Source organism: Schistocerca nitens, chromosome 8, assembly GCF_023898315.1.
Source record: "Schistocerca nitens isolate TAMUIC-IGC-003100 chromosome 8, iqSchNite1.1, whole genome shotgun sequence".
Classification (NCBI taxonomy): Eukaryota; Metazoa; Arthropoda; class Insecta; order Orthoptera; family Acrididae; genus Schistocerca; species Schistocerca nitens.
In genome coordinates, this window is record NC_064621.1 from 541,013,399 (window position 1) to 541,077,858 (window position 64,460).

Consider the following 64,460-nt stretch of genomic DNA (forward strand, 5'->3'; position numbering starts at 1 on the left):
AACCCCATTCTTGATAGTTCCCCAGTTTGAGGAATGGGCTGATCTTTGCATGTTACGAGAACTACTTATTTCAACTTTCTGCATTCTTCCAGTTAGGTACGAATTAAACCATTTGTGCACTATCCCACTCATGCCACAATACTTGAGCTTGTCTAGCAGAATTTCATGATTTACACAATCAAAAGCCTTTGAGAGATCACAAAAAATCCCAAAGGGTGGTGTTCGGTTATTCAGATCATTCAAAATTTGACTGGTGAAAGCATATATGGCATTTTCTGTTGAAAAACCTTTCTGGAAACCAAACTGACATTTTGTTAGTACTTCATTTTTACAGATATGTGAAGCTACTCTTGAATACATTACTTTCTCAAAAATTTTGGATAAAGCTGTTAGAAGGGAGATTGGATGGTAATTGTTGACATCAGATCTATCCCCCTTTTTATGCAAAGGTATAACAATAGCATATTTCAGTCTATCAGGGAAAATGCCCTGTTCCAGAGAGCTATTACACAGGTGGCTGAGAATCTTACTTATCTGTTGAGAACAAGCTTTTAGTATTTTGCTGGAAATGCCACCAATTCCATGTGAGTTTTTGCTTTTAAGCAAGTTTATTATTTTCCTAATTTCAGAGGGAGAAGTGGGTGAGATTTCAATTGTATCAAATTGCATAGGTATGGCCTCTTCCATTAACAGCCTAGCATCTTCTAATGAACACCTGGATCCTACTATATCCACAACATTTAGAAAATGATTATTAAAAATATTTTCAACTTCTGACTTTTTGTTCGTAAAGTTTTCATTCAATTTTATGGTAATACTGTCTTCCTCTGCTCTTGGTTGACCTGTTTCTCTTTTAATAATATTCCAAATTGTTTTAATTTTATTATCAGAGTTGCTGATTTCAGACATGATACACATACTCCTGGATTTTTTAATAACTTTTCTTAATATAACACAGTAGTTTTTATAATGTTTGATAGTTTCTGGGTCACTACTCTTTCTTGCTGTCAGATACATTTCCCTTTTCCGGTTACAAGATATTTTTATACCCTTAGTAAGCCATGGTTTGTTACAAGGTTTCTTACGAGTATATTTAACTATTTTCTTGGGGAAGCAGTTTTCAAATGCATTTACAAAAATGTCATGAAATAAATTATATTTTAAATTGGCATCAGGTTCACGGTACACCTCATCCCAGTCTAACTGCTGTAGGCTTTCCCTGAAATTTGCAATTGTTAAATCGTTGACTGGACGTACTACTTTGGAGGACTGTTTAGTATTGCTGAATGGAGCTATGTCATATATTGTAACTAGCTGTGCACCATGATCAGAAAGACCATTCTCAACAGGCTGAGCATTTATCTGGTTAAACTTATCTTGGTCTATAAAGAAGTTATCTATCAGTGAGCTGCTATCCTTTACCACCCGAGTAGGAAAATCAATAACAGGTGTCAAATTGAAAGAACCGAATAATACTTCAAGGTCATTTTTCCTATTACCCTCTTTCAGAGAATCTACATTGAAGTCCCCACAAATAATAATTTGCTTCCCCCTGTCTGACAGATAGCATAACAAGGAGTCCAAATTTTTCAGAAATAGATGAAAATTTCCTGATGGGGACCTATATACAGTTACAATTATAAATGTGCCTTTATTTAATTTAAGCTCACAGGCACATGCTTCTATATGTTTCTCTACACAAAACTTTTTTGTTTCTATACTTTTTGCACAATGATAACTTTTGACATATATGGCAACTCCTCCTTTCTCCATATTTTCTCTCATTGCATGTGCAGAGAGCTTATATCCACTTACATTTACCTTATCCATATCAGTAACAATGTGATGCTCAGACAGGCATAGTATATCTATTTCATTCTCAGCTTCTAAATCTTCTAAACAAACCAGAAGCTCATCTACTTTATTCTTTAAACTCCAAATATTTTGATGCAATATACTTACATTATTTTTAATTATACTTTTATGAGAACCTTTCCTTATTCTAACATTTGCAGTACTCTCCTGTCTGAGTTTCTCATTGTGCTTAGGCCTAGTTCCTATACCAGTGGTCACACGGTGTTCAGAGAGGCAGATTATGTCAACTGGGTTGGGTGACTTTAATTCATCAATGCAATTACCTAGGACCGAGATACAACTTGGTGGAGATAAAATTTCTGGTGATTGGTGAAAATTTATAATTGATAGCTGTGATTGGTGATCCAATGTGCTAGAATTGTGCTGTTTAATTTCTTTCCTAAACTGAAGATTTGTTTCAATCCTGACCTCTCGTAATGAAGTTCTCCTTTCTCGTCGCTTGGAACGCTAGTGTCGCTCCAGCTCTCAAACTGTAACAACTTTTACAGCAGTGATTGTCGCGACTGTTATGTTAGTCTGTGTACGAAGTGTCATTACAGTGTCGGGCAGACACGCTATTCATAGAGTTGCCCTATCTAACTGCGACCTCGCTGGGACACTCTATCTAACTGCGACCTCGCTGGGACATTCTGAGATAGGTTTGTCAAAATCAAGTAAAAAATTTATATAATATAACTGCTTTTTATTTAGAACACTACCGGTATTACATGGATATGCTCCGGTAGAAGTAGTTGGTACGCCACGTTTTTCGGAAGATTTCATCTTCTTCAGCAAGTAATTTTTCCCATTTACGTATTTGCATACTCCATGTAAGTCATCTTGTAGTTAAACTGGCGTTAGAAGATTGATTCCACAGTCCCTGGCAGCAGTCAATTTCTTTTATCACCCCACTGGGCCGACGTCAGCGAAAATACTTTTTCCACAATGGCATCATATGCGGGAATAGAAAGCAAATACTCGCATAATTTTAGCAGCTGGTGTTTGTATTGAGGATTTTCGTTTTTCTTAAGAAATTAAATCCACCTTTCTTCTAGGAGTGTTTAGACTTCCATTCTTACAAGTCACACTTAGTTTTTAAAAAGTTCTTCAGACACATATACTGCTGAAAACAACTGTCGCCTGAAATCCTTACACCATTTATATTCAGGTATATAATAGTGTTTACAATCATCCCCCAGTTTGGGGTTTCAGATAGAATCATCCAATCGAATACTTGATATTTATTAAAAGAAATAGCCCATTTCTCTAAGTAACCAAATGCTATGGCACAGAAAGCCATTCTCTCTCTCTCTCTCTCTCAAATTTCGAAATCAAGTTAATTATTTCTTGGTTAGGGTTCTTATTCTTTAATTTGTTCGAATTCATTTGGTTTGCATGGCAATAAAAGTGGCAGTCTCCTAATCATTCAAACGTCTTTGAGTGTCGATTGATATTTTCTTATTTCAACTATCGAGACTTTATTCTTCTCCATGCTTTTTACATTTTTTTTCCAAACAGAACCAAGTTTGACTGCAGAAACATGAAGTAAATTTCACTGATCGGACTACTGAAAAAATCTAAAACTAGTTTAGGTAGCCTGTCTTCGGCATAAAAAATATGGAATCCAAAGTTTAATAATTCTCTCAACTGTGGACATTAATGACAGCTGCATCTTGTTTTTGAGTGAGATGGAAGACTCTGATGATTGACAGCAATGGATAAGCAGAACTCTTTCAGCTTCTCTGTCCTTACCATGTGTATTGAAAAATAATTAAATATTTTCATAATGGTTATTTCATTGTTGGCAATTAAGACTCCAGCACTGCTTGAAATAGTATTGTGGAGACTATGGGCAGTGCTTGATGGGCAGGGCATCCAATTTCTTCTACTTTTTTTTCCTAGTTCTTCTTTGATTTGGTCATGTCGATGAAGCCCTCCACAGTTGGCATTGGTATGTCTCCACAAAATGTTATTAATTTATCTAATGGAATTTGCAATTATCTTCAAGTATCTTAACAAAACTATGTAATTGTCTCCAGTGTTTCGTTATTCAGCGAATCAAACTTCAACAGCTTCTGCTGGGTTTTGTCAGTTCCAGTAAAGTACTAAACAATTAAAGGAAAAAACCTTTTGAGCCTTGTGGTTCGATACGTCGGCGCCTATGCTATAAAATATAACTTCTTGCAATTGTTTTATGCATTCTAACATGGAGTGTGATGCAAGAATATTTTTAACAATCGCTGTGGCTTTGGTCCTGGGTGTAGACTGCTTTGCGGCGACGTTGGAGTCAGGCTGCATTGGAGCATTCAGTTTAATGGAACAGTCAAGAGAACTGAAGGACTGGTGATGCTTGACAACCTTATAAACTGTTGTTAGTTCTTCAGCAGCAACGAACAGTTCTTCATGAGTATCTTCTTTAATCATGAATGTAGAAATAGGCTTTGATATCAATGCTTTTGTGAATCTATTTGTACAATTCTTCATAGAAATGTGATGCCTCACATCTGCCTTACCTTCGTGAGTTACTGAGATGAAACAGGAACATATCTCACACAACACTTCCTGATCTGTACGTCGTTTCTTGACAAAAGACCACTCTTTTGTGTAATCATCCGAAAAGTGACACTTTCTCTTCCCAGCCTTGGGCATTTTCGGATGCTATGATAAGTTTATTGACGGTAAACAGTCGACAGTAACACTTTATTCATCGAAGTACGTCACTATACACTTCACGCCCTATATACCCACAGTAAACACTTCAGACATCACTAACTTGCGCTCGGTCGTATTACATTTACAAAGAATCGTCTTATCAGATCGCTATTCGAAAGGGAACTGCCCGATTCTTCCACATGGGGCTGTTTAAATAGTTGCATCCCCGTACTACTGGAGAAGTCAGGTACTTTCTCGAATGATGACTGTAGATCTAGAATGTGCTTTGATCATCGATAAACGATATGCAGCATGCAATGTCATCTGTGAGACGACCTAGTCAACATATACTTGCTGACATAAATAAAACTAACTGAGGCTCTATTTACATGTTGCGCTAACGGACAATGTTACTTCAGTACCTGAACCAAGCTCGCGACAGTATTTTGCAAAATCGTGAGAAAATGAGGTCTTATTGGGATGTTGGGACAGAAAGATCCACGATGGTGATGGTCCCAAAATATTGGGACGGATCGCAACCCTACCTATCCAACTAGTTAGACATGTTCTTATCGATGCTACTGTTTCGACTGCGCCGCGTGTGGACAGTAAACATTTTCACAATTGCGGCTATCAGCCAGTTGAACAGTGCTCAGACATTATTTTCCCCCTACTATTTTGTTCAATTGACAATGTGTAGCCGATGCCAACAATAACTGCAGCCATCTTGCCTCGCCGCAGCCTCTACTCGCCTCCCGATGGCAGGAACTCGAACTCGCATGAATTCACCCGATTAACACCAAGCACACTTTCCTCATCTTGCCATCAAGGGGGGGGGGGGGGACCACACCAACCGCACACCCGCTCATTTCCGTGACTATCATCTCTATCTACACTCTGCACCAGACCGCAGACCGCCCTCGCCCGTGTTTCTGCCCCTCCAATCATCGCCTCCACAGCGTGCTCCGCACTACCCGGTACGTGGAAGGGGTGGGGAGGGGGGGAAGCGGAGGAAGGGGGCTGTGTGATAACGTTAACAACGCTGGCCAGAGAAAACTACTTGCAGTCTCACCTGTGACCATTGTTGTGAGAAGTTTAGTTCGCTCTGTGACTCGATTGCGCTAGGTCGTACATCCTTGTATGCATCAATTTTCTGTAAAATAAAGTGTGTTCTGTACTCTGTACCACTGTGTATCAATCATTCGCTGTCAGTGCGTACCGTAGTCCTACGTTATTAGTTTGTGAGAAAAATAAACAATGTAAATGGGCTAGCCGACCGTAGTGGCCGAGCGGTTCTAATCGATACAGTCTGGAACCGCACGACCGCTACGGTCGCAGGTTCGAATCCTGCCTCGGGCATGGATGTGTGTGATGTTCTTAGGTTAGTTAGATTTAAGTAGTTCTAAGTTCTAGAGGACTAATGACCTCAGAAGTTAAGTCCCATAGTGCTCAGAGCCATTTGAACCATTTGTAAATGGGCTGTATTTATCCCCTCATAAATATGGTTTGAAATGTTGTTTCAGTTCGCAGCACTTCACCACAGAAAACTGATCAATAACTTACGTTATTAAGTTTGCTTTGGCCATTAATAAACTTATTCGTTGCTTGTTCTTCTGTTATGAAATTATACTATTTCGCCGTTCGTAACTGGGCTAAGCGAAATGATGTGATGTGACGGACAGCGTGAACTGGGAATACATCCCGACGTGACGGTGACGTAACGTGACGATTCGAGTAGTTGTCACAATGCTCGTTTGATGATGATAATCGATTTTTATATCGATAAAACGTTGTCTTCGATGCACCCAAACTGGTAAACAAACGACGCACGGGTGAATATGCGGTGGGTGCTTGTCAGAATTCGATAATAGTGTTTGAAGGTTTACTGCATTTTTGGAGGTGTTTGTGCATCACTTATAAATACATTAAATAGATAATGTGACACGGAGCTCAATGCAGGACGTGATTGGTGATACGAGAACAATGGCTCTTGAGAAAAGGAAATATGAGTGCAGTGCTTTACCTAAGGGATGGCAGCGAGAAGAAGTAATCAGAAAGTCCGGCCTATCTGCCGGAAAAGTCGACGTTTATTATTATAGGTGAGAAAGAAGTTGTGTATCATAAGCAGTTGATTTTATCCATTAAGCTATTCTTTGCTACTCAGTAGACGTTTATATGCATACTTCACAGCCCCAATTTTTTTGTAGGGTTATTCAATAAATTATTGTTTGTGTTAATCTTTTTCACTACTCTCAATGTAAATCTTCCTTTTACCGGCAATACCTTTTTCGAAGTATAATTGCCTCTCATGGTACGTGACATTTCCTTCCATTATGAAATTTCAGTTTAATTTTCTGACAGTTTCTTAAGCAAAAATCTTAAACCTTACCAAAGAGGGGGTCGTATCCTGGACATGTTGAAACTAAGTTTTGGCATTCATTGCAATTGCGCGAGAATTATTGCAGTATCAATTATTTGCTGTTAGTAAGGCTTCTGTTGTTTTGAAGTAAATAATTAACAACTTTTATAAATTGTAGGGTTGTATAGATAGAGCAGTTTATTATATATCTTTGTTAAGTCCACGTGAATCAACTTGCTTTTCGAAGATTTAAAATTTTAAGCAAATGCTAGTCTTGTGACTTTTGCTTTCCATTACATAACCGTTTTCATTAGTTTTCTTTGTGGTCACAATATATATCACGGTGTTTCCTGAACCTCACTGTGTGAGATGAATTAAAATTTATTGTAAATAAATACGTCACCTTCACATTTTTTAAAAAAGAGTAAAATGTTTAATTCACTCGTTTCTCTTCCTCACTCGATAGATTAATATTATGCTTTTTCTGACTCAGGCAGCATGTATCAAGGACAGTGCTGCTGCAAATGCCTGTCGATAAATTAATTTACTTTTATTAGATAAGGGTATTAAAATTCGTACATAATTTGGAGTATCTGTTCTTTTTTGCCACCAGCATTTGGAGATTTTTTTTTAATTGCTCATAACCTAGTGTTCAGTATAATTAATACAAATCATAATTTTAGTATGTGGTGGCACTGTTTGACAATGTTGCAGTATGGAGCAGTATACTACCCTGCTGAAATCATGCAGTGTGGTGTGCAATTGCATGGCATTTCTCTGTGTAAATGCCCTCTCAATTTAACTAAATTTTAAATTAAATATGAGTGAGGTGAGAACAAGATAGGCCGCGACTGAGCAGCTGTTTTCCAATTCCAGCCCAAATGGGAAGAAGTTTCGCAGCAAACCACAACTGGCTCGATACCTGGGCGACGCTCTAGACCTCGCCACGTTCGATTTCCGGTCTGGCAAAATCAATTCCCTGCTTCTCCGAAAAAACAAGAAGCAGAGGGGAACTCAGTTTGATTACAGGTAGGCTTAAGCCTACAGACTTGCACTTTATACCTCACTGAGAGGGCTGCGGGTGGCAATTGACTGTCTGTAGTCACTGAATTGGCTCCATACTAATTTATGTTTATTAACAATATCCAGGATAGTTTGTGTGGTGTATGAGATAAGATCATGTGTTCATGTTTTCTACTTGCTTTTCGTGTACACTGTTGTGGAATCTGTTGTAAAACTGTGACCCAATTACTTTCAAAGAAATTGTGTTGATAATAAAATAATTTGTTTTGCATGAGTACTGTGATTATTTTCATTGTTTTGCTACACTTTGTTGGAGTTGTTCATGTGTTGTGATTTAAAACTGGCTTTACTCTGTTTTACTAACTTTAAAACAGTAAATTATGTTGAATAAATTTCTCTCCTCTTTCCAACCCACCCAAGAGAATCTATAAAACCACTGCCTTGTATACGTTTAACATACAAACTTAAATATGGATCTGATTTTTGTTTTGTGTCTGATTAAGTTGGTTGGGAACTCAGCAGCTTTTGCACCTCCTCCTTCCACTTTTACTCATATCAAAAAATGATGCCGCAACTCTTGTCTACACTGATCAGCAAAACTGAAGATTGCAGTACCTCCTGTCTGTCTGGACCCATGATGTCGCCAAGATGGTAGCCACCCCTATTTCAACTGTATACAGTATGGTAATCATAGCATCACTGATTACACGTGTGAACAGACATAAATAATTGAATAAATATGTAACTGTAAATATACAATGAAACTAATGGCATAACCACAAGAATGGGGTTTTTTGGGCAGGGACAAATTAAATGTACAACAAACCTAATTATGAAGTGATAAATTTTTAGTTTCTCATCCTCAAATAACATCTACAAAATGTTAAAGACTATTATTAGTTGGTTTTATTAAATTGAAAAATAACTGAAGACAACACCCCTCGTCAATACAATGATTTTTACATTTAACAGTATCAAAAATGAAAGTAAATCCAATAAACTTCTGAAAGTGATGAATCTAGGAACTGGTAAGCCTTTGGTAAAGATATGTGCAATCTGGTCCTCCAAACGTACATGCTCAGCAGTGATGATGATGTGGAGGTGGAACTAATCCACAGGGTCATATTTAACATTGATGTGCCTCAACCGATGATGTTCCCATTTTTCAGGAACTATATACAGGACTGATTATCATTGAATGTACGAATTGGTAGCTGAAGTGGAATTTGAATATCGTCTTTGAGCCAGAGTAATTCAGTAGCAGATGTTGCCGAAACTACATATTCTGCCTCTGTAGAAGACAAACCAGCACTAGTCTGTCTCTTTGTTGCCCAACAGACAGTATTTCCAAATAGTTGTAACAGATAACTAGAGGTAGATCTTGTGTCTTCCTTTTTGTTTCAGTTTGCATCAACATAGGCCAGTAGAGGCATCTTGATTTTCCTTTCGATAATATAGTTTCATATTGATGGCTCCTTTGATATAGCTCAAAACTCTTCTCAAGCATCCCCAGAGTTCTTTCAATGGATTGTTTTGGTACCTGCGTAAGAAACTAACCACAGCATGCAAATCGGGCCTTGTTTGTTGTCATTACACACATCAAGCATCCAATCAACTCTCTGCGTGGCTTATCGATCCGTTTTCATTCCTTGATTTCCAGTTTAACTTCCATGGGTGTCTTGACAAGGTTACTGTCTTGCATGTTGAATCATTGTAGCAAACTCTTCAAATATGACATTTGGCTCATATACGTTTCTTCTTTGTTCCATGAAATCTCAATTCCCAAATATGATTGTGACTCTCCTAGTTCATCCATTTTAAACTACTACTTTTAAGTTAAATTTTTTTCTTGGATGGTTGGTTGATTGATTGATTGATTTGGGAGAGGGGACCAAACAGTGTGGTCTGTCCATTAGTTCCATCAGATTAGGGAAGGATGGAGACGGAATTCAGCCATGTCCTGTCAAAGGAAAGCGATTTTGGGAAATCATAGGAAACCTAAATCACAGGATAGCCGGATGTGAGTTTGAACTGTCATCCTTCCAAATGTGAGTCCAGTGTGCTAACCACTACGCCACCTCATTTGTAAATTTCACTCTGCCCATTACCTTTTTGTGATTTCATGCCATCAGGCTGTCATCAGCACATAGAGCACAATGTAAATGACAACTTCCTTTAAAATAAAGTAGTAAAGACATTTATCTGCTTCTGACTGAGTGACTCTTATAGAAATAAGAAACATATGAATAGAATGATTCCATGCTAATGGTTCTGGCTTTAAGCTATATAAATACTTATGTAACATGCAAACCAAACCAGTTGCATCTTTCAGTTCTTCAGGAATAACCATGTATATTTTCTCCATGGCTAATCCACGAAGAAAAGCATTGGAAACATCAAATTGTTCCAGAACCAGTCATTGTTGAATTGTAATAACTAGCATTATTCTGACAATTGCAAGTCAGATCACTGATGCGTGTGTTTCCTCATTGTCAAATCCTTTTGTCTGTGAACATCCTTTAGCGACAAGACTAGCCTTGTGTCTTAAGATATTTCCTTCTTCAATTTGAATTCCCACTTACTGCTGATGACCTTCTGTCCAGGGGATAATTTAACAAATATCCAAGTCTTGTTTTCCTTTATAGAGTCAGTTTCATCCAGTATAGCTTTATTACAGTATTCCTTATCTTCACGACTTACAGTTTCCTTCTAGCTTTTCGGTACACCATCAACAAATGATTCAGCATTCAGTGCAAGAACATTATAGCCATCTAGGTGTTTAGGAGGGTTCCCCTTCCTGGTAGAACGTCAAACAGCTTCATTTTCAGTTTCCTCTTCATCACTGGTCAGTTCTGGTATGGGAATTCTTTTGTAACCTCCATCATTTGATTTAACATTGTCTTCGGTGAGTTCTCCTCCATTATTGTCCTTTTGCTGCTTCTATGGTGATTTCTGTACAGATTCTGGTCTCCAGTCCTCAATTGGTATATGTTCAAAGTCCAATCTGCAATTGTAGAAAACAATGTTGCTTCCTGTGACTTTTTTTTCCTCCCTATGGATACCAAAGTCTCTAGCTATTAGGAAAGCAGCCAGTGAAGTAGCACTTCAAAGATTTGCTATTGAATTTCTCTGTTCTAAATTCCTTTGGTATATGTAGATAAGCAATATGTCCAAATGCTCTCAGCTTATTCAAGTTAGGTTTCTCATTGTACCACAAAGCTGCAGGAACCTTTCCTTTCAAAGCTGCAGTAGGACTTAGTAGGTACAGACAGCTTCTAACCAGAACATCTCACTTTACATTGTAGTATCAAACAGCGAGTTCCCTCAATAAGAGTTTTGTTCATTCGCTCTAAGAGCTCATTTTGCCGAGGAGTGTATCTGATTGTGAACCGAAACTGTATTCCTTGTTCTTCAGAAAATTGCTGCAAGTCATTCAAGATGCATTCAAGACTCTTTTCACACCACAGTCTGCTGATCTTCAAGTTGAAATTAGTTGCAGCCATGGCGTGAAACATGTTCAGATATAGCAAGTTACCTCTAACGTCAATTCCAGTGTGTAATCCACTGCCAAATGTGTAAATTCATCGATGAACATGAGTACATACTTCTGATCGTCGAACGATTCTGGTGAGATTGGCCACTGTCGATCAGCTCAAGAGATCTGGTGGCACATTTCCTAGTGTGATTGTATAATAGCTGTGATTGTTTTCCTTCGACACAATCTGAGCATCGTTCTGTGGGGATCGTTGAAGGGTCCAGTTCCATTCTGTCAACATGTGACTAGGTGTTTAATGCTATCATACCTCAAATGGCCTAATGTGCGGTGCCACAGTTTCACCTTAGTTTCAGTTGAAGCAGCTGACAAGGCTTTACGTTGCAAAAAATTTAAAACATGTAGCTGAGATTCATTCCTATTTGCAGTAGCAATGATTTATTTTCCCTTTTTAATTTAACCTTCAGCTTTTTCAAATGTGATACAAAAACCATTCATTTTCAATTTTCTAACTGACAGGAAACTGTAATTAAGACTAGGCACAGATAAAACATCTTTGATCGTTATATGAATTTCCTCTCCTTTTACAACACTGGTGACTTTAATGTCTCCTTTTGCTTTAGCCTCATGACAAGTGCCTGACTTAGCTACTTTAACTTCAATTGGTTGTTCCAGTTTCTTTAAATTAGTGAGAGGTATCTTACTGCTAATCAAGTATTCCAGAGTCCAAGAACCAACTTATGTTGTTCACTGATTTATCTTCACTTGATGCTGCAAAACAAAAACCATCTTCCTCTTTGACAGTAGCCACGACCACTGAATTACTGGTTTCTGAATTCTTGTTTGGTAACTTAACTCTGCAGTTGGCCCTTTTGTGATCAGGCTTTCCACAGTTATGACAAACAAAGTTGAATGAGTTCCCTGAAGTTCATTGCTGACTTCTTGTTTTACTGGTGTCTGATGAATCTTTTTTCTGATACCATTGAGTCTAAAAAGCTGTAGGAGGTGCTGTATCTTCACTGTTGTTTTTACTGATGACTCCCGTTTGACTCTTCATCCAGTAGCCCATTTTTCACAAAGCTCAGCATCAAGTCTTTCATTTAGAATGTTTTGATTCGTGATCACTATGTTGTATTTTGCAAGCATTGTTAAAAGTAGACAGCATACAATGACGATTTCTTCAAAAGTAGCCCCAGTTGAATGTAAATCTCGAATCAGTATATGAAACTTAAGAAATGATTAACTAGCATATCATTTGCCACATTAAATTTCATAGTTAACAACTGTTTTCTCAATGGAAGTTGACTAGCAATTCCTTTTCTCTCAAGCTTATTGCACAGAGATGTCCATAAATCGAAAGTGTTAACCTTATCTTTCGCATATTCCAAGTGAATGTCGGCGATGCATTGAATAAGATGAGACTTACATTTCTGATCTTGTTTAGCCAGTTCAGCCAATCATGTTTCCTTTGTGACATACTGTGTGTCCACCTCTCCATCCACAAATTCCGCCTTTTTGAGATAATTCACTTGCACAGGTGGTGAAAGTTCCAGTTCCTCAAGCAGAGTTTCCAGCCTGAATTTCCAATTGTTGAAATTTGTTCCATTGAATAAAGGAATACAATATTTTTCAACTTTGGTTACTACCTCAAAAAAACTTTGTGAGGATCCACTTGTGGCCAGGTATTTTGTTGCAAATTCCATTTTGAAACAAACCTGGGCCCATGACCTATTAGATTTTTAGTTTCTCACCCCCCAATAACATTCACAACATGTCAAACACTGTTATTAATTGATTTTATTAAACTTAAAAAAACCAAAGACAACTGAACACAAAATAAGAGTGGCAGGAAACATGCTTTTTATCTTTGAAATTATTTTACATAAATCACAAATATAATCATTGAAATCACATTCAGTGTGAAGACTGCCAAAACAAATACTAACACAAAAATCAAACATACAAAGCCCTCAGCAATTAACGCAACCTATATACCCCAATACCACACACAACTTGATGACGTGGTATCTAACCCTTTACTTAATCTATATAGCTAGAGTGAAGTTAGCAGCACCATAAAACCAAAACTCATTGATACAACTAATATCTAAAACCTAACTTTACCCACAGTATTTACCAATCAGAAGCCAACAAAATTAACAACAAACAAAGCAACCCAAAAATTCATTAAAAAGACTGCATGAATACCAATTTCAGCATACGAGAAACACACATACCATATGTAATACAATAAAACCATAAAAATGTACTTACCAAATCACAGCCAGCCAACACACAAATTTAGCAATCTAGTGATAAGAAAAATAATGTCATCAACACAGTCTCTCGAGAGGCCAGCCAACATATGAACCAGAAATTGTGGATAAAGTGCCATATGTTGTCCCACTGACAAGACCACAAGTATCGGTCCCTGATCTGAGCAACTTTGCTCAATCTGATGCCTTCTCCACAAATGTAACACTTCACATAGTTGCCAATTAAACCAAATAACTGTGGGAATTTAAGTGCAGTCAGTATGTTGCCCCCCTATTTAGGTACTAAAAAACTTCTTAGTCATATCCAAAATAAACAAAAAAATGAAACGTAAAATTAAATCTCAAACCATAAACAACACTGCACTAATAATTACAAACCTGAAAAGTACCCACAACTGCCAACATTCAAATAACTCACTCAAAGAATGCCACAAACTCTTCCAATATTATTCTCTCAGGCAGCACTTTGACCCAGTGAATCACTAACATCTCTTATAAACAATTTAGAAAGCTAAGCATCCCACATGAGAGTGCCACCACTTAATTCAACATGCCCTCTACAGTCACAATCCATTTCGAATAGACTGCGCCCCTTTGATGTCATACGATGCAGTTACGTCATGGGTCAAAGCAGATGGGTGGTTCCACAAACTTTGGTTGATGCTGGAGCCTGATGTGAACCTGTCATCTCTGTGATTAACAAGCACCATTATTCCTTGACACTACCATAAAAAGAATTGTCATATGTTACAGTATATTATTTTCAAATATTTATGCAACATTTTGAATTGATTTTAAAATGTACATACTAGATTTGATGCATTAAAACTATACTATCATTCAGTTGGACACTATATAAGAAGCTGTTTTCAGGAGTATCTGCTACTTATATAGAATTTTATTGCAGCAGGGGTGTCCGCAATGATGCCTCTCTAGTACCTCCAATCAGGCAGACAGCATCAATTTTCAAACAGCCTGTGACTGTGCACAAGATGCAAGAAGGCAAAGTGAAAACAGATTTCAAGCATGGTCCACAGGAGAAGCCAAAGCAGGTTGATACATTAACATTATGGAAGCATATTTTGTAATTGGACTTTGTTGCATCAGAAAAAGTTATATTTCAATAGTGGCTAGACTTATAGTGTATGAGACTTCATTTATTTTTTTATGTGTAAAATACCAGTCCCCAACAGTTATTAATAAATCTAAGATGGCATAACATATATGTAATGTAGGGTAGTTATGATTATTATATTCGATAACTGCTTTCGTATGGCATCATATTCTGGGGTAATTCATCGTTGAGTAGAAAAGTATTCATTGCTCAAAAACGTGTAATCAGAATAATTGCTGGAGCCCACCCACGGTCATCCTGCAGACATCTATTTAAGGATCTAGAGATCCTCACAGTATATATATATATATATATTCACTTATGAAATTTGTCGTTAATAATCCAGCCCAGTTCAAAAGTAATAGCAGTGTGCATAGCTATAACACCAGGAGAAAGGATGATCTTCACTATGCAGGGTTAAATCTGACTTTGGCACAGAAAGGGGTAAATTATGCTGCCACAAAAGTCTTTGGTCACCTACCAAACAGCATCAAAAGCCTGACAGATAACCAACTAACATTTAAAAATAAGTTAAAAGAATTTCTAGATGACAACTCCTACTCATTGGCTGAATTTTTAGATATAAATTACGGGGGGCAAAAGAAAAAAAACACAACTTAAACATTAGTGTCATGCAATATTTTGTGTAATGTAATATCTTGTACAGACATCTTTTATTAACCGGCACGTTCCACATCATTACGAAGTGTCGTATTCATGATGTATGGAACAAGTATTAATCTAATCTAATCTAAACAAGCAGAAAGATAAAAAATCTACTCATCAACCGGTGGCAGAACACACACATAAAAGAAAGTCATAATTAGGCAAGATTTCTGAGCCTGTGGCTCCTTCTTCATGCAGAAGGGTTGACGGGGAAGGAAGAGATGTGTAGGAGAAGGACTGGAAAAGGAAAAGGGGTGGATCTCAGGAAAGTCACCCAGAACTGCGGGTCAGGGGAGACTTGTCGGATGGGATGAGAAAGAGAGACACTGTTGGAGACTGCATTGGACGAGATTTGAAAACCTGATAGCTTAAAGGTGGGAGACAGGGTAATATGCAAGACAGAGATTACTGCTTACATATGGTGCATGAGTTAATAGCAGTGAAAAGCTAAGTGTATTGTACATAACAGGTGGAAGGGAGATGGGCAAGACAATGAAAATTGTAGAATACTAAAACTGAGTGAAGAAAAGAGTAGTTACTGTGAAGAAATGTAAATTAAGGCCAAGATGGTGGCGAGAGCCAATACATGTTTTAGCGTTGGTTCCCACATGCCACGATCTGAAAAACTGGTGTCAGATGGAAGAATCCAGATGGCACATGTGGTGAAACAGGTACCGAGATAACGATTGTCATATGGTAGAACATGCTCCGAGTCCGTATGGTAAAGCTGTCATCAATAAATCTTTACCATATAGACTATGATGAGGCCGGCCTGTTAAAATTCCTGGAATCTCTGAATACCTTCTCCCAATTAAATTTCACATGGCCCTATTCCAAATCCTGTGCCACTTTCCTTGATGTTGATCTTGTCCTCACCAAAGGCGAGCTACACTAGTCTGTCCACATTAAACCTACTAACAAACAACACTACTTATATTTTGACAGTTGTCATCCTTTCCATGCCAAACATTCCCTCCCATACAGTCTTGGCATTCAAGACAAACATATTTGTTTGGATGCAGACTCTTTACAGCAATAAACCACCATTCTCACCTCAACCTTCACTGGATGTAATTACCCCACCAGTCTAGTTCAAAAGCAGATTTCCCAGGCATCACATCTTATTACTGCTGAACTCTTCAAAAAATGACTTCGGGGCACACCATTGGTCACTCAGTATTATCCTAGTCTGGAATGTATTAATTAGTTACTTTGACAAAGCCATGACTACCTAGAACCATTCCCTGAAATGAGATCCATTCTGTCTGAGATTTTACCCACCCCACCTACAACAGCTTTTCATCGCCCTCCCAATATCCACAATATTCTTGTCAGCCCCTACGCACCTTCTACACTATGGCTCCTACCCCTGTGACTGTCACTGCTGCAAGACTTGCTGTGTGCACCATCTTACCACCACCTATACCAACCCTGTAACTGGCAAAACACATACTATCAAAGGGAGGGCTACCTGTGAAATGACACGTCATATACCAGCTGTTACGTAAATACTGTTTGGCCTTTTATATTGGCATGACTACCACCATATTATCAATTAGGATGAATGGACATAAGCAGATGGTGTATACTGGCAACACATAATATCCTGTTGCAGAGCATGCTGTACAACATGACAATCGTGATCTCTGTGCCTGTTTCACCACGTGTGCCATGTGGATTCTTCCCCCAGACACCAGTTTCTCAGAACTCCACAGGTGGGAACTAGCGCTATAACATGTTATTGGCGCTCACCACCCACCTGGCCTTAATTTACATTAATTTCTTCCGTCTCAGCATTTCTTCACACTAACTACTCTTTTCTTCACTCTGTTTTAGTCTTCTACACCTTTCATTTTTTTACGCGTCTATTTTTGACCACACCCTCCCCCTCTCCCACCTCTGTTATATACAATGCACTTAGCTTTTCACTGTTATTAACTCATGCATGATTTTTAAGCAGCAATCTCTGTCTTACATATTATCCTTTCTTCCACCTTTAAGCTCTCAGGTTTTCAAATCTCATACAATGCAGTCTCCAACAATCAGTCTTTCCTTCTTATCCTGTCTGGTAAGTCTCCTCTGACACATGGTTCTGGGTAACTTTCCCGAAATCTACCCCTTTTCCTAGACCTCTCCAGTCCTTTTCTTTCATGCATCTTCCTTCCCCTTCAACCCTTCTGCCTGTATAAGAAGCTACAGGCTCCGAAAGCTTGCCTAATTATAAATTTATTTTATGTGTGTGTTCTGCCACTGATTGGTGAATAAATTTTTGATCCATCCGATTAAATTATTTTGTCAAAAATTGATTGTTTTTGTTATTATAAAATGAGCAGAAAGATGTATATGTTCAGAAAACTGGGTAAAAAATCAGTATGTTTCAGCACAGGGCTCAAGTTTAAAAGAATAGTTGACCATGCACTATACTCCATGGTATGCAGTCACTGTAAAGAAACTTCTGAAAAAACAGAGTACTGCATAATAGCTGTAAAACATTGCATAGGACTATTGGCAAATAGACGCTGCATGAAATACACATGGCTGTCAGGAGAGCAAGTGTGAAGCCTTCAGTGATTACCGTAGCAGAATATTGTTAAATGATCTTTCACAAAATCCAGAGAAATTTTTTTTCGTATGTAATGGCTGTTAGTGGCACCGCAGTGAGTGTCCAGTCCCAAGCGAATGGACAGGAACTGAAACTGAGGGAGGCAAAGCAAAAGCTGAAATGCTTAACACCATTTTCAAATGTTCCTTCACAAAATGAAAGCCCAGGAGAATCTCCCCAATTTAATTCTTGTATCACTGAAAGGTGAGTGAGATAAGTATTAGTATCAGTGTTGTTGAGAAACAGCTGAAATTGTTAAAATTGAACAAAGCTCCAGGGCCTGATGGAATCCCTATCAGAGTCAATACTGGATTTGCAGTTGAGTTGGCCCCTCTTCTAACTAGTTGAAGTGATCCACAAAACTGCTGTCCAATATTCTTGATAGTGATTTGTTGTAGAATCTTAGAACATATTCTGAGCTCAAACGTAATGAGGTATCTCAGACAGAGGAACCTCTTTCATGCCAACCAGCATGGATATGCCAACCAGCATGGATTCAAAAACATGAATCATGTTAATGACATACTGAGATCTTTGGATCAAGGCAGTCCGGTAGATGCAGTATTTCTTGATTTCCAAAAAGCATTTGACTCAGTACCACATCTGTGCTTTTGTCAAAAGTGCGAACATATGGCGTATCAAGCGAAATTTGTAATTGGATTGAGGATTTTTTGGTAGGGAAGTTACACTTGTGTGTTGGGACCTTCGCTGTACATGTTATATATTAATGACGTTGCAGACAGTATTAATAGCAACATCAGACGTTTCGTAGATGATGCACCTATCTAGAATGAAGTACAGCAGAGTCCCACTAATCCGAACCCCGGTAATAATGTTCAGTAGATCTGAACATGAAAAATGTTAGTTTAAGTATGGGAAACTGTGCAGTGAGCTGCTTGTACATACACACTATTTTAATTTACACAATACATTAAACATGTATTAGAAAAATTGACAAGAAAACCTTAGGTTTAAACAATGCATAACAATGAAAGAAAAGCTGTCAAACTTACTAAAATACAGCAGATATTTTATCCCTATGTTTTTAGATGACAAAAACTCAGTCATTGTATTTTGGTGTAATGAAGACAGTCTGTTATATGATGCATAATTGTTCCATCGTCTCATAAACATCAAATCAACAGGTGTAGCAGTGGGCTGTTGCTCCAAATAACGTATCGTGTGGTCAAGGGCTTCTGCTGCATCACTGTATGGCAACAGCTCTCCTTTGTCACTTTCAGGCTCACTGTCACTTCCGTCACAGCAGTCCCCTTCTTCCTCGTCTGGAGTCACAGCAGCAACTAAATCAGCATGAGTAAGGTTCTCCACACATGCCCCATCCGCTGCCATCCACTCATCTAAGTCTCCTTCACTAGCTTCTTCACATTTAGGGATTGTCTCTATAATTTGTAGTAGATTTTCCTCTTCATTTTCAACTAGGTTGTCCTGAAATTCAAGGCATGCCCACAGTTATCTCCACGATTTTCTCAGAGTATTTTATGACGTATCCTGCCATGCCTCAGCGGCCCAATCACATTGGTCTTTTTTATTTTGTCTACTAAAGGAATGCTATCATCTTGGATCAGCATTCTTAAAAATTGTTTTCTATAAATCAGTTTTAATGTTTGCAGTACGCCCTGGTCCATTGGCTGTAGAAATTGTGTAGCTTTCAGTGGAAAAAATTTCGCCACAATTTCTCCTTCACATAATTCCTCAGTGTTGGGGTGATATAGCACATTATCAATCAAAAGGATTGCATGGGGAGACAAATGATTTCCCTTAGAAAACTGTCGAACAGAGGGGACAAACTGGCTTTAAAACCATTCTTTGAACAGGTTACCACCCATCTCTGCTTTTTTCTGGTTACAATAATATGTGGTTGGGGACTTCATGTTGCAGTTTTTAAAAGCTCTTGTCCTAAGAGATTTGCCGATCAGCATTAAAGGCAGCTTGTGATTACCAGCAGCATTGCTGCACGCTAATAAAGTCACACGATCTTTGCACATTTTAAAACCAGGAGCATGGTCTTCTGCTTTTGATGCCAGGCTTTTTGTTGGCAATGCCCTAAAATTAAGGCCAGTCTCGTCAGCGTTATTTAATTTGTTGGGGAGAATACTTTCCTGTTCTTATCATTTTTCAAACTCACCCAAATATTTCTTCGCTGCATCATGGTCAGAAGAAAGCTTCTCTCCAGTAATTGTTAGTTGACAGATTCCATGACGTTTTTTTGAATCTGTCCAACCAACCCATACTCGCACTAAGAGACTCATCACCGTTCATTAGCTTGTTCAGGTAAACAGCCTTCTCCTAAACCAGTGCTCCACTCAGAGGAGTTCCCCTTTCTCTTTCTTGCATAAACCAAAGGAAAAGAGCATCATCCACTTTATCATACTGTTACTGTTTCAAAGTCTGCCGAATTTCGAGTGTTTTTCCTGAAGATGTTGCACAGGACTGTTCAAGCTTCTCTTGGTTCTTCTTTGAATCACAAATGATTACTTTGCCAACACCCAGTTCCGTTGCCAGTTTAGATACATTCTCACAACTGTCTATCTGCTTCAAAGCATTCAGTTTTCCTTTGAGAGTTAACATTGTATGTTTGTTTACTCATGACGAAAATATGTACACCACTACACCCGAATGAATACAATACAACTGTTACGCATGCCAGCGATCGATAACTAACATAACCAAGCACTTTGCGAGCCAGCTGGCAGTGCACTGACCTCAGACACTACAAAGGTCTCAACAATGCACAACAACACGGGCAGGGAATGAGAGTGAGCCATTGTTCCCACACTTGTTCCCATTTGTTACTATGGTGTACCTACTTATCTGATTTGTATACTTAATTGTAGAAACTTGTCACTGTAATTTTGGCTAGTCCAAACAAATCAGTAATCCGAACAAGGCCCAGTCCTAATTAGTTCGGATTAACGGGACTCCACTGTACTGCCAAAAAGGAGCTGCATAAATATTTAGTCAGATCTTGATAAGATTTCAAAGTGGTGCAAAGATTGGCAACTCACTTTAACTGTTCATGAACTTACAATTGTGCATTTCACAAAACATGTAGTATCCTATAATATCAATGAGTCATAGATGGAGTCGCCAACTCTTACAATTAGCTGGGTGAAACACATTATAGGGATATGAAATGGAATGTTCACATAGGCTCAGTCATGGGTTAAGTATGTGGTAGACTTCGGGTTATCAGTAGGATACTTGGGAGATTCAGTCAGTCTACAAAGGAGACTGCTTATAAATCACTCGTGTGACCCACTCTGGAATACTGCTCAAGTGTGTGGGATCCTTACCTAATAGGGCTAACAGGGGTATTGAACTATACAGAGAGGGGAAGCACAAATGGCCACAGGATTATTTGTCTGAGAGAGATATTGAATGAACTGAAGTGGCAGACTGTTCAAGATAGACGTAAACTGTTCTGAGAAAGTTTACTAGCAAAGTTTCAAAGACTGGCTATAAATTAGAACTCAAGGAATATACAACAACCCCCTATTTAACGCTCACAAAGGGATTGTTAGACCGAGATAAGAATAATTGCGGCAAGAACAGAAGCATTCAGACACCCAGTCTTCCTGCACTCCATATGTGAATTGATTGGGAAGAAACTGTAATAACTGGTACAATGGGAATGAACCTCTGCCATGAACGTCACAGTGGTTTGCCAAATATAGATGTAGATGCAGATGGATGCACATGGCCATAACTTCATCACCAAAGTTTTGGACAGAAAAAAAAAAGAGTACAATTTTATATAAGGGGCATTCAAAAAGAAATGAGCCGGAGGCATAGAAGTATTGACTCTGGCTGTTGAGACACTTGTCCCACTGTGACACAAGACGGTGAATGGCTGTATCATAAAATTCCCGGGACTGCGATGTTAATCGGTTCCGCACATACAGCTGGACATCCTCGTCCAAGGTGAATAGTTTGCCCCATCAGAACCTTTTTAAGAGGACCAAAAATGGCGTAATCACAGGGAGAGAGGTCTGGACTGTATGGAGGGTGGCTAAGAACCTCCCACTTGAATTTCTGCAGGAGTGCCGCGGCTGTGTTGGCTGTATGAGGCTTTGCATTGTCATGAAGCAGAATAACCCCATGGGTAAGATTGCTTGGTTGTTATGATTTGATCACTTGGTGAAGGGTGGTCAAGGTTTGCGAGTAACGCTGGGCATTCATTGTTGTCCCGTGCTGCAGGAAGTGAATCAGAAGGGGGCCATCTTGGTCAGAGAAGAATGTCAGCATAACTTTGTTGTTTTGGTTCTGATTCAAAGTAACGATACCATGACTCATTTCCAGCCACCAATCGTGCCAGGAACGCATTCCCTTTCCGAGTATAACGCTGCAGATGAGCTAGACAGTGGGCCATTCGACATACTTCCGGGTGTGGTTGAAGATTGTGGGTCACACACTTTGGACTTGTGCAGTCGTTCCTTCACGATGGTGTGAACACTTCCGGCACCCAATCTGACCACGGTGGCTATGGCTTTCACTGTCACTCAGCGGTCCTAGGCAATGAGTGCATCCACTAGCTGGACGATGTCATCGGTAATGCAGTGTGGTGCTCCAGACTGTGCATCATCGGCTAATGATACACGTCCTTCCCTGAAGTGCTTGTGCCACACCTTCATTCTTGCAAGGGACATGTAGTGTTCGCTGATAAATGTCCGTTCCTCCTCCTCCTTCTGCTATCAGAAAATGAACAACACTTCTTTGCTCTTCTGTTAATGCTTCCATGTCACTGTTTGCAATGCGACCGGCAGTGTTGGGGGACGATTGATGCATACTGCTGCTAGCTCTGTATAGTCGCATAACGTGCATGTGTGCCCCCTGGCGATGGGCTGTGAACTTCCACGTTCTGGTCGGAACCACACCTCGTTACACTCGCCACGATATTACCCTCCTGTCACTGGTTTGCACATTCCAGACTCCGGACACCCCTTATAGTTGCTGATGACTGGGAAAAGTAAAGGAGGTCTGTGGTGAAATTCAGGTTTTGAGAAGTTAATTCTCAATCTTTTTGCCAATTAGTGCTCATAACTGTAAGAAACATTTTGCAATTCTAATACAGAATCTGTGAAATACTGTAGTTTTATAATTAATTACCCTATCCAAAGTTTTCATCGAATCTATAAAGTAATTTTGCATGAGTGTTGTATTAGCATACTGAGCAAGGTGGCACTGCGGTTAGTGCACTGGACTTGCTTTCGGAAGGTCAACAATTCAGTTCCACCTCTGACCATCCAAATTTAGGTTTTCCATGATTTCCCCAAATCACTCCAGGCAAATGCCAGGTTGGTTCCTATGAAAGGGTGCAGCTGATTTCCTTCTCCATCTTTGGCACAATCTGAGCTTGTGCTCCTTCTCTAGTGACCTTGTTGTCGACAAGATGTTAAGCTATGATTGTCCTTCAACACATTAATGTCAGTAACATTTTCAAGACAGTGGTTGTAGTAATTTCTGACTTCTAAGAAACAAGCTGGCTACATCTTCACAGCGCTCTTTGTGCTACCGAGTTGACTTTATATGAACTTGGATAACCATGTGAACCAAGAATTTCTTGGACATCAGATTCTCTGTGTGATTGGCTGTTGTGTTTTAGGTAGCTTATGCTGTTAAACTGAACTGTACACAAACATCAACTCTCATAGTTTAGAGCTGTTTATTCAGATATGATAGTTTTTACCTCCAAGCAACTATGCCAACTGTTAGTGAAAAATAAAGTGATTTGGTTTGCTTTAGATTTCGTATTTACAAACATTAAATGCAGATATCTGTAAAGGAAACTCAGAAACTATAAATTCTCATACTTTGTCTTTTGAGTCAGTTCACGAGGTGTACTCAGGGTAGTAAATTTGGTACCCACACCTGAAATGTCGTAAATTCATATAGAAATGATTTACTACAATAACTGAGATCTTTGTGGAGTATCTCCACAGGTTTCAGTTTCTAGAATGCCAAAATTTTGAAAAATAGTGCCTGTAGATAGATTAGTTTTCAGATGTTTGTGGAATTCCGACTATAACATTCCCTATTGAAAATGTCTGCAGCTTGTATCTCCTTAGCAGATTGTTACAACTACTCTATAAATTGAATTATGACTTGCCTGAAGAGGAAACAAAAATTACATAGATTAATCCTCCTGGGCTGCTGACACATGAAACAGTTCTGAAATAAGCTTTCACATCCATCAATTTTGAAAGCAACAATGTAGGAAAAGGCAGATTGCTACTTACCATACAGAAGACATGTCAAGTTGCAGGTAGGTACAATTAAAAGACACTCAAACATTGTTTTTGTGACGCTGGCCATGGCCGAAAGCTATATGTAAGTGTCTTTTAATTGTACCTCTCAGCAACTTAATGCGTCTTCTTTACAGTAAATAGCAATTTGTCTTTTCCCACATTGTTGATATTGCTACCTGAAGTTTCCATTGTTTGATTTAATTTTGAAACCATTGAGACATTTAGGGGCCCTGTCAGCAGCTGCTTAGGGAAAAATAATGCATCCATAAATGCACAATATGATGCCCAAACTAGTTCACTAGCTTCTAATGCTAAGTGTAGAAGTCATAAGGTTTTCAAGTTCAAAACATGCTCAAGAATCAATTTTCCAGTTACAAAAGCATTGTAAAAAATATTCTGCATGCCAGGGAACAGGTGGCACATGATGCATGTTAAAGAACATCTGAATGGTGCTAGCCAACTTTTTCTCATTTGTGGCTGTATTCTCACCATCCAGACAAATGCAGCTACAAGGTCACTCCGTTCTGTTGAAAACTATTCTATCCTTTATAAACACGAAAGAAAGAAAAAATGCTGTTTTGCTTCATGTTTGTAGTGTGTTGTATTTTTAAGAGCCCATAACAGGAAGAGGTGAGCTTCAATCACCTTATTGTTTTTGAGGGTGCAAGTAGTGCACTAACTGATCCATTTTGTGTTCATAATTTGCTATCAGTTCATATTTAAGAATATTTTATGTTTTTCATCCAATGCATTTTTTGTATAAATTTAATCTTTACACTTCAGAAGAACCAGTACAGTTTAATTCATTTCTTTTGAGTCCGAGTAATTTTATTGTCCTCATATGGTCATGGGCATACAGTAGTGTAGCTGCTGCTTCATGTCTGCTGGTTATTAGATTTCTGCAAGTGTTGACAGATGTGAAAATTATCGAACTATCAGTTTAATAAGTCATGGTTGCAAAATACTAACATGAATTCTTTACAAACGAATGGAAAAAATGGTAGAAGCCGACCTTGGGGAAGATCCGTTAGGATTGCGTAGAAAACAATGAACATGTGAGGCAATGCTGACCCTACGACTTACCTTAGAAGATAGGTTAAGGGAAGGCAGACGTACGTTTCTAGCATTTGTAGATGTAGAAAAAACTTTTGACAATGTTGACTTGGAATACTCTCTTTCAAATCCTGAAGGTGGCAGGGGTAAAATACAGAGAGTGAAAGGCTATTTACAATGTGTACGGAAACAAGATGGCAATTATAAGAGCCAGAGAGCATGAAAGGGAAGCAGTGGTTGAGATCCCCGATGTTATTCAATCTGTATATTGAGCAAGCAGTAAAGAAAACAAAAGAAAAATTTGGAGTAGGAATAAAAATCCATGGAGAGGAAACAAAAACTTTGAGGTTTGCCGACAAAATTGTAATTCTGTCAGAGACAGCAAAGGATGTGGAAGAGCAGCTGAATGGAATGGACAGTGTCTTGAAAGGAGTATGTAAGATGAACATCAACAAAAGCAAAATGAGGATAATGGAATTTAGTAGAATTAAATCAGGTGATGCCAAGGGAATTAGATTAGGAAATGAGATACTTAGAGCAGTAAATGAGTTTTACTATTTGGGGAGTAAAATAACTGATGATGGTCGAAATAGAGAGGATATGAAATGTAGGCTGGCGATGGCAAAAAGGAAAGTATTTCTGAAGGAGAGAAATTTGTTAACATCAAGTATAGAGTTACGTCGGGAAGTCTTTTCAGAAAGTATTTGTATGGAGTGTAGCTATCTGTGGAAGTGAAACTTGGACGATAAATAGTGTAGACAAGAAGAGAATAGAAGCTTTCGAAATGTGGTGCTACAGAAGACTGCTGAAGATTAGATGTGTAGGTCACGTAACTAATGTGGAGGTACTGAATAGATGTGGCACAACTAGGGTAGAAGAAGCGATCAATTGGCAGGGCATGTTCTGAGGCATCAAGGGATCACCAATTCAGTATTGGTGGGAACTGTGGAGGGTAAAATCGTAGAGGGATACCAAGGGATGAATACACTAAGCAGATTCAGAAGGATGTAGGCTGCAGTAGTTATTTGGAGATGAAGAGACTTTCACAGGATAGAGTAGGATGGAGAGCCGCATCACACCAGTCTCTGAACTGAAAATAACAACAACAACAACAACAACAACATATTGGTAAGATTGCACGTGACTTCACAGCCATTCTTGTGTTCTAGTCATTTTCGTATTGCAAGTTGGATGGGATGCCTACAAACTTCAACATTCTGACTAGTCGTTTCCCTAAATGTATACATAGAACACAATTTTAAAACACAGAAAAAGTTGATTTAAGTCTCTATTTATTTATTGTTTTATGTTTCCAGGAAAGATTAGGTCCATCTGGTCCTCCTTACAGCTAATCACACATTATGCAAATATTGCACTACTTTCAGATGGACACAAATGATATAATAGTTCATACATCTAACATGGAATCCAACACAGAGAGAGAACTATAATATAGATATTAGAAATGAAAAGTAGAACAACAAAGGCAAATTACAAGGAGGTAGATTTAACTGTGAACACTGACAGCAGAGATGTGGAAAAAGGGGAGGGAGGAAAAGATGAGTGTGATCAGGGTTGATAAAAATCCATGTATTTACTGTAAATGCTATATCTAATAAATTACCTGAAATAAACTCTGAAAAATATATGGTGAACACTTGAAACTATAGTGATTTAAACCAATACAATGTTTTTTTGAGAGTGATAAAGCTCAAATCATGGCACAGTACACAATGTTGGGTTTACAGTAAAAATGTTGCATCTGTATGATGTGTCTCTTCTTTGCTGTTTTGTTACACACAGCACACATCTCCTTAGGGCTATCTTCTGGTTTTTGTTGCTGGATTTGCTTATGGGAAGTGTCTACCAGTAAGTCGGTGACAGTCATTGCTTGTGTTCAAATGGCATTTGGTGGTAATTAGTTAGGAGTTCATCTATCAGTTTCACTCTAAACTCTAAATGGTCCTTCTTGTCTCCATTCTGGCAGTACAGTATGTAAGCATTTAGAACAGCCACATTTAACAAATGCTTAAAAAATTTTTGTATCAAACCATACTCTGCTTTGTTTCCACAAGGAACGATTCCAGTAACTGGTCTTTCAGGTCCACTCCTGCCCATGTTTTGGTTGTAGTCAAAAATACAGAGTGATATCTGGGTCACTTGCACTTCTCCCCCTTTTCCTCTTCTTTGCACATCTTATTGTTGATTCACCATGCTTTGTTGTTAGCATTGTAACTTCCCTTTTATCCTTACATTTCAGAGCCACCAATTTCCCCTTTTGTGCACTGATCTTCTTTCATTTCTGTAATTTCGTATTTACTATATGTGACATTCCTTTACTACAATTTCTAATTATTCCTACTGCATCAGTATTCATGTACACAAGTCTTTTGGATAGGTCAGGACTTGAGTAGTAATTGTCCATATACACACACCTACCTGCATCTAACAAGTTTCCACACAAATTTAACACCACCTTTGCCGACAGAAGATCATTATCTTTTATTATTTGACAGTTAAGATCAATATCTCTTCCAGTGTACAAAATAAAGTTCCATAATTACCTGTTCTTGTCTCACAGTTCGGAAATTTCATCCTAAAGTGTTTTGCTTTCAAAGGTTTATAGTGCTTCCACAAGAGTCTCCCTTTCCACAGTAACAAGGACTTGTCAACACTTATGTTATTTTGTGGCTCATAAGCTCTCTGAAATCTTGCTTTCAAATGATTTATCAGAGGCATAATTTTACAAATGTTTTTACAGCCATGTACATTGTAGATATTCTCTGTTGTCAGCAAAATGTAGGAAGCTTGTCAAGAGATGAAATCTTTCTTCACTCATAACATTAGGGAGGAAGGGCATTTCTAGCATGTTCTGTAAAATACATTTTAGCTGATCTTTTAGACACTATCCCCCATCCATAAAAATGGAGCTAAAAGAACTCTGACTTCATCATCTTTGGTTGGAAACTACTTTACAAATTGCAATTTCATCAGAGAAAATATGTTTTCATGTTCCTTGTGTAAAAAACCATGTGTATATTTATTTGTTCCTTTGTCAATCATTTCTGTTATTTCATTGTCAAAGAACAATTCAAAGGAAGCTAATGGCCCTGCATTACCAGGAGTTCAAAGTTTCAGCCTACCTTCAGCAGTGCTCAATATAAATGCAGTTGGTGCTGAAATATTGTCATGTCCTTCCAGTTAGATGAGACTGCATTCTGCTCTGTCAATTAGTCATCTAAAGAATTATCAGACTCATTGTCCTCATTATCACTCTTCATCAAAAGTCATAGAACTTCAGCTTCATTCAGTCCTGCCATTGTGCACAGTCTACGAAAAATTAGTACGCACACAAAGACAAAAAACATTCGTAACCCACACGAATAACAAATGCGAACTCTGTCAACATGAAGCTAAGGAATGTACGACACTACTATTTAGTAGTCGTCTCTCAAACTGCATCGGCAGAGAGGGAAAACATTCAAAAATCACAGACGGCATATGACATAGCACATGCTGATCGAGGGGTAGGCGGCGGTCGAAATACACCGTTGCACATGCCTGAGGGGTTAAAGGAAAAGAATGATCTTACGCCGAATCTCCCAATTTCTATTGGATGGAGTTTCCAGCCTGATTGTCTACACATCTTTATTGACAATTATTCTAAATATGTATAAATTGTAAATGAGCAGTATGAAGAAGTCCATGCTAAAAATAGTAAAATCTTAGATAAGTTATAATTTATAAAGAATCCACTCATCTATGATAACTGTCAGAGGTTTGTAGAATCCTGGACCTCCTTTCAAGCAGACACAAATATTGCACAAGCCGTTGAGCCATGGGTCGAGTTTTTAGAAAGTCTTGACGTGGAACCATATATGAACATAATAAAGAAAATGAAAGGGACAAGAACTAGAATCCTTTTTCACTATCTTGCTAATATGTTGCATCCAAGATTCAGCGGGAGAAGATTAACTACTGAACAAGGAGAAACTGCAGGAAACTGGTTCATAGAGAGGCATCCAAAGTGGATTGCAAGTCTTATATCTTTTTAGGATTGCTGATGCTGATTCTGATTGTTTTCCACCCACTATGTTTTCTTATACAATTGTAACAGTTCCATCCAAACAAATGGCAAATGGAGGAAAAAAAGTACCAACATGATTTATTACTTTTGTAAAAAGCCTCATTTCTGATCCTGCCAGTATTGCATCCATTGAGAGAATCTTCCCTAGCTAAGGGAATGTTTGTTTAAAATGAAGAAATAAGTTCGGAAAGAAAAGTGCAAGTAATTAGTGAACATCTATAAATTTCTGCATGCTTCCAAAAAGGACTTAATTATACTTTAGTCATTCTAGTTCTTGAAGTCTAAATGTTATTTAATTGGCTTTCTTATATTGCAAGAAAAGTTAAAACACAATATTGATAAATTTCTTGTGACTGTAAATAGTTGCCTTCAATAAATATTATGGCACTTTTAAATTTCTGTCAGGCTAACTAGTAAGATTTCGTATGTTACTTAAATTTTCTTAATTATGTTTAGTTGAGTTTTATTGTGTTTTTGCTGTAAAATTCATGAGCTTTTTGGTCAGGTTAAATTACAGCCACACTAAGCATGGTAGACCACAAGTAACCATGACAAGGTGGAGGGGGAGGACTGTGGGGAAAAGAGAGAGAGAGAGAGAGAGAGAGAGAGAGAGAGAGAGAGAGAGAGAGAAGAGAGAAGCATCAAAGGGGATGATTCACTGTGTTGTTTAGCAGAGAGGACTGGCTGTGCACAAGTAGATATACAGTCTTAATTATTATCTATGAAGATACAACCAGCAATATGAAACTTTGTGATAGTGTTGGTCTCTGCACATATTCATCCTTTAACGCAACATATTTTCTCTAATGATGGGTTATTCAGGAAATGCCTGGTGTGCAATGATTTCTTCATTGGTGTAAAGAACATTCCATTGGGTGTATTACCGGGAGAATACTGGGTGTGAGACAAAATGTGATAGCTCTAAGAAGCACAATTTGCAACTGTGTACTGTGTAAAATGAGTTGGGGCTTGTTGTATAGTAAAAACACCGTGACACTTCTTTCTAACTGCCTCTTGTAACCATATCAGGAGATTTCAGTAGTTCGCTCCTGTGATGGTATGCCCTGTGTTGGCATAATATGTTAATACCACACCATGGCAGTCCCAAAAAGCGTATCGTATTGCCCGATGATGGCTGGGTTGCCTCTTTTTATGAGAGTGATGAATCCATGTGTTTCCACTGCTTCCTCTGTTACTTTCCTCGGACAGAGTCCTAATGATACACCCAACAATTGTCTATGATGATTTGCTGGCTAAAGAAGTCATGAGGATTGGACAGCTGTAACATTTCCAATCCTACCTCAGTTTGATAGCCTTATTGAACTGATTTGAACAGCCAGAAGTCTGGGGGGCAGCTAACTTTGTCATGTTTAAAATGTGTAAGATGTTGAAAAATCATACATGGCTAATTTTCACTTTTTCCACTATCATCTCGATTGTGATACCCTGGTCTTCAAGCACCAGGGTCTCCTCATCTGGGCCACCTAACCACTGTGTCATATGATGATATTTTGTTGCCGTATACTTCCACTGACTTAGTACGGATTGTTGCTGCATTGTTCCCCTTCAAAAGTAGAAAACGAATTATGGCTTGATATGAAACTTTAATTAGTGTATTAATTTGTTATAAACAAATATAACGTAATAGAAGAAAGTCCTTCATTTTACCCATAAATGCATTGGGATATTGAGACTCCTTCTTCTGCCAGGAGGTGGAAGGGGAAGGAAGAGGGATGAAGGAAAAGGACTGGCAAAGTTGTGCAAAAGTCATCCAGAACCCAGAGTCAGAAGAGACTTGCCGGATGCGATGAGAAGGAAAGACTGATTGTTGGAGGCTGCACAAGACAAGATTTGAAGGTCTGAGTGGTGGAAGGTAGGGTAGTAAGCAAGTCAGAGATTATTGACAAAGTATCATGCAAGAGATAATTAGAGTGGGAAGCTAAGTGTATTACATGTGGTAGGGGAATATGCGGGAGAGAATCCAGATGGTACGTGTGACGAGACAGGCATTGAGGTCATGACTGTCGTGTTGTAGACCATTCTCTGCAGCAGGCTATTGTGTGTTGCCATTATATTCATCATGGTAGTCATGCCAATGTAAAAGGCTGAACAGTGTTTACATAACATCTAATATATGACATGTTTTGTTTCACTGTTGGCTCTCTCATCGAGTATATTTTTACCAGCTACAGGGCTGGCAAAACTGGTGGTAGGAGGGTGTATAGGGCAAGTCTTACAGCGGGGATGGTCACAGAGATAGGAGCCACAGGGCAGGGACATGGATGCAAAAGGTGCATAGGGTCTGACCGGATATTGGCGGAGATTGGTAGGAGGGAGAGGGGAAGGCAGCTACGAAAAGCTGTTTTAAGTGTGGTGAGCAAAATGCCAGACAGAATGGCCCTCATTTCAAGGCAAGATTTTAGGAAGTCATAGCCTTGTCGAAGTAGCTGATTAATACATTCGAGACTTGGATAGTATTGAGTGACAAAAAATGTACTCCAAAACTGTGTGTTGGAGGAATCAGCAGTACCAGGATTGGATATTATGGCCCAGGAAATCTGCTTTTGAGCTAGGCTGGTGGGGTGATTACATCCAGTGAAGGCTGAAGTGAGAATGGCGGTGCATTGCTGTAGAGTCTGCATCTGAACAGACACGTTTTCCTGCAATTAATTGTGCACAGAGTACAAGGTAGCTTGTCACAGACGCAGAAAGCAGTAACAGAGAACAGATTTGAGATTTATTGCATTCTAGGTTGGCACCTAGGACAGTAGCTAAGCAAGACATTGTTTTGTGATTATAAGATGACAAGTACTTGTTGTCTGATCTCAAGGTACTGGGATGCATCCACCCTAAGGAGCTGGTAAAGTAAACAGAGCATATGGTAATCATTTAGCTTGTCTGGCCAAAGACATCGTAATTCTACATCTGAAACAGTGAGATGAGGAAACAGATGGATGCTACAGGTGTAATGCAAGCAACCACACATGGCTGGTTCTAACCGCCAGGAGCCTTCACTACTCATTCCATATTTGATTACATTGCAACTGTGGAGGTATGACAGAATGAGTGATTCCACAGATTTACATTTAACTTACTGTGGAAGTGTGTTTTGAAACTTCTAGAGGGCCATTTATTTAGACAATGGTAGTGTTTATGGCTTCAAGTCTGGCACATAGGTAAAGCTGGCAGTTATCAGCACAGAAACAATATTTGTGGAACAGAACTGATGACAAACAGAGAAAATTATCAGGCCCCGCTCTGGCACTTAGAAGTAACTTGCTTCCCAGACAACATGTTATTTTCACAGACAATACGTTTCTTTCTGCTTCTCAGTAAGCTGTCGGATCACTTTAGTACCTTACCTGAAAATTTTAGCTGTTGTATTTTTCTGAGAAGTGTATTAAAGTCTGTGGTGTTGAGTGCCTTCTTGAAGTCCTAATATTTCCAACATTGTGGCCCCATAGTCACCTACGGCATGTTTCAGATATCAGTTACCTTAATTAGTGCAGTGTTATTGCTGTGGTGTTTACAGGAGAGTCCTGAAAGGAAGGGGGGGGGGGGGGGGCGGAGATCTTGTGGTAATAGTTCTGTACAACATTGGGTTTGGCTGATGCTGAAGGAAATTCATTCAGCTGGAACGTATACACAATTTTTTTCCATACAATTAAGGAGATCTCATTGCTGCATACAGTGGAGCAAGTGTGTCCAATTTTGGCAGTATAAACAAATTGCTTTTCTGTGATTTGCAGATTTCTTTATTATTGTTAGTATCTAGGCTTCAAATTTGACTAGAAATATCTGATAGAAGCATCCCTTTCCATCATTTGAGGTGAACGCACTTGTCAGCCAAGGAGTATGAGCTTCTCTTACTGAGATTATACCTACAGGAGCACATTGGTTGTAGAGGGTTGTGAGTTTAGGTAAGTACATTAATTTTGCTATCTATTGTGGCTGGCGGAATATCTGGCACTATTGGTTTTCTGAGCAGTAAGTCCACTTTTTCAGTCCAGAACCATAGTGACCACTGTGAAGCTTGACCAACTGGAATCATTGACAGGGCATTATACTGTAATCTTTCCTTCCTTCCTTCTCTCTCTCTCTCTCTCTCTCTCTCTCTCTCTCTCTCTCTCTCTTTACCACCACTTAGTCAGCAGCCTGTTCGAGGAATCATAATGTGGGCCTTCTGATAGAATGCATTTGTTTGACCTTTTTGAATATATGCAAGCATTTACATACATGCAACTCTGGTTTGACAAAGATGGACAGATAGTAAACTGTGTTCTATAGTAGGAATCATCCCCACTCTGTGTATGCCTGAAGTAATTTAGGTGAACTTTGAAAAACTAACCCAGGATAGCCAGGTGAGAATTAGACACCACATCCTCTTGTATTCAAGTCCCATTTGTTAGGAGTAGCACAACTTTGTTCCGTTTAGCCCTTGTGTAGAATGTTGTTTTGTTTATACATTATTACAAAGTAGTAGTTATTTCATTATGTAGATTGCTAGTGCTACAATGTTAAATTTCTCAATATCAATCACTGCATGTATTACACATAGCATATCCACCATATCACCTGACTCAGGACTGCGATGATTGGTTTCTATTTTGTATACTACAACTTAGCATTTGCATGCCTAAAAAGCTGACACAGTACCCCCACCCCCTCTCCCCCAACCCTTAACGTGTTGTATGTTTTAGATTGGAAAGAGAAGACATTGTATTATCCATTGCAGAGATTGGTCGTAGGGTTTTCTGGAGAAAAAGGGGGAAAAAGATCATTATAGTGCAAAAGTATGTCATGAAATGGCAGACATTTAATTATTATTTATGTTACATTTTTTATCAAACTTCTACACTTTTTTATCTAAGCCTTCAATGTGTCCAACATATTGCATAACAGGCACTTTTTAACCACCTTTTAAGAAGTTTGTTTCATGTAATATCTTAAGTATCTTTCTGCAGTTTATTGTGCTATTTGATTGCTTGGCAGAAAATGCTGTTTTTGAGCTTTGTTTTTACTTCCATGTAAATTCAATTAGGTCTTGCTCCATGACCAAGGACACAACTGTTTGTGCTGTAATTATCATATTTTTTTATGCATATGACTGATAGGTAAATTTACTGAAGTTGTGTAGTTAAAATACCCGCCGGCTGGTGTGGCCGTGCGGTTCTAGGTGCTTCAGTCTGGAACCACGTGACCGCTACGGTCGCAGGTTCGAATCCTGCCTCGGGCCTGGATGTGTGTGATGTCCTTAGGTTAGTTAGGTTTAATTAGTTCTAAGTTCTAGGGGACTGATGACCTCAGATGTTAAGTCCCATAGTGCTCAGAGCCATTTTTTAAAATACCCAGTGTTTTGAACAGATATTTATAGTGAGCCAGATTAATATATTTGGTTATACATTTGTTTCCCAGTAAAGAACTACACAGCTTAGCATCCAGAAAAGAATTCCATGGCTTAGCAGTAAATGTGTGTTCAAATAGTATGTAACCAAAAGGCACTGGCTGTATTTTTTTTTTAGTCTATATGATGCTGTCATCTGCAAAGAGAATTGTTTCCTCAAGACTAACATTATTGGGAAAGTCATTTCAGTGTTGATTCTTATATTCCACAATGATGAAGTCTTGTATTAAGGCAATTTGGTTCTGATAAGTGTTCCACTTGACATTTGATTATCTCTACTCTTGTACCCTATCTCTCAGCAGCAAACAGAACTAGCCATTAATTGCACCTCTTTTGTTATCTTTGTATTGACCAACTAGGGTCATGTAACAACCTCATCCTTCTTTCTTTGTTGTTTCCTGTTTTACCAGCACTCTGTCAACTTGTCCTAATGCTGTCTTTCCTTTCTTCTGTCCACATTGTGCCAAATTTCTTTTTCCTTCCTCTTCAAAAACTTTCTAAATTCAGAATTTTATTCTTAAAAAGATTTCATTCTGTTATTTCCAATTCCTTTTTTTTTTTTTTTTTTTTATTGTAGCCCTTTTCATATTTCTGTTATCCATGCCGTTCTTGATTTCTTTTTTCGTAAATGGAGGCATATTTGTTTTATTAGCTTGTTCTCATTTATTCGGTTGAGATAATCAAAGGAGCTTAATCTTTGTTTTGCCATTACTTTTTATGTTTTCTCTGTTTTTATAGAGTTTATTAATTCTCATCTTTTACCATCTGCAGTTTTTTTGTTCACTCATTATTTTTCTAATAACCCATCTTTCAAGTACCTTTATTCTGTTCACCTTATTGTTTGTTCAGCATTCACATGCATAAAAACATTCTGGCCTTACCACTGTGATATAGTATTTCAGTTATATTTTTGTAAATGTGCATTTCTTGTTGTAGGCTGTTTCCATACTATTAATTTTTTCATCTATTGTAAATTTCTCTGGTCTATTCTATTCAAGAATTTGAATTTACTAATACTATTTCCCCATTTTGGGGGGGGGGGGGGAAGAAATGAAAGAGGAAGCCGCCTGGTAGAATTTTGCATGCAGCATAACTTAATCATAGCTAACACTTGGTTCAAGAATCATGAAAGGAGGTTGTATACATGGAAAATGCCTGGAGATACTAGAAGGTATCAGATAGATTATATAATGGTAAGACAGAAATTTAGGAACCAGGTTTTAAACTGTAAGACATTTCCAGGGGCAAATGTGGATTCTGACCACAATCTATTGGTTATGAACTGTAGATTAAAACTGAAGAAACTGTAGAAAGGTGGGAATTTAAGGAGATGGGACCTGTATAAAATGACTAAACCAGAGGTTGTACAGAGTTTCAGGGAGAGCATAAGGGAACAACTGACAGGAATGGGGGAAAGAAATACAGTAGAAGAAAAATGGGTAGCTTTGAGGGTTGAAATAGTGAAGGCAGCCGAGGATCAAGTAGGTAAAAAGATGAGGGCTAATAGAAATCCTGGGGTAACAGAAGAAATATTAAATTTAATTGATGAAAGGAGAAAATATCAAAATGCAGTAAATGAAGCAGGCAAAAAGGAATACAAACGTCTCAAAAATTAGATCGACTGGAAATGCAAAATGGCTAAGCAGGGATGGCTAGAGGACAAATGTAAGGATGTAGAGGTGCATATCACTAGGGGTAAGATAGATACTGCCTACAGGAAAATTTGAGAGACCTTTGGAGAAAAGAGAATCACTTGTTTGAATATCAAGAGCTCAGATGGAAACCCAGTTCTAAGCAAAGAAGGGAAAGCAGAAAGGTGGAAGGAGTATATAGACGGTCTATACTAGGGCGATGTACTTTAGGACAATGTTATGGAAATGGAAGAGGATGTAGATGAAGATAAAATGGGAGATATGATACTGCGTGAAGAGTTTGACAGAGCTGTGAAAGACCTGAGTCGAAACAAGGCCCCCGGAGTAGACAACATTCCATTAGAACTACTGACAGCCTTGGGGGAGCCAGTCCTGACAAACCTCTACCATCTGGTGAGCAAGATGTATGAGACAGGTGGAATACCCTCAAATTTCAAGTAGAATATAATAATTCCAATCCCAAAGAAAGAAGGTGTTGACAGATGTGAAAATTACCGAACTATCAGTTTAATAAGTCATGGCTGCAAAATACTAACGCGAATTCTTTACAGACGAATGGAAAAACTGGTAGAAGCGGACCTCGGGGAAGATCAGTTTGGATTCCGTAGAAATAGTGGAACACATTTGGCAATACTGACCCTACGACTTGTCTTAGAAAACAGATTAAGGAAAGGCAGACCTATGATTCTAGCATTTGTAGACTTAGAGAAAGCTTTTGACAATGTTGACTGGAATACTCTCTTTCAAATTCTGAAGGTGGCAGGAGTAAAATACAGGGAGCAAAAGGATATTTACAATTTGTACAGAAACCAGATGGCAGTTATAAGAGTTGAGGGGTATGAAAGGGGAGCAGTGGTTGGGAAGGGAGTGAGACAAGGTTGTAGCCTCTCGCCGAAATTCAATCTGTATATTGAGCAAGCAGTAAAGGAAACAAAAGAAAAATTTGGTGTAGGTATTAAAATCCATGGAGAAGAAATAAAAACTTTGAGGTCCGCCGATGACATTGTAATTCTGTCAGAGACAGCAAAGGACTTGGAAGAGCAGTTGAACAGAATGGACAGTGTATTGATAGGAGGATATAAGATGAACATTAACAAAAGCAAAAGTAGGCTAATGGAATGTAGTCGAATTAAATCGGGTGATGCTGAGGGCATTAGATTAAGAAATGAGACACGTAAAGTAGTAAAGGAGTTTTGCTATTTGGGGAGCAAAATAACTGATGATGGTCGAAGTAGAGATGATATAAAATGTAGACTGACAATGGCAAGGAAAGCGTTTCTGAAGTATTAACATCAAGTATAGATTTAGGTGTCAGGAATTCGTTTCTAAAAGTATTTGTATGGAGTGTAGCCATGTATGGAAGTGAAACGTGGATGATAAGTGGTTTGGACAAGAAGAGAATAGAAGCTTTCGAAATGTGGTGCTACAGGAGAATGCTGAAGATTAGATGGGTAGATCACGTAACTAATGAGGAGGTATTGAATAGGATTGGGGAGAAGAGAAGTTAGTGGCACAACTTGACTAGAAGAAGGGATCGGTTGGTAGGACATGTTCTGAGGCATCAAGGGAGCACCAATTTAGTATTGGAGGGCAGAGTGGAGGGTAAAAATCGTAGAGGGAGACCAAGAGATGAATACACTAAGCAGATTCAGAAGGATGTAGGCTGCAGTATGTACTGGGAGATGAAGAAGCTTGCACAGGATTGATTAGCATGGAGAGCTGCATCAAACCAGTCTCAGGACTGAAGACCACAACAACAACATTTCACCCATTTGTGTTTGTATGTATTTTGGAGCATGTGTTACATTTCTCAAGAACTTAGAGTTTTCATCTGAGATTTTGAGAGTTACTCTGTTATTTACTTTTTTCCAAAATATTTATTTGAGTAACTACTACTGTCAGATTTTCTGAAAGTAGCAAAATTGTTCACAAAAGCCATTTTATTTCCTTCACAGAATTATTGGTTAAGTTTTGTTATTTTTTAGCTCAAAATTCCAGATCTTTAGTATTTGCACTAAAATGCAATTAAAAGTATAGATGATAAGCTGACATATTGCCTACCACCAGTCGTTATTTCAAATGACTGAAATACTTCTCTCATAAATTTAACTTTAGATACTATACAGGGTGTATCAAAATGAACATACCGATTTTAAGGCATTGTAGCATTTATTACATTCCACTTACAATCATAAATAATACACCAAATGAAAGAGCAACTCAGATGGTTTTGTTTGTATACCTGTGCGCAATGGGAACGTGTTGAACAAGTGCAAGTCTTTCACGCTTAACCCCAAGAAATATCCCCGCAGATAGTTTATGGGCCTTTCTTTTTTGGTGAATCAATTGTAACTAATGTTTCTTACCTTGATGTGCTACAGCTATGGCCCGTGCCTCAATGGGAAGAAATTGAACAACACATCTTTATATGGGAGCAAGATGGTGCTCTGCCTCACTGGCATAACTCAGAGCGTGACTGGTTGAACAGTGTTGTATCCGACCTGTGGATTGGGCGCAAGCTGATACCAGCTGATCTGTCTGACTTTAGAAACAGTGTTGACACATTGATCAAGATTTCAGAACAACTCGCCTATTGACTCGATGTGTGATCGGTGTTCACACTGAATAATTGTAAGAAAAACTGTTTTTGTTTCTCTTTCATTTGGTGTATTATTTATAATTGTAAGGCGAATGTAATTCGTCTACAAAGCCTTAAAACCCACATATTCATTTTGAAACACCCTGTATTTTTCATAGTTTCATGAATTATGCTAGCTAGTTTTGCTTTAATGCCTTATTATTTGATGATTTTATCTATTGTTTCCCTGTCTGCAGAACCAAATGCTTCATGTGTTTAGTTGTTAACATTCTATGGAAAATTGCTGATTTTGAAGTTAAAAATCTATTCTGCGCAGTGATTCTGGCGGAGGTTCGAGTCCTCCCTCGGGCATGGGTGTGTGTGTTTGTCCTTAGGATAATTTAGGTTGAGTAGTTTGTCAACTTAGGGACTGATGACCTTAGCAGTCCCATAAGATTTCCCACATGTGTGCACGTATTCTGTGCAGGATCTTCCCCTTTCAAAAACCACCCTGTTGTTTGTCTAAAAATTTTTCACCTCTGCTCAGGAGAAATTTTTATAATACTTTGTATGCTACTGGCAGAAGTGACATTACTCTGTAATTGTTGATATTTTGTTTGTTTCCTTTCATGTGGCAAACAAATTTATTCTATTATCACTCGTCTGGACTCTTTTGGTTTTCAAATGTTCTCAAAAAGCAAGTGCAGATCACAGTTGTGATGGAGTCTTCCACTCTTGGTTTGTTGTTTTGAGTGCTTCAACAGCATCACGAATTTCTGGGAGAACTTCCTAAAGAGTTTTCTGTTTTTGCTGAAAATTTGAATTTAAGTATTGGCACTGGGCAATTTAACAGACTTTAAAAAATGTTTTAGCACTATGTGATTGATACAAATATGAAATGATGAATTTCTTTTTGAAGTCAAACTCTGTTAATTCAGTAGGTGATATTTGGAAGTGTTTTTTCACCAACTGTACAAAGGTCATGTCTCAGTTTAAAATGTGTTCATTTCTGACATACATAGATGATATGCTACCAGCAAAGAAGTCCTAAAGTAAGAGTCTGGCCTTTCATCCAGTAATAATACTACACATTGCATTTTTTCGTCTCTGCACCAGTGTTCTGTGACTTTTACTACATCTACATCTATAATCTGTGAACCACCGTGAGGTGCATGGCAGGGCATACGTCCCATGGTACCAGTTATTAGGGTTTCTTTCTGTTCCATTCACTTATGGAGCACAGGAAGAATGATTGTTTGATTGTCTCTGTACATGCAGTAATTATTCTTTACTACTATACAGATCAAATATCAAAGCTCAGTGTCAAAATGCTGTATTTTAATTTTTACTGAGTGCAAGTTTTGGTGAAGAATTGTTAAGTCTGTGAAATGTTTGATGTAGTCCCAGTGTTTTCTTTTTCTTTATGCCATCTTGTAAGTGTGCCATTTAGCTTGTCAGCATCTATCCTGTGAATAAGTAATAGCAATTTCTTTTAACTGTTGGAGACTGTCTTCAAGGAGAGAAACACGTTGCCTTGATGTATTCCAAAAAGAACCCAGTTCTCCTGGCCGTAACAACAGTTACCTATGTGTGGCCAGAGAACCACTCTTACGTTCACTAATTAGCTGTACAAATCCTCCCTTCCATTTCCTGTGTAGGCATTGCTCATGCCTAGTGAAACCCTGCCCCTGTTGGCAACAGCACAGTAAGTGTGAAATCAACTGCCGTCAATGACATTTCAAACCTCACATTAACCTGCCTCATTCCTCCGTTAAGGTGTGCTCAATCATAATGCTGGAACAGCTTGACAGAGTGTACATTGGTGCCACAAGGCAGCGAGTGTTGACTTTTCTAGATCACCTCCGATTTCATATGCTATGTCCCTGTTCAAATTATTTACTGACCCATCCAGTGGTATTACATGGGCCTCTTTTGTAAAGTCCTTAAATAAAGGGTATAGGTGCTCTATAACTTGCATCTGATTCGAATATGCTGGCAGTCTGCTATGCTGCCCCTAAATTTTTCCCTAAATGATGGCTTAGACTGTCTAGCTGCAGCACTTTCTTCAAAACATTTTGCTCATTCTTGGGCTTCCTGTACACTGTAGAAGTATGCTCCACATTGCAGCTCAGCAGAAGAAACTGTTCAAAGAGTCTGTTCTATGACCGCTAGTAGTTCTAAGGAGATCTACCACTTCACGTTGGCTAATTAATGCCTTTTTGTGGCAAATTTATTTCCTTAATCTGTTATATTGATGAGAGATGACAATGCAATGAAGTTTACATATCTTTTAATTGATGAGGCATAGAAAAGGTCGGCTAAGTAGGAAATGTGATATTTGTTACAACTGCTGCAGCCTTATAATGAATGACATTTGTGGAAAAAGTTTCAGTTGGCATCAACATATATCTTGTGATGACTATTTTATTTAAACATTAGAAATAGAAACATTGCGTCTCAATGAATACTGCTTATTTTGCTTTTCACTAAAGCATTAATGTCTGGCACCACTTTCTGAGCACTGTTGATTTGAAGATGCACTTTTAAATTGAAGTCTGTCAATGAGATTCTGTAGGTTAATTTTGTTTTCTTCATTGCAGAAAAATGTTGTTTGCACAAGTATGTTGGTCCCAACAATGACAATCGTAACTGCAACTTTATGAAGTTGTGTAAATTCAAGTTGAAGAAAATTTTATATGAATCTACATGACTTATCACTCAACTGCCTGTCACATTGCAGGTCCATAAGTTTTAACTGTAGCTAGGCAATCTGTACCAGCATGTTATAAATTGACACTGGTGTGTCTGACCTTTGATTTGAAATTCCTAATCTGGTTGTTATGCTGCTTTTCATCAATTTAAAAAAAACTACTCTCCACTTTAAGCACTGCACCTTTAAGCATATATGTTTGTTATTAAAACTACAGCCAGCTTAAAATATTGTCATTCCTCTGAAAACGGTGCACAATTTGCACTTCCCCTGATAGACATAATGATGTCTGTCCTGTGATTTTACCACGAGCACTGACTAACAGATTTGGTCTACATTACGATGCTGGTCTTGCCAAACACTCACATCCAGGTGATTCGCACGCACTCGTAACACATATCAATAGAACTCTGCGCCAGGTAGCTTATACTACCTGCAGCTGCCTGGGTACGAGCTGACAGGTGCTCACATGTGATTGTGCCAACTGGAACAGCCTGAAGTAGGGATTCATTCCCAGATCTTTCAGTTCTCCTGCAGAGCCTATGAGCATTACTTTAAAATTTTATTGTTATCATTTGTGAATAAAAAAATTTGTGTCATAGTTATTTGAGACAGAAGAGGGATTTGCACTTGTCAGTTGTTCGCCTTTCACGAATTAGTAGGCAGGTGTCTCTCCTGTGTGTCATAGTTTCCTAATATTTAAACAGTAACATGAGTATCAAGGCTGTGGCAAACATTTGCATTTGACAATAGTGTGATGTCTTGTTTGATGATTCTGGTGTTGCACAATTTACTAGGCAGTTCCAAGAGATTGACTGCAGACTAAGAAGTTATTACAAATAAACCTGTATTTTTAAGTAAAATGAAGTACCAGTTACCATGTGAAGAATTAGTTTCATCTTAATTTAAAAAAAAAAAAAAAAAAAAAAACAGAAATTAGTGTTTAGTACAAAAAATACATGGTTTTCTTCTTTTTGAAAATTAAGCTGTAGGAAGTAGTGAATAATCTCATTAGGAACAATTGTTGTTTGTTAACTTAACACATACAATTTGATACATGATTTGTTACATGTTTCATTATAAATGTAATTTTTTCAGCTGTTCTGGGAAAAACGCTTAGAGGGGCTTCGTGCATGTGATCTCGACGGTACAGAGTTCGATGCTATGGAGCTGCCTCGTGCGCTTCGACCAGTGGGCCCACATGTTGGTGATGAGACGTTGCTGCAGTCAGTTGCAACAGCACTACATGTTTCTGCTCAACCTGTTACTGGTCAGACAGGATCTCGAACTGTTCTAGACAAAAATCCTGGTGTATTTCTCAACCCTGAGCAACCCCTTGTGCAGGTACATTTTTGCACATTAGTATCACAAATTGAGGTGAATTAGTAAGCATATCTCTCTCTCTGTCTTATTCTCTCTCGCTCATATGTACCGCTTACTACAGCAGTTGATAATAACCATGTGGCCAAAATTGGTCCATTAGTGACAAATAAACCATTTCATTCAAATAAGACAGCCACAGCAAACTCTGGCATCTTTTGATTAATTTTTGATGGCTGTGAAACAACATTGGGGGAGCAGGGATTTCAAATTAAGTCATTGACCTACTCTAGTTTAGCAAGGGAATTTTTTTCATCCTTGGTCTCTGGGTACTGTCACTTCCTTGAATCCCATTTATAGGTTAAGGCATCTCTTTCATTTGAGATACTTTTTTATACTAATGATATTGATAATGTATTTTCCTTGTAGTTACAATGGGCTCATAAAATAGCAGTCAGCTTGTTTCCATAACCTTATTAACTGCCAGAATGCAGGCACAAAATCCATTTTTTTTCCAGATGTAGCTGTTCAGTTTTTTTGTTTAAGAAGTGTATTCTTGATGAATTCTGTTGTTCTTTGTATCTTCATAATAAAGTGTCAGCCAATTTTTCCATAGTAAAAGTCATTGTGGGCCTAAAAATCATTTACAAATTAATATTGATCTAACACTATAAATATTTTATGAATGGCACAAATTAAATTAACTTTGGTCTGTCTCCAATACACCCGATGTACATAGACCATACTTCATTCATTCCACATAGGGGCAACACACAATTAATCAAGTATTTCCTGTCCCATCAAAAAAGTTTATTGTTAAGAGAAGTATAAAATTCGTAGTGATGATGTGTCATTCAATCCACTACAAGAATATTATGAAACCTGTATTAATACATTTTTAGTCAGCAATTTCTTCCCAGAACAACAGAACAGTTATATTACTAAATATTGATTAATATAACAGAGGGAAACATTCCACGTGGGAAAAATATATCTAAAAACAAAGATTATGTGACTTACCGAACGAAAGCACTGGCAGGTCGATGGACACACAAACAAACACAAACATACACACAAAATTCAAGCTTTCGCAACAAACTGTTGCCTCATCAGGAAAGAGGGAAGGAGAGGGAAAGACAAAAGGATGCGGGTTTTAAGGGAGAGGGTAAGGAGTCATTCCAATCCCGGGAGCGGAAAGACTTACCTTAGGGGGAAAAAAGGACGGGTATACACTCACACACACACACATCCACACATTTTCCCCCTAAGGTAAGTCTTTCCGCTCCCGGGATTGGAATGACTCCTTACCCTCTCCCTTAAAACCCACATCCTTTCGTCTTTCCCTCTCCTTCCCTCTTTCCTGATGAGGCAACAGTTTGTTGCGAAAGCTTGAATTTTGTGTGTGTGTTTGTGTTGGTTTGTGTGTCCATCGACCTGCCAGCACTTTCGTTCGGTAAGTCACATCATCTTTGTTTTAAGATATAAATATTGATTAATTATTACAGACTCTGAACTTTATTATATAATTTGATAGATACAAAAATCTGCTCACCAATCAACGGCAGGGAAAAACACACACAAAATTTGAAGAATTGTGTTTTCTTCTGCCACCAATTTGTGAGTGGATCCTTTATCTATCCAATTATGTTATAATTTGAAAAATTATTTTTGTTGATACATTAGACTCTGAACTTCATTATTGTCATACATAACTAACTTCAAGTAACATTATTACTTAATGTGCTTCAATTTCTTGCAGGCTGTAACCATTGCAGATGAAGATATCAAACGCCAAGAGGAGCGTGTTGCAAGTGCTCGTAAGAAACTTCAGGAAGCTCTCAAGAGAATTGTAGCATAGCAGAATATCGTAATTGAAATGTGACTGTTTGGGTACTGACAGACAGGTTGTCTTATTCACTCAGGTTGTGGCATGTGTTGCAGAAAGGTGTAGTTGTGTGTGAAACTGTTGTGTGGTTCCATTGGTATACACAGTGCAGCAGTGCTCTTTGATCTCACATTTTGTAAGCACAGACTGAGTAATATTTGTTCTTGGACTAGTTTTCTTATATTGCCTCGACAAAGCAAAGGATCTTTCCCCTTGGAGGACACTACGAATTAACAAAATAAATGCAATAATTCTGTCTTTATAAAGACTAAAAGTGATTTTTGTGGCCTATGACAACAAAATGTACTTCATTATTGTAATACTTTCATTAATGAATAAATGTGTACAGGTTGTGTGTAAATTATTAATATCTAAGATTCAGGCTTATGGATGTCTAATGATAAAAATTCCAAAATCAGACAAAAAAAATATGACTTAAAAATATTTATTGTGATTAAAATTTCAACATTTTATCAGTTGAGTATTGTGGGGTGTTAAAGCCCACTCTTCACCATTAAGTTGTGAGCTGCTGGAACAAAGTTTCAGTTTAATGTTGTAGCAAGGGCTTTAACATTATGTTGAAATTGCAGTCACAGTAAATATTTTCAACAACCATGTATAGTATGACTTCATTCAGTAATTACACTAAGGCTGTGGACCCGTTCCTCATCAGAAATCACATTTTATATTGATAAATATAAATTTGGATATTAAATGACAGAAAATAATACACAGGGTTATTCAAAATTATAGTCTCAGTTCGTACTTTTGTATTTAATGAGCTATACATAATACAAGACACGATTTAACTTATATTTGATTATACTGATATGACAGTTTATGGGCATCAATATGCCCCCTTTGGCTGCACAGATAACATCCAATCAGTAACTGAACCATTCCATCTGATGATAAACTTATTGTACCACTGAGTGAGTTTACTGTAACTGTGATGTGGTCTCTTAATTTATCCAGCATTGTTGTTAGAGAAGCTTCTTTCACTAATCCTAACAACAAAGAACAAAAGTCAGGCCGGTGACCAGAGCAGGAACGCGAGTTCACCCTCCTGACACAAGCAATTTAACAGAGACTCATTGAGAAATCGTTAAATATTTAGTTTTCAATCAGGTGGGTCTATGTCCTGACTGAAATTCTGCATTTTTTGAGAGTATAAATCACCATTTGACTGTGTATTATTACATTTATCTTCTGTACATCCAGATTTCAGCTTTTATCCCATTATCAGGTACAATGTTCTTAGACCGTGATCATGTTACTAGTCTAAGAACTTGTAACATTGTACTTGATAATGGGATAAAAGATAAAATCTAGATAGTACAGAAGATAAATACAGTAATATACAGTCAAATGGCAGTTTATTCTCTCAAAAAATGTTGCATGATTATGGCTTAACATTATCAAAAACTTTCAAAATCTGCATTGATTTGCTACAGAAGCCTTTTCTACAATATTGTGTCATATGATATGCCAGTAGTCATGTTTTCATGAAAACAGAAAACCTTGTGTTAGTGATACAATGCAATTTATTCACCTTGAACTGTAAACTTCATGCCAAAACCAGCCATTGCTGATGTGTATAATTTTCTCTTCTAATTTACAGTCAGCTGGGCCAATAACTTAGCACAAAGAACCATTTATACCAGGCTGTGTGTTCCACTCAACAAATTCTCCTCTTCACTAGAGGTGTAATGTGTAATGTTGAAATGACAGCTCATACAGCAGTTACTTATTTGATTTTATTGAACCTATAAACAAAAAACATTTGGTGCTTCACCCTCAAATTGAAAGTTATTTAATTTCTTCAATTAATTAATAACTAAGGCATTGTCAGCTGTCTTATCCAAGCAACAATTTAAAAAATCTGGTTTCCTTCACCTGTCACTGGTGATAAAATTCTCTCTAACTGTGGCTGTACACATCATGAACACTATTTGACTAAAGAAGTTTGACCATTATCTAATTTTATATTGTGTCAGTTGTGTCCAAGAAATCTTCCAATTAGAGATGGACTAAACTATTAATTACAAGTAACAGGCTACAACTGGAATGTTGTTATAATAAGTGCCACATAGGTCACGAAGTGCAAGAAAACCAGAGAAATACAGAAAATTGCTACATGAGATGTTTATATTTTCCCACCTCCGCGTTGCAAATGTTTTGACTTTTGAGTGAAATGCCCAGTCGATGTGCTGCTGTTTTCACGTCAATTCTACCAACAGTGAAAGTTGTTTAGTTCTCTGGGTGTTGTAAAATTCCTGGATTCGTCTCGTTGTGCAGCCTATGAAAAGGATTGCGGAAGACTCCCAAATAAATTCCAAAGTACAGTGCAGTTTTAACACCAATATATTTCCAGGACTCTGGTGTCTGAGCCTGGTGAACTGTACCGGTTACATCACATGTACCCAAAGTTGACATCAAATGACACAGAGATCACAACAATCAACGAAAGAGTGAGCCTACAATACATTTGATCGCAACCCTAGCCAAAAAACGAGTGCCCCAAGGCACCTGCGTGACCTCTATTTATACTTTTGTTAACAATTACCTACAATGAAAATTACAATTTTATGTAAAATCACAATTAAAAGTTAAACCGAATATGAGATACACATTGTAAATTTTTAGCAATCTCAGTGCTGAACAAGGTGAACCTATTTTCAACTTAGTTACGAGTTAATATAACATTTTCTGACTAATTATGTTACAGGTAACAATTACATTTCTAAATTTGTTTTTAACAAATCAACTAGTGCCTGAATTTTAGTGCTAACATATATCGGAGATTCAATTAACTTGCTTTATTTATATGTTCTATTTAAATTGTTGTAGTAATTTTATAATGATAGGTTTACTGGTACATCCTGACCACGTGCTACATTTCTTTCAATTAGTTACAGTATTAATTTCACATTTATATTGTGTTTTTCACATAAGAACAATGTTAATCAGCAAAGCATCATTTTTGAATTATATGTAGACTGAAATAGTGGTTATTTTTGTATGTAATTTGGAAACAGGTCACTTTACAATCAGGCAATTAGGACTGGTGTTTATCTTTAATGCTCTCCGAGGGGTTCTAATAGGGCAATGAGATACAGTAATATTTCATACACTAATGCAAATTAAGTGTTTTGTATGGTTAATATAATCAGTTTGTTTAAGATACTAAACAGTATATTCATGCTTTCTTTAACAAACCACGTTTCGAAAACAGAACCTTTTTTTACAGACTTCGTGCTTAAGCAAGTATGATTATAATTGTGAACTGATAAATTTATTGTTGGATGCCTTTGCTCCAGATGTTTTCTCAGGTTGCAATAATTTTGAAACGTAATGTTTGACCAAAATATATTCCCAATAAGTAACTAGGACTTTTATTAATTATTGACAACATGTGACCACACACAAAATTGAATGTATAATCCCTGTACTTCACTTTCCTGTAATGTGTCACATTTGTGTAATACATTTGGAGCTGTAGACATGTGACGGCTTCCACATTTGAACAGCACTCCACAGTCTGTGGACAGATAACTGTTACCGAAAGTTCCAAGTGTTTGCGACCACGCAGAGTTGAAATAAATCACTGCTGCGAAGGAAGAAATGTAATGCAGTTATTTGATTAACACCCAGCCTGGGCGGAGTTATTTGCGCATATTGTCTATTGCAGTGCAGTTTAGTGCAGGAATGGTACTGAGTTGTTTAACACGTTGATTGTCAGGTGGCCGTTGGCAGCCACAGCAGAGGCTCACACCTGATGCTGTGTCCACCAGCCAGGTGGTGAAACACTATCATTATATGTGTGATAGTCATTGTTATTACAGAAATTTTAACTAAAATAATGGAAACTCCAGGTAGTAATATTAACAATGTAAGAAAAGATTGACTGCTACTTATCGTAAAGGTGACACTTTATGTTGCAGACAGGCACAATTAAAAGGCACTTACACATGAGCCTTCAGCAGAAAAAGGGAGACTCACACTATTCATTCACACAAGCAAGCATACCTCAAGCGCACATGACTGCCAACTCCCTTGCCCAAGCTGCCGGTCATGCGTGCATGGGGTATACTAGTTGGTGTGAATGAATGGTGCGTGTGTTTCTCTTTTTCTGATCAAGGCTGTGGTCGAAAGCTTATGTGTAAGTGCCTTTTAACTTTTCCTGTCTGCAATCTAAAGTGTCGTCTTTACAGTAGATAGCAATCTATCTTTTCTTACATTGTTAATTTTAACTGCATGAAGAAATGAACTGTAACAAAAACTGAGTAGTTTTCTTGTTGATATCCAAAATGGTGTGACTGGCAGAAACTCAATTTTCTGTTGATGAATACAGAATTTAATACGGTCCATTGTGGTATTATTTGCTTTATAGGATGACTCCATAACTGTTGTTTTAATAGCTAAGTTCAGTTTCCCCAGCAACATTCATTTTCTCATAGAACAGTAGCCAACTTGTGTGTGCTAATTTCTTTGCTAGAGTGTCATTGCAGAAGTCAACATTAGTCTTTTGAGTTTTCATAACCATTTCCCTGCATTTCACAAGTTTCATTCATACACCTCTTCAGACAACACCACCACTAGTACCAAATCAGTATTCAATAAACATTTAGTGTTTTATGGCTTTATCTTTCTTTCAGTCTTGCTGATTTTTCAAAAAAATAGGAATACTGGTTTTTAAGTGATGTACATAATGTAAGGCAATCTGTAATTTCCAAATATAAAAGTGGCATTAATGTATTAAGTGCAGTATAGGACTTGATCTTTTGCCATGATTCTGCTGCCAATTTTTGTGCTATTAAATACGTTAAAACAGCTTAAGACAGTTTGTAATGTTTCAGAATATACATTGAGTCTGTAAATAAGGTGAAGTCCTGAAGTGCACTGAGGGGAATGAATAACAACATTTTAATCTATGTTGAGGGGACACAGAAGAGGAAACTTTACACAAGGATAACACAAAAAGTTACTTGCTAGTAGAATACCACTGGCAGTAACAAAGCTGCATGGTATAGTAATTAAACTGGGAAATGTTTGTTGGTGAACTTAATGTCCATTATATGCTCAACATTACCTGAGATGTGGTTGAATAAAAATTTTGTATGTGATCTCACCTGTGAGGGTATTACATTTACTTTGCATTCGTTCTTCACGTCATTTTCTGTAAATTCCATTGTAAAGGAGAGCCTTCATGGATGTGAAATGTGTCAAGTTATGCATTAACATCCAGAAAACAGACACTACAGGCTACATCCGTAAGGCGTACAACAATGAATTATTACAACTAGAGCTAATCTGCTCCAGCTGTTAATTAGAGGAATTTCTTCTAGATTGAAGTGCCGAGGTGCACCATTGGAAAAATGTGTGTGTGTGTGTGTGTGTGTGAGAGAGAGAGAGAGAGAGAGAGAGAGAGAGAGAGAGAGAAAACGTAATTTTAAAAAGGTCACTGCTCCTCCTCTTGCACACTACTCACCTGCAGTTTAGATTTTGTACTAAGCTTTTCTATAACTTAACTTATTTCAGAGACCTCTAAAATTGACAATATACTGGAAAAATTAAAAACCTCTTAAACAGGAATGTTTGTGTTAACTGAAAAATACATCCATGAATCAAATTACAGAAGTAGTGGTTAATACACTACTGGCCATTAAAATTGCTACACCAAGAAAAATTGCTACACCAAGAAGAAATGCAGATGATAAACAGGTATTCATTGGACAAATATATTGTACTAGAACTGACATGTGATTACATTTTCATGCAATTTGGGTGCATAGATCCTGAGAAATCAGTACCCAAAATAACCACCTCTGGCCGTAATAACTGCCTTGATACACTTGAGCATTGAGTCGAACAGAGCTTGGAGGGCGTGTACAGGTACAGCTGCCCATGCAGCTACAACACAATACCACAGTTCATCAAGAGTAGTGACTGGCGTATTGTGACGAGCCAGTTGCTCGGCCACCATTGACCAGACGTTTTCAATTGGTGAGAGATCTGGAGAATGTGCTGGCCAGGGCAGCAGTCAAACATTTTCTGTATCCAGAAAGGCCCATGCAGGACCTGCAACATGCGGTCGTGCATTATCCTGCTGAAATGTAGGGTTTCGCAAGGATCAAATGAAGGGTAGAGCCACGGGTTGTAACACATCTGAAATGTAACGTCCACTGTTCAAATTGCCGTCAATGCGAACAAGAGGTGACCGAGACGTGTAACCAATGGTACCCCATACCATCACGCCAGGTGATATGCCAGTATGGCGATGACGAATACATGCTTCCAATGTGCGTTCACAGCAATGTCACCAAACACGGTTGCGACGATCATGATGCTGTAAACAGAACCTGGATTCATCCGAAAAAATGACGTTTTGCCATTTGTGCACCCAGGTTCATCGTTGAGTACACCATCGCGTGCGCTCCCGCCTGTGATGCAGCGTCAAGGGTAGCGGCAGCCATGGTCTCCGAGCTGATAGTCCATGCTGTTGCAAACATCGTCGAACTGTTCGTGCAGATGGTTGTCGTCTTGCAAACGTCCCCATCTGTTAACTCAGGGATCGAGACGTGGCTGCATGATCCGTTACAGCTGTGGGGATAAGATGCCTGTCATCTCAACTGCTAGTGATACGAGGCCGTTGGGATCCAGCACGGCGTTCCGTATTACCCTCCTGAGCCCACCGATTCCATATTTTGCTAACAGTCATAGGATCTCGACCAACACAAACAGCAATGTGGTGATACGATAAACCGCAATCGCGATAGGCTACAGTCCGACCTTTATCAAAGTTGGAAACATGATGGCACACATTTCTCCTCCTTACACGAGACATCACAACAATGTTTCACCAGGCAACGCCAGTCAACTGCTGTTTGTGTATGAGAAATCGGTTGGAAACTTTCCTCACGTCAGCACGTTGTAATGTCGCCACCGGCACCAACCTTGTGTGAATGCTCTGAAAAGCTAATCATTTGCATATCACAGCATCTTCTTCCTGTCGGTTAAATTTCGCATCTGTAGCACTTCATCATTGTGGTGTAGCAATTTTAATGGCCAGTAGTGTAGTTAATCTTCTAATACATTTCAAGCCAGGCATTAGGCTTTTCCCCCCCATGAACCATGGACCTTACCGTTGGTGGGGAGTCTTGCGTGCCTCAGCGATACAGATGGCCGTACCGTAGGTGGAACCACAACGGAGGGGTATCTGTTGAGAGGCCAGACAAACATGTGGTTCCTGAAGAGGGGCAGCAGCCTTTTCAGTAGTTGCAGGGGCAACAGTCTGGATGATTGACTGATCTGGCCTTGTAACATTAACCAAAACGGCCTTGCTGTGCCGGTACTGCGAACGGCTGAAAGCAAGGGGAAACTACAGCCGTATTTTTTCCCGAGGACATGCAGCTTTACTGTATGATTAAATGATGATGGCGTCCTCTTGGGTAAAATATTCCGGAGGTAAAATAGTCCCCCATTCGGATCTCCGGGTGGGGACTACTCAGGAGGACGTCGTTATCAGGAGAAAGAAAACTGGCGTTCTACGGATCGGAGCGTGGAATGTCAGATCCCTTAATCGGGCAGGTAGGTTAGAAAATTTAAAAAGGGAAATGGATAGGTTAAAGTTAGATATAGTGGGAATTAGTGAAGTTCGGTGGCAGGAGGAACAAGACTTTTGGTCTGGTGATTACAGGGTTATAAATACAAAATCAAATAGGGGTAATGCAGGAGTAGGTTTAATAATGAATAAAAAAATAGGAGTCCGGGTTAGCTACTACAAACAGCATAGTGAACGCATTATTGTGGCCAAGATAGACACGAAGCCCACGCCCACTACAGTAGTACAAGTTTATATGCCAACTAGTTCTGCAGATGATGAAGAAATAGATGAAATGTATGACGAGATAAAAGAATTTATTCACGTAGTGAAGGGAGATGAAAATTTAATAGTCATGGGTGACTGGAATTTGTCAGTAGGAAAAGGGAGAGAAGGAAACATAGTAGGTGAATATGGATTGGGGGGAAGAAATGAAAGAGGAAGCCGCCTTGTAGAATTTTGCACAGAGCATAACTTAATCATAACTAACACTTGGTTCAAGAATCATAAAAGAAGGTTGTATATCTGGAAGAATCCTGGAGATACTAAAAGGTATCAGATAGATTATATAATGGTAAGACAGATTTAGGAAACAAGTTTTAAATTGTAAGACATTTCCAGGGGCAAATGTGGATTCTGACCACAATCTATTGGTTATGAACTGCAGATTGAAACTGAAGAAACTGCAAAAAGGTGGGAATTTAAGGAGATGGGACCTGGATAAACTGAAAGAACCAGAGGTTGTAGAGAGTTTCAGGGAGAGCATAAGGGAACAATTGACAGGAATGGGGGAAAGAAATACAGTAGAAGAAGAATGGGTAGCTCTGAGGGATGAAGTAGTGAAGGCAGCAGAGGATCAAGTAGGTAAAAAGATGAGGGCTAATAGAAATCCTTGGGTAACAGAAGAAATATTGAATTTAATTGATGAAAGGAGAAAATATAAAAATGCAGTAAATGAAGCAGGCAAAAAGGAATACAAACGTCTCAAAAATGAGATCGACAGGAAGTGCAAAATGGCTAAGCAGGGATGGCTAGAGGACAAATGTAAGGATGTAGAGGCTTGTCTCACTAGGGGTAAGATAGATACTGCATACAGGAAAATTAAAGAGACCTTTGGAGAGAAGAGAACCACTTGTATGAATATCAAGAGCTCAGATGGCAACCCAGTTCTAAGCAAAGAAGGGAAGGCAGAAAGGTGGAAGGAGTATATAGAGGGTTTATACAAGGGCAATGTACTAGAGGACAATATTATGGAAATGGAAGAGGATGTAGATGAAGATGAAATGGGAGATAACATTATGTGTGAAGAGTTTGACAGAGCACTGAAAGACCTGAGTCGAAACAAGGCCCCCGGAGTAGACAACATTCCATTAGAACTACTGACAGCCTTGGGGGAGCCAGTCCTGACAAACCTCTACCATCTGGTGAGCAAGATGTATGAGACAGGTGGAATACCCTCAAATTTCAAGTAGAATATAATAATTCCAATCCCAAAGAAAGCAGGTGTTGACAGATGTGAAAATTACCGAACTATCAGTTTAATAAGTCACGGCTGCAAAATACTAACGCGAATTCTTTACAGACGAATGGAAAAACTGGTAGAAGCGGACCTCGGGGAAGATCAGTTTGGATTCCGTAGAAATGTTGGAACACGTGCGGCAATACTAACCTTACGACTTATCTTAGAAGAAAGATTAAGAAAAGGCAAACCTACGTTTCTAGCATTTGTAGACTTAGAGAAAGCTTTTGACAATGTTAACTGGAATACTCTCTTTCAAATTCTGAAGGTGGCAGGGGTAAAATACAGGGAGCGAAAGGCTATTTACAATTTGTACAGAAATCAGATGGCAGTTATAAGAGTCGAGGGGCATGAAAGGGAAGCAGTGGTTGGGAAAGGAGTGAGACAGGGTTGTAGCCTCTCCCCGATGTTATTCAACCTGTATATTGAGCAAGCAGTAAAGGAAACAAAAGAAAAATTCGGAGTAGGTATTAAAATTCATGGAGAAGAAGTAAAAACTTTGAAGTTCGCCGATGACATTGTAATTCTGTCAGAGACAGCAAAGGACTTGGAAGAGCTGTTGAACGGAATGGACAGTGTCTTTAAAGGAGGATATAAGATGAACATCAACAAAAGCAAAACGAGGATAATGGAATGTAGTCAAATTAAATCGGGTGATGCTGAGGGAATTAGATTAGGAAATGAGACACTTAAAGTAGTAAAGGAGTTTTGCTATTTAGGGAGTAAAATAACTGATGATGGTCGAAGTAGAGAGGATATAAAATGTAGACTGGCAATGGCAAGGAAAACGTTTCTGAAAAAGAAAAATTTGTTAACATCGAGTATAGATTTAAGTGTCAGGAAGTCGTTTCTGAAAGTATTTGTATGGAGTGTAGCCATGTATGGAAGTGAAACATGGACGATAACTAGTTTGGACAAGAAGAGAATAGAATCTTTCAAAATGTGGTGCTACAGAAGAATGCTGAAGATAAGGTGGGTAGATCATGTAACTAATGAGGAGGTATTGAATAGGATTGGGGAGAAGAGAAGTTTGTGGCACAACTTGACTAGAAGAAGGGATCGGTTGGTAGGACATGTTTTGAGGCATCATGGAATCACAAATTTGGCATTGGAGGGCAGCGTGGAGGGTAAAAATCGTAGAGGGAGACCGAGAGATGAATACACTAAGCAGATTCAGAAGGATGTAGGTTGCAGTAAGTACTGGGAGATGAAGAAGCTTGCACAGGATAGAGTAGCATGGAGACCTGCATCAAACCAGCCTCAGGACTGAAGACCACAACAACAACAACAACAACAACAACATTAGGCTTTCTCCTTAGGTGGATGTATATGGTCCTTACACCTTACACAGGTGAGGAGAAAATTTCTTGACTTGAGAATCAAATACCTTGTAAGTATGTCAAAAACCTCTAATTTTTTGACATAGTCACATTTTAGACCAATGTAGTTTTCCACAAGTTTGTCATGAGTAGGTTCTGTCCAAGAAGTACTGATTCTTGAAGAGCTGTTACATACTTATCTGTGGCTTCACCAAAATCTCTTCCCTGAATTCAAAATGTTTTCCAGTCGCGAGTTCTTTAGATTTTGGAATAGGTGGAAGTGAGAGAATGCCAAAATAGGTGAATATGGCAGATGTTTCAGTGTATCATACCTCAGATTTCTCATTGATGGTGAGGCTTTGTGAGCAAGTCCATTCTCCTGATAAAAAATTACTTTTCTTTCAAAATCAGGGTCTCTTGTCGAATTTCATGTATCCACAAGATTAATACAGTAGTTGCCCTTTCTTGACGTAATATTTAAATACATAATGGTTAGTAGTAAATGTTTCTATTTTTCAAGGTACAAAGTTATCAGTTGCTGCAGGAAGTAGTATACTGTATGTTGAATTTCACTATCAAAACAGGCCGTTGAAGTTCAAGCTACAAATTCTTTGTATGTGCTTGCAGCTGGCAGCAAATCCATTGGTCTTGTGTATGCTAGTGTGAGCATCTTCCCCTTGGTGCTACAGAATGGGGGCCTGACCTTGACTATCAGTGATGTAGCTCCCTATTCTTATCACCTACCGTTCTCTCTCTGATAGTTCCCACCTGTATCCTTACTTAAACCTTATGAGTATTTACACACACACACACACACACACACACAAGTAAGAAAGGTATGAAATTTTGAGGTAATGAGAGACTCATATACACACTTGTGTATCAGATCCGATAACAAATCTGTTTATGATCAAAGCAAATACTGGTGCTTGGAATAATACTGAACATGGTGTCAGTTTATACATTGCTGATTTGCCAGTTCTGTGTGTCATTACACATACAGAGTCAAAAAGCAGTGCATGTATTTGATACATACATATTTAACACTAGAAGGATCGGGGATTTCGATCTACTTAGAAGGACCAACCCATCATTTTGACAGGTACAGTTCCATTTGCCATTTTTAAAAAAGTAAACACTTTCTAACATATGTCAATTTATTTCAGACAAGTTATACTGTTTACCAGGATAGAGTTTTACTTTTTCCTGTAGAATTCATGGTAGAATGAACATTTCATACCTAAAAATTAATCAAAATATTATGTAACAAAATGTGGAATGAATAACTTTCTGTAGAAAAGAAAACCACGTGTTTCAACACAAATATCTGAATATCACAATATATTCTAGAGAAAACATTTATAACCCTGCCTTTACTCATTGAAAACAATCTGCTGCATTGTGACACATCACACAGGTGTATTCAGCACTGCCTCAACATGGTCCACAAACATACGTGCCACACTTTATACATAAATGCTTGCTTCTATTCTTGCCTCTGCACCCTCCAATTTGATAAGTCTTGCGAATGTTGCAATATCGTGATATTGTATTAGGAGGAGTATTCTTACCCTTGCGGCCTTGTCTGCTGAAGCCAACTCTTCTGCCTATTTGTGTATAAAGTGGTGTCTGCTTAATTTTTCTCCTGTTACTTCCTTACAGAGTACCCAAGCACTTATAGCTGCGAAGTCCAGGACATTGAAAAAAATGTGCATGGGCCATCTGTGGCATTCATACTTCACAGTCTAAAGCCAAGCCATTTGATCGATTATGTGAATGCCATACTTGGTGTTATTGTAGTAGGCCACTCACTCTGGTAGCTTTTTAGGATGTCATTCACCGATAGTTACTGTGTCATGCACTGAACTCAAAATAAGCCATTTTTGTTCTTTTTCGTCTGATAGCATCTTAGAGTCATGTCACCTGATTTGTAAAGAATAGTTGTGTGCAAAGGTGCTACAGCAGATTTTGCTGATCGAGGTATTCCCCTTCTAGATTTTTTCCCTGTGCCTACAGTGCTTGTACTCTTACATTTCAAATTTTCTGCAAGGCATTTCGGTGTGAAAAAATTGTCGCAGGTTATGTTTCTTCCTGTGGAAACAAAGGGCTGAATAAGACACGTTACAAAATGCTTTGCGAGGGGAACACTTGTGGGACCCTGCTCATCTTTGCCTAGGTAAGGAGACCTATTCACCAGATACTTAGAATTCATATCAACTGCAAACCAAAACTTTATCCCAAATTTGTCTGGTTTATTGCTCATGTATTGAATGAAAGAGCCTCTAGCCTTGCATGGAAACAGTTGCTCATCCATAGTGATATTTTCTCCTGTAATATAACACAGCAAGGAATTGGCAATGAAAGGATTCCACACAGGGGTAGCAGGTGCAAAATGATCTATCTTCAGTCTATGTGAAAATGTGCCCTTTTCGTCAAATCGCATAAACTGCAAAATTTTGGTGAACTTATTTCTGCTCATTATTTCTGAAAAAATGCTGGTCCCCATGTAATCGACCATAACAGCTTCAATGGAAAGTTTTTTTGCTCCATATATGCCTCATAAATACATAAGTAATATTGCGGCTTCTATTGCATTGCCGCTAATGGTCCGATCATCATCATGTAGCTCTCGGTGTGCTCTATTTTCTGTACACTTCTTTATATTTTGAAGCATGCTGTCATCAATTAGCAATCTCCATGCACTATAATATATACCTTTCCTGAGAAACTTCTTCGCATAGCCTGTAGGTTCGGTGCTACCTTCAAGACGTTCTGCTGTGGACGTCTTCCAGGTACAGCTTAAGTTGTTCCATCATTAGCTGTCTAACTAATCCCAATGGAAGGATTTCCTTCCATCTGAATTTTTCCTTTCACTCTGCCATGAACGCCTCTAGTGTTGTTAGCCGGAGGTAAGCACACACTGTGAAAGGATTGCACACAGGGGTATCAGGTGCAAAATGATCTGTCTTCAGTCTACGAACCTGAATATACAGTATATAATAGAATAATTCAGTTAAAACAAAAACAATGAATTTCAAATTATAATACAGCAAAATGGAAAACATTTATAAAGCTTGCTGAAATATCAGTTGCGATAAAATATAAAATAATAATACAATGGCTATACAAACGTGCCTGCTACAGGTAAAGCAACATTGGTTTGCAACTTCTTGGCTTGCTCTTGTCCAGTAGTTGCAACATTGCTGTCTGAAGAGTCACTGATTTCATTGATACGAGAGATAAAATTCCTCATTATCAATAGCGCTTGCAGCAGCATCATCATCTTGTAATTCATCAGCTTCACAAATATCAAGAGGATCTTCTCCTTTGGATTCACCATCTGACACTGACATAAAATACTTTAAAATTTCTTCATCAGACAAACCGCGTCTTTGAATTAAGAACACACACTGCGCCACTTGAGCAACAAAGCTTTGTTGCTCGTCGATAGTGGGTCTGCAGAAGACAATACGGAAATCAGGGTTGTAAACAACAATAGCTTTGGACACGTCCGAAAGCTATTGTTCACATTTGGGTACCCATCAAAATGACAGATTTCGGTCCTTGTAGCAGGAGTTGTTTGGGACAATATTCAGAATGGTCCTACTGGGTAAATTCTTTTCAGATGTCTACCTAACAAATGTTTATGAAATGTCATAGAAAATAGGACCAGTAGAAGTATCCACTTAGGAGAAATAAGTCTACAGAAGTAGAATACCTGTCAAAATGACGGGTGCGGTCCTTCTAGTGTTAACATGGTAACTACTGGGTTCGACCTGCTAGTGCACAGTTGAATAATGTAAGTGCTGAACTGGCATTAAACTGAGTAACAGCATAAGTTCTCTGAACTGGCATTAAACTGAGTAACAGCAAACATTTATCAGAACACACTTAAAAAATGATTTTATCCACAAGCAACAAAATTTTTCTTGTATCTGCCAAAGATTTGCTGGATAAAATTAAACTTTTGAAAAACACTGGAAAATTATGATAAAATCACTTGTGGCAACAGAATTTACACGAGTCAAAAACATTCGTAGGAATTTCTGAAGCACTAGTAATGCAAGTACTTTGGCACTTGTTACAAGAATAGAATTTTATTACCAATAAATTTGTTCACATGCCATCTACATACATACTCCACAAGCCACCACACTACACTGTGGAGAGTACCTTGTACCACTACTGATTATTCCTTCTCCTGTCCACTCTCAAACTGAGTGAGGGGAAAAAATGACTATCTATTGCATATACTTACATTTGAGCCTTAATTTATCTTACCCAATTTTCATGGTTCTTGTGCAAAATGTACATTGTCGGTAATATAATCATCCTGTGGTCAGCTGCAAATGCAATTTCGCTAAATTTTCTCAATAGTGTTTTACAAAAAATACATCTTTCCTGCTGGGATTCCCATTTAAGTTCATCGAGCATTTGCAACATACTTACTTGTTGATTGAACCTTCTGTAAATAATCTAGCAGCACCCACTGGAACTGCTTTGACGTCTTCCTTTAATATGACTTAGTGGGTAGTACTCAAGAATGAGTCATATCAGTGTTCTGTATGTGATTTGCTCTATAGATATTTAATCGACATGGCTCTGTCAAGCAGTACACTGATATTATTGTATTTAAACATTTTCCTACCTCTCTGCATTGATTTCCATTCTCCCACACTTAGAGCAGCTGCCATGCATCACACCAAACAGAAATTCTAAGTTGTCATGTGTTGTCCTACATTCTCTTAACGACACTTTCTGGTACACATCAACAAACAGTCACAGAATGCTGCTTGCTCTACTTGTCAGATTGTTCGTTTATATAGAGAACAAAAGTGGTCCTATCACACTTTCCCTGTGGCACCTCATGATATTCTTGTCTCTGATGAACACTTGCCTTCCAGTACAAGATACAGGGTTCTATTGCTTAAGAAGTCTTCAAGCCATTCATATAACAGAAACTATTACATATGCTCCGATCTTCAGTAATAGTTTGCTGTGGGGCCCCGTACCAAACACTTTCCACAAATCTAGGAATGTGGAGTCTGTTGCCCTTCATCTCCAGTTCACAGGATATTGTGTGAGAAAAGGGTGAGCTTAGTTTTGCACAGATGAAGCTTTCTAAATCCGAGCTGATTTGTGGGCAGAAGTTTCACTGTCTCAAGAAAATTTATTATATTCAAACTAAGAATGTTCTCAGGAATTCTGCAACAGTCTGATGTTAAGGATATTGATAGTAATTTTGTGGGCCTTTTCATTTGCTCTTCTTATATGCAGGAATCAACTGCATTCTTTTACAGTCACTTGACACTTCACGCCGGGCAAGAGATTTGTGATAAATGTGAGCGAAGTACAAGGCCAATGCCGTGGAGTATTCTCTGTAAACTAAATTGTGGGTCACATCCGTACCTGGAAAATTACTTGGTTTCGACTCTTTCAGTTGCTTCTCGGTGTCAGGGATGGCTTTTTCTATGTCCTCCATAGGGGAGTCTGTGTGACGGTAAAGTGATACTATGCCAGTACAATCCTAAAGTGTAGATGATTTTTGAAACTTGAAATTTTAACTTCATCTTACCTGTAGCTGCCTTCTAAGGGCACACAAGACTGGTCAAAGAGTGACTCAATAGAAGTCTTTGACCCACTTAGTAGGACCCAAATTTTCTCATCAAGATCTTTCACTGACTTTTATGACAGTGGAAACTGTATGCTTTGGGCATCGATATTTTTATGCATTTGTGAATTTTTACTAACATTTGCTCATCAACATTTCCATGTTCTTTTTGAACCAAGAGTACAACAACCTCTGTTTCCTCAGCATTTTCTGAACTTTATTATTAAACTATGGGGTCATGACTGTCATGTTGTAAAGGATTCATCCTAACTGATAACTTGGTGGTAGTCATGCCAATGTAAAACACCGTACAGTATTTACATAACAGTTGGTACATGACATGTCATTTTGCAAGTGGCTCTCCCTTTGATAGTATATGTTTTTCCAGTTACAGAGCTGGTATAGGTGGTGGTACGAGAAAGCATAGGGCAAATCTTGCAGTAGAGACAGTCATAGGGGTAGAAGTCATAGGGTAGGGAGATGAGTGTGGAATGAAGATAGGGTCTGACAAGGACATTATGGTGATTTGGAGAGAGGCGAAAAGCTATTGTAGGTGTGTTGGGCAAAATCTCAGAAAGAATGGATCTCAATTCCCAAAATGCAGCTATTTACTGTAACTTAAGAGACAGTAGAATTTTAGAAAGTGACAGCTTTTTTCTAATTTACTTGATTAAATTTAAGTGATGCAAGCATGAATAACATTAAGCAATATAGTGGTGGCTTATTGTTAATATAGTATACAGATTAAGCTTCTACGATTTGCTTGTCTCTCATTGATGTCTACCTTGACTTGGTTCACATCCCTGAAGATTCCCTTCGTGATAAGGCCTAGGGAACATGCTGAATGAATGAATGAAATGCTGGACAAATTGGATTTATCTGGGGATTATGTATTTATAACACTCAGGGTACCAGGTCAAGACAGATATGGTATTATGATAAGAGGAATACTAGCAATACTAGATATTTCAAATCAGATGTGACGAATGATGTTAACAGCTGTGAGACAAAAAAATTCAACTACAGATAAATCTTAATACATATAAAATAATTTAATTGGATAGATAAAAAATCTACTCACCAGCGGCAGCAGAACACACACATAAAAGAAGGTTATAATTAGGCAAGCTGTTGGAGCCAGTGGCTTCTTCTTCAGGCAGAAGGGCTGAAGGGGAAGGAAGAGGGGTGAAGGAAAAGGACTGGAGACATCTAGGAAAAGGGGATAGATTTCAGGAAAGCCACCCAGAACTGCGGTGCCAGGGGAGACTTACCAGATGGGATGAGAAGGAAAGACTCCTCTCATCCCGTCTGGTACATCTCCCCTGACTGGTGTTCCTGGGTGATTTTCCCAAAATCTACCCCTTTTCCTAGACCTCTCCAGTCCTTTTCCCTCACCCCTCTTCCTCCCCCTTCTGCCTGAAAGAGGAGCCACTGGCTCCGAAAGCTCGCCTAATTATAACATTCCTTTATGTGTGTGTTCTGCCACTGCTTGGTAAGTAGATTTATTAGCTATCCATTAAACTAATAACTGGGAACTCCTCTCAGGCACCAGAATTGGACAAAATTTGGCACACAAAGCCCTTGCCCCAAGATGACTGACATATGGGGGTTCATAATATTCTAGTCTAATACTTACAGATATACAGACATTCAATGCTTCTTAAGCCCCTGCTATATATGCTGCACTGCATGACAGGTGTGTGGTGTGGGAATTGTATTGGCTTACATTATTGACTTGCTCTGCACGGTAGCCTATACATCAGGAACAAGAAACAGTTTTCAAGCCCCAGGCTACCAGGCACAGCAGATGTGTTATGTCAGAGTAGTGTCAAGCTGCTTTGCATGGCAGCCTAGACATCATGGCACAAAAAGGGTTTCCAAGCCCTTGACATATTTTCTGTACTGCTCCAGAGCATGTCGTGGAAGTAGTACCAGTCTGCTTTATTGACGTCTTTTGCAGGAGCTACACATGATGATGGCCATGCTTGGAGGAAGGTTGAGGAGATGTAGAGAGAGAAGGGGTGCAGGAGAGGATGGAGAGGGAGAGAGGGGGGCAGGAAGGGATTGCTGAGGTAAGGGGCAAGAGGTGATGTAAAGATAGAGAGGGAGGGGGAGGTCAAAATGGAGAGAGAGAGAGAGAGAGAGAGAGAGAGAGAGAGAGAGAGAGAGGTGGTGGAGAAGATGGACAGAAAGAGGGGAGGGAAGAGGAGATGGACAGATTGGGATGAGAGGACGTGATGGGCAGAGAGGAGGGAGGATGAAATGGACCAACAGATATGCACATTACATGTGACATTCACGTACTCAGGGGAAGCTGTGGGGAAAAGGCTAGTGAAAAACTAAGTGCAATAAAGAAAATACGAGAAGTTTCAAATGATACAGGAAAGTTAGATGAAAATCTTGAATACAGATACTGGAAGAACACTACACTGTAAAAAATGGACAAAACAGAAATGAACGTGAAGCAATGGGAACATAATGTTAGAGAAAGGAAGGTTGGTGAAAAGAGGAAGAGGATGAAGGGGAAAAAAAAAAGAGAAGAAGAAGAAGATGTAATTACAACTTCAGTGAAGCACACAACAAGGTCCCATCTATTGTGAGTAGACCATGTTGTATGATAGTGTCTGGGTATTGCTAATATAGCCACTACCTTTGACCTAAATTTTTATTTTTAGCTTTTCAATTACCACAGTCTCTGGCAGCTGAAACCAGAGTCTGGCTTCAGCTACCAGAGACTATGGTCATTTGTGCTTGAGTTCCAGTTCCGTTTGTGTGTGCGTTTTGTCTATTTTCGACAAAGGCATGTTGGCCAAAAGCTCACTTTCTGACAGTCTTTTGTTGTGCCTATCGGCGACTCAGTATCTCCTCTTTTCAGGATATTTCATGTCTACCTTTAACAGTATCCAATTGAGTTTCTTCAGCATCTCTGGGACACACTCCCATGGGTCAAACAAACCTGTTACCATTCATGCCACCCTTCTCTGTATACAATCAATATCCCCTGCTAGTCCTATTTGGTATGGGTCCCACACACTTGAGCAATATTCTAGGACTGGTCACACAAGTGATTTGTAAGTAACAGTCATCTTTGGCTGCACTACTACTTTCTTTAAGCATAATCTTTGAAGCCACATTTTATTCCATGTCGAAGTAAATATAGGCCTAAGACGTGCAATCACAAGACAACAATGCGCCTTTCTTGGTGCTCTCTAGGTAAGGTAGGGCCAAGGAATATCTGGGTTTAACATCTCAGTGATGACTAAGCCATTAAAGACAGAGTGAAAGTGTGGAATGGACAAGTATGGGAAGGGAACCACACCAGTATTTACCTTAAGCAATTTAAGATAATTTCATTCACCATATTCGATGTTTCAGGAAAGCCTGCAACTGTGTCATTCACGATTTAAATAATGA

The 64,460-nt window shown here is 38.5% G+C and overlaps 1 protein-coding gene across 4 annotated transcripts; it reads left to right on the forward strand.

The window, feature by feature from the left end:
- The first annotated feature begins 6,306 nt into the window (after positions 1-6,306).
- On the forward strand, positions 6,307-45,369 carry LOC126199172 (methyl-CpG-binding domain protein 3). 4 transcript variants are annotated; one of them, XM_049935931.1, is made up of 5 exons: positions 6,307-6,605; positions 7,742-7,894; positions 14,565-14,709; positions 42,888-43,133; positions 44,869-45,369. In XM_049935931.1, exons 1-5 carry the CDS (start codon positions 6,460-6,462, stop codon positions 44,965-44,967), a joined length of 789 nt encoding a protein of 262 aa, XP_049791888.1. In that variant the 5' UTR covers positions 6,307-6,459; the 3' UTR covers positions 44,968-45,369. The 4 variants fall into 4 exon arrangements, with proteins under 4 accessions (XP_049791888.1, XP_049791890.1, XP_049791891.1 ...); XM_049935933.1 differs by having other exon boundaries at positions 14,568-14,709; XM_049935934.1 differs by lacking the exon at positions 7,742-7,894.
- Positions 45,370-64,460: the final 19,091 nt, after the last annotated feature.

What these genes read in the sequence shown, in the direction of transcription:
- LOC126199172 (XM_049935931.1), top strand. Translation starts at nt 6,460, where the DNA reads ATGCAGGACGTGATTGGTGATACGAGAACAATGGCTCTTGAGAAAAGG. An exon ending in GTCGACGTTTATTATTATAG is followed by an intron (nt 6,606 to 7,741) that starts GTGAGAAAGAAG and finishes TTCCAATTCCAG; the next exon opens with CCCAAATGGGAAGAAGTTTC. An exon ending in CACAGGAGAAGCCAAAGCAG is followed by an intron (nt 14,710 to 42,887) that starts GTTGATACATTA and finishes TAATTTTTTCAG; the next exon opens with CTGTTCTGGGAAAAACGCTT.